The sequence below is a fragment of the Scyliorhinus torazame genome, chromosome 14 (genome assembly GCF_047496885.1).
Source record: "Scyliorhinus torazame isolate Kashiwa2021f chromosome 14, sScyTor2.1, whole genome shotgun sequence".
NCBI classification, from domain to species: Eukaryota; Metazoa; Chordata; class Chondrichthyes; order Carcharhiniformes; family Scyliorhinidae; genus Scyliorhinus; species Scyliorhinus torazame.
In genome coordinates, this window is record NC_092720.1 from 59,902,067 (window position 1) to 59,974,155 (window position 72,089).

At 48.1% G+C, this 72,089-nt stretch overlaps 1 protein-coding gene across 1 annotated transcript; it reads left to right on the forward strand.

Annotated features, from left to right (window-relative positions):
* Positions 1-10,471: 10,471 nt before the first annotated feature.
* LOC140389763 (erythropoietin-like) lies at positions 10,472-44,094 on the forward strand. The gene is made up of 5 exons (XM_072474263.1): positions 10,472-11,628; positions 11,921-12,048; positions 19,805-19,885; positions 24,155-24,319; positions 40,532-44,094. The coding sequence occupies exons 1-5, from the start codon at positions 11,616-11,618 to the stop codon at positions 40,682-40,684; spliced, it is 540 nt and encodes a 179-aa protein (XP_072330364.1). The 5' UTR covers positions 10,472-11,615; the 3' UTR covers positions 40,685-44,094.
* Positions 44,095-72,089: the final 27,995 nt, after the last annotated feature.

A 72,089-nucleotide genomic window follows, 5' to 3' on the forward strand; every position in this document is an offset into this window, starting at 1 on the left:
TGTTTAAGAAGGGTAGCAAGGATAATCCCGGGAACTACAGGCCGGTGAGCCTTACTTCAGTGGTAGGGAAATTACTGGAGAGAATTCTTCGAGACAGGATCTACTCCCATTTGGAAGCAAATGGACGTATTAGTGAGAGGCAGCACGGTTTTGTGAAGGGGAGGTCGTGTCTCACTAACTTGATAGAGTTTTTCGAGGAGGTCACTAAGATGATTGATACAGGTAGGGCAGTAGATGTTGTCTATATGGACTTCAGTAAGGCCTTTGACAAGGTCCCTCATGGTAGACTAGTACAAAAGGTGAAGTCACAAGGGATCAGGGGTGAACTGGCAAGTTGGATACAGAACTGGCTAGGCCATAGAAGGCAGAGGGTAGCAATGGAGGGATGCTTTTCTAATTGGAGGGCTGTGACCAGTGGTGTTCCACAGGGATCAGTGCTGGGACCTTTGCTCTTTGTAGTATATATAAATGATTTGGAGGAAAATGTAACTGGTCTGATTAGTAAGTTTGCAGACGACACAAAGGTTGGTGGAATTGCGGATAGCGATGAGGACTGTCTGAGGATACAGCAGGATTTAGATTGTCTGGAGACTTGGGCGGAGAGATGGCAGATGGAGTTTAATCCGGACAAATGTGAGGTTTGCACTGAGTGCTGAATTTGGTGCTTTTTGAGTGCGATAGTGAGAGTTTGGTGACCGAGGGAGTTAGGTGAGGAGGGAGTAAGGTGCTCCTTTCATTTTGTTTCCGACATTTCCGCAAAGAGTGCGAAGAGAGCCAGGAGTTTACAGGAAGTGTAGCTGACTGGGAGCAGAGTCGGAGGGCGGAGATCTAGTTAGTCCACACAGCAGCTATATTCTGTAAGGTAAGAGGGGATGGAGGCTAGGCCAGTTACATGCTCCTCCTGTAGGATGTGGGTGGTGAGGGATACCACCGGTGTCCCCACTGACTATACCTGCGGGAAGTGCACCCAACTTCAGCTCCTCAAAGACCGTGTTAGGGAACTGGAGCTGAAGCTGGATGAACTTCGGATCATCCGGGAGGCAGAGGGAGTGATTGAGAAGAGTTACAGGGAGGTAACCACACCCAAGGTACTGGACAAGAATAGCTGGGTTACAGTCAGGGGGAAAAAAACAAACAGGCAGACAGTGCAGGGATCCCTCGTGGCCGTTCCCCTTCAAAACAAGTATACCGTTTTGGATGCTGTTGGGGGGGATGACCTACCGGGGGAAGGCCCTAGCGGTCAGGTCTCTGGCACGGAGTCTGGCTCTGGGGCTCAGAAGGGAAGGGGGGAGAATAGAAAAGCAATAGTTGTAGGAGATTCAATGGTTAGGGGAATAGATAGGAGATTCTGTGGTCGCGAGCGAGACTCCCGGAAGGTATGTTGCCTCCCGGGTGCCAGGGCCAGGGATGCCTCGGATCGTGTCTTCAGGATCCTTAAGGGGGAGGGGGAGCAGCCAGAAGTCGTGGTGCACATTGGTACCAACGACATAGGTAGGAAAAGTGGTGTGGAGGTAATAAACAAGTTTAGGGAGTTAGGCTGGAAGTTGAAAGCCAGGACAGACAGAGTTGTCATCTCTGGTTTGTTGCCGGTGCCACGTGATAGCGAGGCTAGGAATAGGGAGAGAGTGCAGTTGAACACGTGGCTGCAGGAATGGTGTAGGAGGGAGGGCTTCAGGTATTTGGATAATTGGAGCGCATTCTGGGGAAGGTGGGACCTGTACAAGCAGGACGGGTTGCATCTGAACCAGAGGGGCACCAATATCCTGGGAGGGAGGTTTGCTAGTACTCTTCGGGAGGGTTTAAACTAATTTGGCAGGGGAATGGGAACCGGATTTGTAGTCCAGCAACTAAGGTAGCCGATATTCAGGACGCCAAAGCGTGTAATGAGGCAGTGGGGAAGGGAACACTGACAAAGGAGAGTATTTGCAGGCACGGAGATGGGTTGAAGTGTGTATACTTCAACGCAAGAAGCATCAGGAATAAGGTGGGTGAACTTAAGGCATGGATCGGTACTTGGGACTACGATGTGGTGGCCATCACGGAAACTTGGATAGAAGAGGGGCAGAAATGGTTGTTGGAGGTCCCTGGTTACAGATGTTTCAATAAGATTAGGGAGGGTGGTAAAAGAGGTGGGGGGGGTGGCATTATTAATTAGAGATAGTATAACAGCTGCAGAAAGGAAGTTCGAGGAGTATCACCCTATTGAGGTAGTATGGGTTGAAGTCAGAAATAGGAAAGGCGCAGTCACCTTGTTAGGAGTTTTCTATAGGCCCCCCAATAGTAGCAGAGATGTGGAGGAACAGATTGGGAAACAGATTTTGGAAAGGTGCAGAAGTCACAGGGTAGTAGTCATGGGTGACTTTAACTTCCCAAATATTGAGTGGAAACTCTTTAGATCAAATAGTTTGGATGGGGTGGTGTTTGTGCAGTGTGTCCAGGAAGCTTTTCTAACACAGTATGTAGATTGTCCAACCAGAGGAGGGGCAATATTGGATTTAGTACTTGGTAATGAACCAGGGCAAGTGATAGATTTGTTAGTGGGGGAGCATTTTGGAGATAGTGACCACAATTCTGTGACTTTCACTTTAGTAATGGAGAGGGATAGGTACGTGCAACAGGGCAAGGTTTACAATTGGGGGAAGGGTAAATACGATGTTGTCAGACAAGAATTGAAGTGCATAAGTTGGGAACATAGGCTGGCAGGGAAGGACACAAGTGAAATGTGGAACTTGTTCAAGGAACAGGTGCTACGTGTCCTTGATATGTATGTCCCTGTCAGGCAGGGAAGAGATGGTCGAGTGAGGGAACCATGGTTGACAAGAGAGGTTGAATGTCTTGTTAAGAGGAAAAAGGTGACTTATGTAAGGCTGAGGAAACAAGGTTCAGACAGGGCATTGGAGGGATACAAGATAGCCAGGAGGGAACTGAAGAAAGGGATTAGGAGAGCTAAGAGAGGGCATGAACAATCTTTGGCGGGTAGGATCAAGGAAAACCCCAAGGCCTTTTACACATATGTGAGAAATATGAGAATGACTAGAGCGAGGGTAGGTCCAATCAAGGACAGTAGCGGGAGATTGTGTATTGAGTCTGAAGAGATAGGAGAGGTCTTGAATGAGTACTTTTCTTCTGTATTTACAAATGAGAGGGGCGATATTGTTGGAGAGGACAGTGTGAAACAGATTGGTAAGCTCGAGGAAATACTTGTTAGGAAGGAAGATGTGTTGGGCATTTTGAAAAACTTGAGGATAGACAAGTCCCCCGGGCCTGACGGGATATATCCAAGGATTCTATGGGAAGCAAGAGATGAAATTGCAGAGCCGTTGGCAATTATCTTTTCATCCTCACTGTCAACAGGGGTGGTACCAGGGGATTGGAGAGTGGCGAATGTCGTGCCCCTGTTCAAAAAAGGAACTAGGGATAACCCTGGGAATTACAGGCCAGTTAGTCTTACTTCGGTGGTAGGCAAAGTAATGGAAAGGGTACTGAAGGATAGGATTTCTGAGCATCTGGAAAGACACTGCTTGATTAGGGATAGTCAGCACGGATTTGTGAGGGGTAGGTCTTGCCTAACAAATCTTATTGAATTCTTTGAGGAGGTGACCAAGCATGTGGATGAAGGTAAAGCAGTGGATGTAGTGTACATGGATTTTAGTAAGGCATTTGATAAAGTTCCCCATGGTAGGCTTATGCAGAAAGTAAGGAGGCATGGGATAGTGGGAAATTTGGCCAGTTGGATAACAAACTGGCTAACCGATAGAAGTCAGAGAGTGGTGGTGGATGGCAAATATTCAGCCTGGATCCCAGTTACCAGTGGCGTACCGCAGGGATCAGTTCTGGGTCCTCTGCTGTTTGTGATTTTCATTAATGACTTGGATGAGGGAGTTGAAGGGTGGGTCAGTAAATTTGCAGACGATACAAAGATTGGTGGAGTTGTGGATAGTAAGGAGGGCTGTTGTCGGCTGCAAAGAGACATAGATAGGATGCAGAGCTGGGCTGAGAAGTGGCAGATGGAGTTTAACCCTGAAAAGTGTGAGGTTGTCCATTTTGGAAGGACAAATATGAATGCGGAATACAGGGTTAACGGTAGAGTTCTTGGCAATGTGGAGGAGCAGAGAGATCTTGGGGTCTATGTTCATACATCTTTGAAAGTTGCCACTCAAGTGGATAGAGCTGTGAAGAAGGCCTATGGTGTGCTCGCGTTCATTAACAGAGGGATTGAATTTAAGAGCCGTGAGGTGATGATGCAGCTGTACAAAACTTTGGTAAGGCCACATTTGGAGTACTGTGTACAGTTCTGGTCGCCTCATTTTAGGAAGGATGTGGAAGCTCTGGAAAAGGTGCAAAGAAGATTTACCAGGATGTTGCCTGGAATGGAGAGTAGGTCTTACGAGGAAAGGTTGAGGGTGCTAGGCCTTTTCTCATTAGAGCGGAGAAGGATGAGGGGCGACTTGATAGAGGTTTATAAGATGATCAGGGGAATAGATAGAGTAGACAGTCAGAGACTTTTTCCCCGGGTGGAACACACCATTACAAGGGGACATAAATTTAAGGTGAAAGGTGGAAGATATAGGAGGGATATCAGAGGTAGGTTCTTTACCCAGAGAGTAGTGGGGGCATGGAATGCACTGCCTGTGGAAGTAGTTGAGTCGGAAACATTAGGGACCTTCAAGCAGCTATTGGATAGGTACATGGATTACGGTAAAATGATATAGTGTAGATTTATTTGTTCTTAAGGGCAGCACGGTAGCATTGTGCATAGCACAATTGCTTCACAGCTCCATGGTCCCAGGTTCGATTCCGGATTGGGTCATTGTCTGTGCGGAGTCTGCACGTCCTCCCCGTGTCTGCGTGGGTTTCCTCCGGGTGCTCCGGTTTCCTCCCACAGTCCAAAGATGTGCGGGTTAGGTGAATTGGCCAATGATAAATTGCCCTTAATGTCCAAATTGCCCTTGGTGTTGGGTGGAGGTGTTGAGTTTGGGTAGGGTGCTCTTTCCAAGAGTCGGTGCAGACTCAAAGGGCCGAATGGCCTCCTTCTGCACTGTAAATTCAATGATAATCTATGATTAATCTAGGACAAAGGTTCGGCACAACATCGTGGGCCGAAGGGCCTGTTCTGTGCTGTATTTTCTATGTTCTATGTTCTATGTTCTATGTAATGCATTTTGGAAGGGCTAATGCAGGTAGGGAATATACAGTGAATGGTAGAACCCTCAAGAGTATTGAAAGTCAAAGAGATCTAGGAGTACAGGTCCACAGGTCATTGAAAGGGGCAACACAGGTGGAGAAGGTAGTCAAGAAGGCATACGGCATGCTTGCCTTCATTGGCCGGGGCATTGAGTATAAGAATTGGCAAGTCATGTTGCAGCTGTATAGAACCTTAGTTAGGCCACACTTGGAGTATAGTGTTCAATTCTGGTCGCCACACTACCAGAAGGATGTGGAGGCTTTAGAGAGGGTGCAGAAGAGATTTACCAGAATGTTGCCTGGTATGGAGGGCATAAGCTATGAGGAGCGATTGAATAAACTCGGTTTGTTCTCACTGGAACGAAGGAGGTTGAGGGGCGACCTGATAGAGGTCTACAAAATTATGAGGGGCATAGACAGAGTGGATAGTCAGAGGCTTTTCCCCAGGGTAGAGGGGTCAATTACTAGGGGGCATAGGTTTAAGGTGAGAGGGGCAAGGTTTAGAGTAGATGTACGAGGCAAGTTTTTTACGCAGAGGGTAATGGGTGCCTGGAACTCGCTACCGGAGGAGGTAGTGGAAGCAGGGACGATAGGGACATTTAAGGGGCATCTTGACAAATATATGAATAGGATGGGAATAGAAGGATACGGACCCAGGAAGTGTAGAAGATTGTAGTTTAGTCGGGCAGTATGGTCGGCACGGGCTTGGAGGGCCGAAGGGCCTGTTCCTGTGCTGTACATTTCTTTGTTCTTTGTTAGTACAGTAATTTAAATGCCAATAAGCATTCTGGAATTTCAAGTGCAAATATCCGCAGTCTCTTGAAAGATTTATCAAAATCCATGATATATTCTTCCATGGGCTGATCGTACAATTTCCTAAACCTATCCAAATCACCCAGGCTTCATATGCTTCCAATAACTTGTCCTTTTCATAAAACTCATCCCAAAATTGTAATAGAAGTTCCAATCCCTCATCTTGATCCAGATCGTCCACTTTCCACTCTGAGAACACCTTATTCCTTATCTTACTTTTGGGTGTGTTGTAACCTGCCCGGATCCTATTGCCTGGGGACAATTGGTTATCCCATCATTTATTTTGGGGTCCAATGAACTAAATAGAATTACAGAAATTAACTGATGGACAAATTAAAAGGGGCCTCTCCAGATAGGGGCACTGCCCAAAAGTAACAAAGAGCAACAGAAACTTATCAACATCAAATCATAATGTGAAAATAGGAGTCGATAAAGTAATCCAACCCCTGCAGTGCCCACCAGGCATGGAAGGCCTCGAGAATGCCCATGGACATCACATGTTCACTCCCCCGGGACACCTGGCCATGAAGAAAGCAGTAGAAGAGGGGCACACTGTCCGGTTGGACAACCTCTTCGGTCGCCCGCTGCCTGGACCTGTTTATGGCGAGTTCCGCCACGTCTTGGGGAGTATGAGCGCCCCCAATGAAGGGGGCGGAGCAATCACTAGTACTTGCAGCTGTATAAATAGAGCTGGCCAGTGTGGTACCAGCTAGAGAAGGAAGCAGTGGTGAATTACTGCTGCTGTGTACATATTGTTGAAAATAAAGTTACTTTCTGTTTGACCCTACAAACATGTGCTGGATTCTTCGTGGCCCTCACAAAAGGGTGGTAACCACAATGTGAATGCCACATCTTGCTATTTTCGGGCAATGGAAGTAATCCAGATGCATATTTCAATTTCAGATTTCCATTGCTGACATGGCTCACAGTCAGAAAAAAATGGTCAAAACTTGCAATTTTACACCCTCCTCCGGCCATTCTGTGACTTAAATTGTCAGCAGAGGACACTTGTTTTCATCAGAGGACTGAGACAGAAGGCTTCATGTACAACAGTCACTCACCAAGCTTAAAAGTTCATCCTCTGTTACCATTGTTACTGACAATCGGGGGCTGCGGTGGAAGAATCAATCTAGTCTGGTCGTTTAGTTTTAAGCAGGTTTATTGTAAGACGCTTTCTGATAGTAACTAACCCACAAGAAGCTCTCAACCCAGAGTGTTCCAGCTGCCTGTATTTTTAGGATAATCAATGTCATATGTTTAACTAGCAATTCACTTAACACTTAATTGCCATACACAGTGATTAATAGTACATTGGCAACGAACACATCTTTCGTGACTATCAAGACCTCAGGTGGAACCTAGAAACTTTGGTTTAGAGGTAGGAACACTACCCACGGTGCCACAAGACCTCACCTCCATGTTAGCTAAAGTGCACTCTCATTTTGACTGTGTTGCTTTACATCATTGAATATTTTCCTTTCCTCCTGCTACATTCTACAGATGATGGAATCAAATCCTGTTTGGATCCGAGGACCCGAGTTCGATTCCAGCCCCGAGTCACTGTCCGTGTGGAGTTTGCACATTCTCCCCGTGCCTGCGTGGGTCTCACCCCCACAACCCAAAGATGTGCAGGGTGGGTAGGTGGATTGACCACGCTAAGTTGCCCCTTAATTGGAAACAAAATCAATTGGGTCTTTAAATTTAAAGAAACCTGATTGGATGGTAAACCACCACAAAACTATTTTCTTTCATGTGAATTTGGTGAGTGTGTGACCTTCAGCCACTTATTACTATCCTCCTTTACCTCTTCAACAATAATGGGCACTTCTTTTCATTAACCATTCTTTTCACTATGACTCAAACACAGTTTTGAATTTTCAGATCAACTCAGCCAACCTGGCTACTGGAAACAGGAGCATAGTGGTTATGTTCCTAAACTAGTACTCCAGACACCCAATGATCTGGGGGCATAGGTGCACTTTAAATTCAGTGAATTAAATCAATCTGAAATTAAAATGCTATTATAAATAAAGCTGTCTAACTACTGAGTTTCCATACAATCATATCTTGTTCACTAATGTCCTTTAGTGAACACAACCTGATCTCCTCACTCAGCATGGTATCTATTTGACTCCAGACAATGTGATTGCTTCCTGACTGACCTAGCTTGCCCAGCAAGCTACTCACTAATCAAGCAGGAAACTCATCATCACTTTCTTAAGGTCAGTTTTTTTAAAATTTAGAGTGCCCAATTCAATTTTTCCAATTAAGGGGCAATTTAGCGTGGTCAATCCACCTACCCTGCATATCTTTGGGTTGTGGGGGCGAAATTCAGTAAACACGAGGAGAATGTGCAAACTCCACACGGACAGTGACCCAGAGCTGGGATCGAACCGGGGACCTCGGCGCCATTGGGCAGCAGTGCTAACTACTGTGCCACCATGCTGCCTCTTCTTAAGGTCGGTTAATGTAAATAAATGCTGGCCTGACCAGAAATGCCTACTTTCTGTGAATGAATATAAAATAATTCTCAATAATGTAACTTGTTTCCAATAATTAACTGTGGTTCTACTGTTGGTTCATTAAGCATCACCAAGCACTGTATTTGTGACAAAACAATTCCTCCCCTAAAGGTAGAAATCATCTGGAAAATTGAGCAGCACAGTAGCACAGTGGTTAGCACGGTTGCTTCGCAGCTCCAGGGTCCCGGGTTCGATTCCTGGCTTGAGTCACTGTCTGTGCAGAGTCTGCACTTTCTCCCCATGTCTGCGTGGTTTCCTCCGGGTGCTCCGGTTTCCTCCCACAGTCCAAAGATGTGCAGGTTAGGTGGATTGGCTACGCGAAATTGCCTTTAGTGTCCAAAAAGGTTGTGTTAGGTGAGGTTAGGGGGATAGGATGGAGGTGTGGGCTTAGGTAGGGTGCTCATTCCGAGGGCCGGTGCAGACTCGATGGGCCGAATGGCCACTTTCTGCACTGTAAATTCTATGATCCTTTGGTTAGTCATCCAAGGCTCGGGTGTCGTTTGACTGTTGAACAAGGCTGCTTTATTCATACAAATCTTCGTCAGTAGTATTCTCTAAAAATTTGAGGATCATCTTTCACATACAAGCATGGATGTGATTGTCATAAAGACATGTATGTTTGTAGTAGCAAGCTAATTTAGAAGAAAATCTGAGTGCCCTATTTGAATAATCTGTATTACAACAATGCACACGTTGCAATCTACTTATCAATATTAATCTAATACCTGGATGGGAAGAGGAAGTGGGGAGGTTTGATTCATGCAAGATCGATGGGCCCATTTTAATGTGCACCATGATACAGCATGGGTATTGTATTAAATACTGTTACTGCCTCCAGCTGTCAGATTGGAACTGCAGCATTCCATGGAACACAAATCAGCAGGTACCAAGATTTTCATTCACTTGATGCAACAATAAAACCACAAATTGGCAAGGATATCTATTTCCAAGGCTTTGTTGAATATTCCCCAGCCAAAAATACTGGTGAACTTACAATTGTGCTGAGTAATACATCTGCAATTGCCACTGCTTCAACATACACACAATTCCTGGTGGGGTATGGCACACATTTTTTAAAAAAGTTTTGACATTTTGTGCAAGTTGTCAAACTCGCTCAATGGGGCCACAATAATGGCCAATCTGGAAAATAGGGAAGATTAAAAATACAACTTAAACCCAAAACACTGGCACAATAAAGGTGGTCTCAGAGATTTGGAGTCAAATGACATTGCTGGGATTTTTTTGCACCCGTTCTGAAAGTGTTTGTCCTTGCCATTAGGTGCCTAACTAGGCCCAGCATTACCATTCTTGCACAATCACCAAATCTTTTTTAAAAAACACAAAAGCAAAATTCAAAGTAATTAGATTATTTTCAAAAATGTTATGTTCAATCATGCACTGGAGTCATTTACGGCTTGGTTTTTCTACAGCTGTGTGAAGTAGGTTAGAATGTGTTAGATCCTTCCATCTAGCCTTTAAAGGAAAATCAGATTCATTAATAGAAATGTAATTTAATCCATGAAATATGAAAATGCCATCAATACATGCAGTCTAGAAATTGGAAAGTTATGTATATTGTAGGAAGAGGAAATTACTTCCAACCTGTAAATAATATACATTCTGAGTGATCTGGCATTTCACAACTTTTCACAACACATCCCATGAATTTATATACTAACCACGTGTAGGGTGATTTGCAGTTCAACGACTAATTTTATAGAGACGTTCTGGAGACAAATAAAATAATGGGTTGTTTCCAAGTCTCGGGGGGGGGGGGGGGGAAGAGGAGGAGGAGGAGGAGGAGCGGGACACAATAAATCATTTGCCCTACTTTTTACACTTTGAGTGTACTTATACACCGAATATTTAGAATTGCTGTGAAGCGGTTTTTTTTGTTTCAATGCAAAGATCAAGTGTAAGCGAGATGCCAGATCGCGAAAGAGGATCTCCCAATTGCTGAGGGTCCAAACACAAGCTGCTGAGCCCTGACCTTTGCGTTCAGGTAGGTGGTCATTCGCAGTACACGTTCCAACGTCCTCTTCCCTAACCCCAGTAGACAGAGCATCGCATGGCCTGAGGAGGAGAGTTGGATAGAAATTACAGCCAGTCCATATTGACGTTTGAATTCCACGTGAACAGTGTTCCTAATCTCGTGTGCCCACTTTAGTGGTGATTTCCCCCAGCAAGAACCTTGTTCACCGGAGGATGTTTGCAGGATTCCGACTGTCACCTCGGGAAGAGTGTTGACTGTTTCACTAACTAGCAGCAACTGAAGGGATAACATTTTAATGAATTGGCAGTGAACAAGATGTAAACGCAACATTTGGAGCCACGGGTTGGGATATTGAGTTCCTACCACCCAACGAGCTAACAGTGAAATCGTTTCATTCGTTCTTAGACCGCAAGTGTCAACTTGCAGATGGAAATGACAAGCACTTGTCCTAATGGCCTGCAGCGAACTGAACTCCTCTTGGCTACGACACCAAGTGGCTTCCTTGGGAAAGAATTGATTTGCACGAGGACTCGGTGAGGCAGTGACTACACATGTATTGTGGGGGAGGTTACAATTCGCACGCGATCTCATCGCCCAGTCCAAGATTCCCCAGTATATCCAATCTATGTGTTATTGTGTGGAACGAATGTTGACATGACTTTCCAGCTATTAAATCCTTAAGAGGCTGGCGTGGAGGGCTGAAATCAGTTACACTGTTCTTCAGCGAATTGCTGCAGCCTGCGGAATATTAAACTTGGTCCCTATAACTTTTTGCCGGGATGTACTTGCATCACACAAGCGGGAACGTCTTTCATCTCTGCTCGTCTCCTGACGTTGGCGGAAAGTTAGTGAGATCACGGAATCTGCTGAGGTGTCACTCGCTGTCAGATAGGCAGAATTAATAGAACAACCGGAAGCCTAACAAACCTACTGTAAGTGATAAGATTTGAGACAAATCGCCTTTCTAATTTGCAGAAAGTAAAACAAAATACTGCGAAATTTGGGACTCTTCCTTATATCTCTCCCACTATATAAATGGAAAACAGATTCAGACATGTGGGATCAAGGCATATAACAGAAGAGGAGTGTAGAAGCCGCTGGTTATGGATTTAAGTAGTAAGTACCCTACCTGCAGAATGTTTTAACCATTAATAATGAAGCATTTCATTGTTTGCTCTCGTTAACAGGTTAAAGTTGCATCCAGAAAATTACGTTTTGCTCGTTAGCAATTTGATTTCTCAGCACTCAGTAAGAGGAGGCACTTCGGTTTCATTTAGACCGTTAATGTTGGCTCCTGGAGAAAGATTGTAAAGTATGAATGTATTGTGAGCAGCAACAAAAACTGATCTGAAAGTATACATTGCCGTGGCATCAAGGGCTACTTGTAACTTCCTATACTGATTTTCAGGTCATTTGCTCCTCTTAATGTGCCTTGTACAGACCAGACTCGCCAAGATGATCCCGTTACGCCCTCTGTGTGACAGTCGCGTAATGGACAGATACATCAGAGAAGCGAAGGAGCTGCTCAATGCACCGGTAAGAGCTCTCGCAATTCTGTTACTGAGCTGGCTGGTGTGCATTTCCAATCATTTAATCGCACCTTTCAAGTTTCCCATTCGTACCCTGCAGCAAAGTGAGCCAAACCCTCCTCAGTGACACCGGGGTGAGAGAAGGGAAGGGTGCAAAGTGCAGCACGTGTTGGTCAGAAAGTGCTCGTTAACCTGTGTGTCCGTGGCCAGGGTTCACCATCAGAGTCCGGCAACAACCCCGGCTCAAACCGCGCGGCTAGGGGGCGGCAAAGGGACTTCTTGTTAAAAGCACCAAGCTCTCTAGGATGTGTTAACTAAAGCCCGGATAAATAAACCGGAGCGGTGGGATTGTTGGAAGCCCTACATTCCTTTGCTCAAACGCAATTGCCAAAATAAATAGGGTTTTTAGTGTCTGTGAAATATATGAAATGTTAGGAGCGGCCAGCTGTTAAAATGCAAACCAGGTGAGGGAAGCAGCGTGGAATCCGCGGTCGGATCGGACACGTCTTCACATTTCAGTGAATTCAAGATGTGCTTCGGGGGGAAACAAAAGGGGGTGCGAGTGAGTGGCACATGCAGCCGGCCCTTTCAATGACCCCTCCGCCCCTCCCAGTTGTGGTGTCCCTGCACCGCCCACTTTGCACATGTCCATGTAGAAATATATCAGCTGAGGCTGACACATCTGCTGCTTCAGCAATATTGGTTCAATTAACTCCATCATTCCCGGTTCCAGCGGATTTCCTATTCCCACTTCAAATGTGCCCTGCGTCACACCGTTTTACTATTTTGATCGACAGAAATATTTCCAGATTTGGGCATTATTTTCAAGTATTCCTTCTCTGGATGCTGATTCTCGCTGGGGTGAGAGAGAGAGACACTGACCAAAGTGAACGCGGCGTTGCTCCAGATTCAACTCTCCTGTCATCATTTCCATTTACCCTTCAAACAACATCAATCTGGGTTCATTTCACTGCTGTTACTGGGGGCTTGCTGTGCTGTGTTTTCTCAGCGGGTGCCATTCTGGCCGCCCAGACACAAGATTACGTGTTGGAGGTTGAAATGAAAATCGCTTATTGTCACAAGTAGGCTTCAAATGAAGTTACTGTGAAAAGCCCCTAGTCGCCATATTCCGGCGTCTCTGGAGTCCAATTTCGGAGAGATCAACACGGAAATCTCTGAAGTTCCAGTGCAGCACAGAGGGAGGAGGTGTTACACTGCCAGAGCTGCTTTCCTTAGGATGGAACATTATAGCTGAGGCCGTCTGTGCATTTGAGTGAGTGTAAAAGATCTTATGGGAGAAGAGCCAGGGAGTTATTTTCCCCTCAATAATCAATATTACGAACAGAACGTAGTTCAGTATTACCACTGCTGTTTGTAGGAGGTTGCTGGCTGCCACCTTTCCAACAGTGGTTAGCACCTGCTACTTCATAGTGCCAGGGACCCAGGTTTGATTCCAGCCTGGGGTGACTGTGGAGTTTGCACATTCTCCCTGTGTCGGCATGGGTGCACCAGTTTCCTCCCACAATTCGGTTAGGATACGGGGTAGGGAAGTGGACTTGGGTGGGGGGGTCTCTTTCAGAGGGCCGGTGCAGATTCAATGGGCTGAATGGCCTTCTTCCCCACTGTAACAGTGACCACAATTCAGACCACTGTAACAGTGACCAACTTTTACAGATGTGCCATAGAAAGCATCCTATCAGGCTGCATCACAGCCTGGTATGGCAACTGCTCGGCCCAGGACCGCAAGAAACTTCAGGGAGTCGTGAAACCGCCCAGTCTATCTCACAAACCTGCCTCCCGTCCATTGACTCCATCTACACCTCCCGCTGCCTGGGGAAAGCGGGCTGTATAATCAAAGATCCCTCCCACCCGGCTTATTCACTCTTCCAACTTCTTCCATCGGGCAGGAGATACAGAAGTCTGAGAACACGCACGAACATACTCAAAAACAGCTTCTTCCACACTGTTACCAGACTCCTAAATGACCCTCTTATGGACTGACTTCATTAACACTACACCATGTATGCTTCATCCGATGCCAGTGCTTATGCATTGTATATGTTGTGTTGCCCTATTATGTATTTTCTTTTATTCCCTTTTCTTCTCATGTACTTAATGATCTGTTGAGCCGCTCGCATAAAAATACTTTTCACTGTACCTCGGTACACGTGACAATAAACACATCCAAATCCAAGCACTTAATTTGTCCTGAAGCACTTTGGGACACACTGAGACTCCAGGCAGCATCTTTCGAGGGAGAAGCGGAGTTAAGGCTTCAGATAAGAGCCCTGAATGATGTATCCCAGCCTGAAATGAGAATGGTTTCTCTAACTGCCAGACCAGTTACAGTTTTTTCAGTTCAGAATTCCAGCAGATCCAGTAATGTGTGCTTGTACATAAATACACAAATCTTCTTTTCACAACAGTGGCAACACTTAAAAAATACTTCAGTAAGATAAACTGCCGTAAAAACGGAAAGTACTGTTTAAGTGGAGAGAGAAACAGTTAAAGTTTAAGGTTGATGACCCTTCATCAGAACTGGAAAATGTCATAGCTTAACATTTTATTAAGCAAGTATATTTGTATGTAAATGAGAAGAGAAAAAGGAGACAAAGGAATAAATGTCTGATGGGTTGGGGGGCAGGAATGATTAAATAAAACACATGGATGATAGTGCAAGGTTCAATGGAGGTGATAATGGGATAATTACAAAAACAAAACATAGGGCCAGAGTGGGTGTAAATGTTTACTGCAAAACTATTGGCAGCACTTGCTGTCTGAGAGTAGTGATGGTCTAATATGAGGCTCTGATCCTTATGTTTGCTCAGTCCCAGCTGGGGCAGAGGTTCAGCCACTATAGTATACGTCAGGAGAAAATCACCTTGGCGTCGCACTCCAGGTTGCCATCCGGTCAAGTCTGTTGCAAATTGTATATGTGCCAGCATTAGGTGAAAATACATTTAAATTGGATATGGATTCCACCCCCAACTACCGCCACCAGCAGGCCCTCTTCATTTCTTTGGGTAGTTTAGCACTACCCACTACCTGGGTTTATATCTGAAAAGTAATGATGAGCCAATTAGTAAATGGACATAGCAGAGCCGTAACCCAGGTCTTCAGGCGAGGAGGAAACTGAAGGGGAATAATCCACATTACTGACTCAACTCCAGAAAGTACAGGTTAAATTTAGGTGGTGTTGACATTATTGCATGCTAATATTGGCATGTCTGGGTACTCCGATGTCAGGGAAGATACTGTGCAAATACAGCTTATTTATTTTATTCCCTCCCCCGCCAACCCGCTTCTGATCGACTCACAATATGCAGCCAAGAGGCAAACAAGTGACCTGCTCACTCTCTCACTCTCTCACTCTCTCACTCTCTCACTCTCTCACTCTCTCACTCTCTCACACTCTCACACTCTCACACTCTCACACTCTCACACTCTCACACTCTCACACTCTCACACTCTCACACTCACACACTCACACACACTCACTCACTCACTCACTCACTCACTCAATTCCTTCAGTAAGAATGCGAGTGGTTGAGCTCAGGTTATGTATAGTTTTCCTCTTTTGCTCACTGTGTGAAATTGTCTCTGTTCCGATTCCTGCTTCGGAATGATGGTACATCTGCAATTAATTACTCAGCACACTAGGAATCATGGACACAAGCTGAAACTCAATTATTCTATAACACAGCTCCAACTAACTACCTCACCACTTCTTAACCATTATTTTAATAGCCTATAGATGCATTCATGCTGCAGCGTCAGGGAGGCAATTTCACACTGCATCAATTACACTGCAATTTAAGTGTAAATATGACCAGAATTCAAAGTTGGCTCCTGACCTAATGCTGGAGCAAAGTGTACGGAGTCTTCCTGCAAGAGGGAGTCTTGCGCCACTTCACTTCGGAGTCAGTGAATATAATTACAACTTTAATGTGGTTCTGAAGGGTTAGCAGAATGAGCACCATTCCTCCTCACTGTTTGAAAATTTAATGATGTGGAGATGCCGGCGTTGGACTGGGGCGAGCACAGTACGAAGTCTTACAACACCAGGTTAAAGTCCAACAGGTTTGTTTCGATGTCACTAGCTTTCGGAGCGCTGTTCCTTCGAAGGAGCAGCGCTCCGAAAGCTAGTGACATTGAAACAAACCTGTTGGACTTTAACCTGGTGTTGTAAGACTTCGTACTGAAAATCTAATGTTTGAATAGAGAACAGATGTTTATCAGCTGATTTTCATCCAGTGTTGCCAGTAGAATGAATCATATGAAGTATTTAAATAACAGTACTTTGCCAAATACTTCTATATGTTGACTGGAAATTCAACAAACTTAATTAAAGTCAGTTCCTGCAGGATCAAAATCCTCAACTTTCAAAAACGTAATTAAAGTCCGTTTTATGTAGGATCGATATCCTCAACATTCAAAAACCATCAGTACGTTTATTTTTCTTTTAAAAAAATTTCCAATTTGAGGCAATTTAGAATGGCCACTTAACCTACCCTGAATATTTTTGGGTTGTGGGGTGCGACCCACGCAGACACAGGGAGAATGTGCGAACTCCACATGGACAGTGACCCGGGAGAATGTGCGAACTCCACATGGACAGTGATCTGGGAGAATGTGCAAACTCCACATGCACGGTGACCCGGGGCTGGGATCAAACCCGGGTCCTTGATGCCGTGAGGCGCAGTGCTAACCACTGTGCCACCATGCCGCCCATCAGTATATTTCTGATCAGGGTACTGGTATATGGATACATATGCTGAAGTATTTTGTTCAAAAATTCCATCAAGTACATCTGTAAGAGCATATAAGTAACAATATATGCTTATCATTAGTCATGTCATGTGTGCTTTGCCCAAAGGCAGGTCCTTGGGTCATTGTCTGTTGATGCTTCCTCCTGAGCCATTTTCTTGAAATATTTTGTCAATGGTGATTTGTCATTGCCTTCCACACTCTCTGGGCAGGGCGAGGATGCAGGCCCCATCGCCATCTCAGCCGGAAAGGAAATCAAACACATGTCATTGACATTATTCCAATCCACACCTAGCCGTCTAGTCAACTGAGCTAACCAGCTCCTGCTTAAAACGTATACGTCACAAGTTTATGAAAACAGCAATAGAGACCTTTAACATAATTACTACCAATTTTGCTTACTTGCTTTATAGCCTAGCTATAATTTTGTTGCAGACTTCTCGCAAATTTGTGAGATTGTAAAATGTTAGCTGACCAGGCAATGTGGGAATTACTTACTCCAACCAGATCTCACAAGTAAAGTACCCATATGTTCCCCTCGAAGCAATCTGAAACAGGAATTCAAGAAATTCACACCAAGCTGGTGGAACCTTTGAAAATAAATTACATTCAGATATTAGCTGGCAATCTAAACTCAGGCGATCATATGTTAGGCAGCTGAATTAATACCTTCTGCATAATTGGGTTGGGATTGTCTCTGAGTGGAAACCAGAGAGATTGCATATGCTGTCTGCAGAATTGAAAGTATAATTGGAGCTTTGAATTAGCTATTTAGTAAACTGTAGACAGGCCTGGTATTTATCCCAGGGATAAACATTTGACTGAGATCAGTCGAGCAATAAGAAAAGAAGTTCTGTCACTCTATGTTGAAAGAGAACTATTAAAAAGCAGCAGTCACTGTGGAATTTCTTTTGGTGGAATCAGGAGGAGTGTGATTCCTTTCAATGCCAGCCCACTAGTGGCTCATCCTAGATGCATTTTCATGCCCCCAGATCCAGAATCGCCTGCCCCCTTCCCTCTCCCAGGCGCAGACTGTCGACTGACCCAGGACATCTGAGATGTTTAATTAGCCTGTAAGACTATTGAGTACCTAATGCGGTTGAATAGGAATCAGTCTGTGTTGAAATGTATGGCTGGTATACTGCAGATGCCATTCTGAGATTGGTTTCTGTATCACATGATGCACAGCAATCTAGCTGTGCAGGTACTACAACTGGCTGTAGTACCCTAATGTTAGGAAAGGGAAACTATGTTATAGACCTGCAGCTGGATTCTACATCGGCGCGATCTTCCGCTTCACCGGCAGCGCGCACACCCGCGGATTTCCCAATGGTGTAGGGGTGCCCATAATGGAAAATCCCATTGGCCGGCTCTGGGATGGAGGATCCCGCTGCTGACAGGGGGGGGGGGGGTGCCACACCAGAAACCAGGTGAGGTGGGACGGAGAATCCCCAGTCCTGATTGCTTGCTGGAAATGTAAATGTTAGATGAGGATAGGGTTTTGCATTGGCTGTGTTATACTCCATGAATAAACAGCTTGGTGATCATCACTATCAAGACACATACATGAATAACTGCCCCGCGAGTGAAATGCCTAAAAGTATCCAACACCATTAAAACTGTGATGCCGGTAACAAATAAATCCCCTTTTTAAAGAGGATGGAAACACTGATATGGCTCTGGGCTGGGGTGGCAAAAGCTGCCAAGATTAATCTTCAGAGTTTGGGGGCAACAGATTATGAAAATATTTCACATCATAAAAGTTCCATTTAGAATATCTGAAAACTTAATAGTCCAATAAAAGATTACAATTATTATAATTTAATTGAACTGGTGATCGTGTCTTCATGTCATGAAATGAATGAAAATGAAAATCGCTTATTGTCACAAGTAGGCTTCAATGAAGTTACTGTGAAAAGCCTCTAGTTGCCACATTCCGGCGCCTGTTCGGGGAGGCTGGTACGGGAATTGAACCGTGCTGCTGGCCTGCTTGGTCTGCTTTAAAAGCCAGCTGTTTAGCCCAGTGTGCTAAACCAGTTCAAAGAAAATGTCTTCCGCAATTGGCTGTTTTATAATGTTTGATCATTACACTGCATGGGAAATTAGTACTGTTGATGATATTAGTGAATTAATCCAGGTTATTAGAAGAATGTTTCACTCACTGCTCTTTTATTGGTGATGTACAGCTATTTGTTGTGAGTGGACTAAGTGATTAATGCCTCTGTAAAGTAGTTCACTTAACCTGACTTGAATTAGCCTATTTTCCCAATGTTGAACCATTTTAATCAGCCCATCACGCTCTATGTGCAGTCCAATCCTGTGACAGAGACTGGCAGCTGGAAACAGGGCATAAATTCAACTATTGCTGCACGCCTAATAGGCCTATATCAGCAATAATAGCTCATAGTTGCTGTGCACAAAACACATCCAGAAAGCCGACAGCTTTGAAACCTCCCTGTTGAAGTAAAAGATGACACTTCTTTTTTGAAGCCTCCTTGTCACCGCTGCCTACAGCAGCAACTCTAATCTGAGGGTGTTTGAGTTCAGGTATTAAGATCCTCTGATTGAAGCCAGGACTCTGACAAGTGAAGATCCATGGGAAAATGATTGAGGTGCCATGGATATGCCATGCCTGTCTTATGTTCTTGGCCCTGAAATTCTTGAATCAACACAATTTGGCCGGCCCTTGGATCAACCCTGAAAGTATGAGGGCAACACTAAAAAGAGGGGGGGAGTGGCTATTTTCAAGGTTTAGAAATGAATTAAAGTCATTTGAGTAGAATACCAAAGGGGACTCTATTTGAACCATACTCCAGTAAGGAAGAATATGTTCTTGGGGAAGAAGAGAACATTTAAGAGGAAACATTTTCACAACAAAAGGCCACTTTTACAAATTTGCACTCAGATTATATAAAATTCCTTGCTGAGTACATACTATACTATCAGTGCCATCAAAATGATTCCAATAGCGTTTTCTGTTTTGTCTTTTCATGCAGTGTAACCGGATATTTCAATTTCCAAATGCAATTCCTCTTCCAAATACCGGCCTTAACCTGAGAATATGGAGGTCCAAAAGTGTAAGTACCCAAATTATTCAAATATTTCTTTTTACATTTGTTCATGGGACCTGAGTATCGCTGGGTAGGCCAGCACATTGACCATCCCTAATTGATCTAGAGAAGTGGTGGTGGTGAGCTGCCTTCTTGAACCGTGACAGTCCATGTGGTATAGATACATCCCCAATCCAGAAATTGCCGCACCCCTATCCAAGCTGTTCCAGTACAGCTACATCTCTGGCATCTACCCGGCAATGTGAAAAATTACCAATGTGCATCCAGTACATAAGAAACAGGACAAATGCAACCCAGCCAATTATCGCCCTATCAGTCTACTCTCCATCTCAGCAAAGTGATGGAAGGAGTCATCAACAGTGCTATCAAGCAGCACTTGCTCAGCAATAACCTGGTCACAGACGCTTAGTTTAGGTTCTGCCAGGGTCACTCAGCTCCTGACCTCATTACAGTCTTGGTTCAAATATGGACAAAAGAGTTGAATGTCAGAGGTGAGTGACTGCCCTTGACATCAAGGCAGCATTTGACCAAATATGACATAAAGGAGCCCGAGCTAAACTGCAGCCAATGGGAATCAGGCAAAAAACTCTCCACTACTTGGAATCATACCTGGCACAATGGAAGATGGTTGTGGTGGTTGGAGGTCAATCATCTCAGCTCCAGGACATCACCGCAGGGTAGTTCCTCAGGGTAGTTTCCTAGGCCCAACCATCTTCAGCTACGTCATTAATGACCTCCCTTCCATCATAAGGTTGGAAGTGGGGATGATTGCATATCATTGCACAATGCAGCACCATTCACGACTCCTCAGATAATGAAGCAGTCCATGTCCAAATGCAGCAAGACCTGGACAATATTCAGGCTTGGGCTGACAAGTGGCAAGTTTCATTCGTGCCACACAATGACCTTCTCCTACAAGAGAGGATCTAACCATTGCCCCTTGACATTCGATGGCATTACCATCACTAAATCCCCTACAATCAACATCCTGGAGGTTACCATTGATCAGAAACTGAACTGGCTGTTGTCAGGGCCTAAAGCCTTTGCTGTATCTGGTGCCTTTAGCCATTTCTTGATACCAAATGGCGTGAAACAAATTGTCTGAAGACTGGCTAAGATAGTGAGGACCTCAGGAGGAGGTCAAGATGGATTATTCCTCAGCATATCCGGTTGAAGATGGTCTTGTCTTTTGCACTGACATGTTGGACGGACTCCCCCATCATTGAAGATGGGGATGTTTTTGAAAGCTGCCTCCTCCCGTTAGTTGTTAAATTGTCCACTACTGGGTGTGGCAGGACTGCAGAGTTTTGATCTGATCTATTGGATTGTTTCGCTCTGTTTTATTACATACTACATCTACTCTTCAGCTTTACCAGGTTAGCATCTAATTTTTAAGTATGTCTGCTGCTGCCCCCAGCATGCTTTCCTATTCTTTAAACCAGGGCTGGTCTCCCACTTGAGGGTAATGGTAAATTGAGGGATTTGCTGGGCCATGAGGTTACAAATTGCGTTTCAGTACAATTCTGCTGCAGCTGATGGCCACAATGCCTTATGGGTTCCTAGCTTTGAGCTGCTAGATCTTCTCTGAGTCTATCCCATTTAGTACAATGGTCGTGCTACACAATATAATGGACAGCGTCCTTGATGTTAAGGTGGGGCCATCTTCACTAGGCATGTGGTAGGAATTGGTAATCCTATCAATACGGTCATAGACAGATTCATCAGTGACAGGTAGATTTATGAGGGCGAGGTCAAGTAAGCATTTTTCCCTTTTGTTGGCTCTCTCACTACCTGCTACAGGTCCTGTGTGACAGGTTTGTCCTTTAGGACTCAACCAGCTCGGTTAGTAGTGGTGCTACCAAATCACTCTTGGTTCTAGGGTGTCAGTTAGCTCAGTTGGCTGGATGGCTGGTTCATGATGCGGAGCAACGTCAACAGCGGGGGTTCAATTCCCCTACCGGCTGAGGTTATTCATAAAGGCCCCGCCTTCTCAACCTCCCCCCTCACCTGAAGTGCGGTAACCTTAAGGTTAAACCGCCACCAGTCAGCTCTCAAAGGGAAGAGCAGCCTATGATCCTCTAGGACTGTGGCGACATTTACATTTACAGGTGATGAGCATTGAAGTCCCCTACCCAGAGTACATTCTGTATACTTCCCAAGTGATGTTTGACATGGAGCAGCACTGATTCATCAGATGAGGTGAGGGCAGGGGGTGGTAATCACCGATGGGTACCTTGCTTGTAGGCTTACATTAACCTGATGACATGAGACATCATGGGGTCCAGAGAACTCCGACGGCCACTTCCACCTCTGGTGGATCTGTCCTGCTGGTGGGACAGAACATACCCAAGGTAGTGATGGTGGAGTCTGGGACATTGCCTGCAAGGTTTGGTTTATTGAGTACAACTATGTCAGGCAGTTGCTTGACTAGTCTATGGGCAGCTCTTCCAAATTTAGCACATATCCCCAGATGCCGATGCAATGGGAAAAGTATGCTTTGGTTGTTTCTGGTGATAAGGTCAATACTCGGGTCTAGACCAGTTTTATTTTTATTTTCATTTGCCTTTCTGTAATGGTTTGATAAGCTTAATGGACCATTTCAGAGAGCAATTAAGACTCAACCACGTAGCTGTGAGTGGAGTCGCAAGTAGCCTTGGGTAACCGTAGAATCCCTACAGTGCAGGAGGAGGCCATTCGGCTGATCGAGTCTGAGCCCCCGCCCAATTCCACAACCTCGTAACCCTACCTAACTTGCACACCTTGACACTAAAGGGCAATTTTTAAATGGCCAATCCACCTAACCCGCATGTCTTTGGGCTGTGGGAAGAATCCGGAGCATCGGGTGGAAACCCACTCCGACAAGGCCGGAATTGAACCTGGGTCCCTGGTGCTGTGAGGCAGCAGTGCTAACCACTGTGCAGATTTTCTCCCCTGAAGGGCAATAGTGAACCAAATGGGTTTTCTACTATAATCCAGTGGTTTCATGATTATTATCAATGAGGGTAGCATTTTATTCCAGCTTTATTAATTGATTGAATTTAAATTCCCCATTGGTGGGATTTGAACACATTCTCTTGAGCATTAGTTTGGGCCTCTAGATTACTGGTCCAATAACATTACCATGTTCCCGTTCCCCAGAATTGAAAGATTTGTTCAGTAATAAATTGTGTAATTAGTACAGGGCTTTAAAATAATTAAATTTGTCACTAGCGCTCGTGGCGGGATAAGATTTAACATGGTAGATGTTTATAGATTCTAAGAATGGGGCATAAACAATTTCTCTCACCATTTAAAAAATGCAATTTCTTAAAACACAAAAACAGGTTTGACTGAATTTTTATCCAGTTTCCCTAAAAACAGTATACATTGTCAGTTCTCCAATAACTTTGACTACATCAACAGATACACTTCACAAGTAGAATGTTACACCATTAACTGCTATGGGAAGAAAAGTAACAAATTACTTCATAACATTGTGCTGCATCCAAGCAGCTCACTTGGCCCATGTCTAGGTAATAATAGTATCCTGACTGTCCTACTGTCAAACAAGAGGGAATTTATTGCAGGTGAATTTAATTCCCTCACCAAGGGGAAGTAACTGGATGCAGTATTGTGGAGTTCACAAAAATGTGAAGTTTAAGTTTTATGATATCATTGTATAATTTTATATCATGACACATATTCTTTTATAGGAACACCAATCTGGAATCAACAATGCAATGAGCCCATAATTATACACTTCCAGGGCCATTAGTGGCAGTCTGATCGCTGCCAAACCAGCTCACAAGCATCTCACAAATGGAACAGCATGTATTTATGGGCAAAACTAATTACACTGTGTACCTATAAACTGTAAGGTGAACCTGAGACCTGAATTTCCTGTTTGGGGTTGGGACCAAATGAAGATCAGTTTCTGGAGAGAGATTAAAGATGGTCTGTGAAGACCAGATAATAAAATGTAAATTCAAGAAAATGTACAGGACCCCTCCCCCCACGCTGGCCTCATTTAACTGGTCGGGCTTTTGATACAGTATGGAGCCTACCTGCCGACTGGAAAATTCCAGCCAGCACAAGAAAGGGGACTTCGTAGGCCCCTTAACTGGGCTAATTGTCACCTTGTCCCATCTTGCCTTTTTTTCAAATTGTCTCTGGGTCAGATTGAGAATTTCCCAGCCCACTCACTTCCGGTCCTGCCCCCATTTGGTCTCAACATTCTAACCCAAAAGTCTAGTCACTTAAAGACTGATTTCTTTGTAATGTTATTTTGTTTTGTAGAAACGTATGAAAAATGAAGAAATTAAGGCAGGCCTTATTATGCTTTCTAAAGCAACGCAAGCAGCAAAACAGTTTATCACTAATAATTCCACAGTGCCGCTCTTAGATAAGATTTACAGGAATACTAGGACCTTTATTCACATCCTACAACTGATGAATGTGCCGGTAAGTATTCAAGTAAGAAATCATCCAAATCCTATGTAATGTGGAACATATTGGCAACTTATAAACGATTGTCTTTGGTCTTTCATAATTTACTTTATTAAAATTGAATCGGACGAAGGAAACTTCCTTAATAGCTCTGTTGGATAAAGACAATCAGTAGCCTAGGCATACAGACCTGATCAGAAAATTCCTTGCACTTAATTAGCTGACCTTAGTTAGGATGGCAATAGAGGCTCTATAACTTTGGTTAGATAGAAGAAAAATACACCAGCATTCCTATTATTGATCACTATGGATCTTGCCAGAAAGTGCACATAAGGACATTCTGTAAGCATCAAATCATTTTCAGCTGCATGAGAACTTTGCATGAGGGCAGGGTCAAATATTGTTTCAGTATTCACAGCGGTATGGTGGTTCAGTGGCTAGCACTGCTGTCTCAGCACCAGGGACTCGGGTTCGATTCTGACCTTGGAGTTTGCACATTCTCCCCATGGCTGCAGGGGCTTCCTGTGGTCGACTGCATGCCAAAGAAAGCAGTACGTACGTTCCCCAACCGGAAACCATGGTTCAATCGTGAGATTGACTCCCTACTGAAGGACATATCTGAGGTGTTCAAGACAGACGATCCTGACCTATACAAGAAATCCAGGTACGACCTCCGCAAAGCCATCCGAGATGCCAAGAGAGAATATCAAACCAAGCTAGAGTCACAGACAGACTCTCGGCGGTTGTGGCAAGGACTAAATAACATAACAGGCTACAAAGCGAAGTCGAACAGTATCTCTGGCAGCAGCGCACCCCTCCCCGATGAACTCAATGCATTCTATGCTCGGTTCGAGCAGGTAACCAACAATCCGCTGGCGAGTGCCCCAGCAGCCCATAATTCACCCATACCCACCATCACAGCTTCCAAAGTCAGATTGGCCTTCCTGAAAGTGAACCCTTGGAAGGCGACGGGCCCAGACGGGATCCCTGGTCGTGCACTCAGAGCCTGCGCGGACCAGCTGGCAGAGGTATTCACGGACATCTTTAACCTGTCCCTACTCCACTCCGAGGTCCCCACCTGCTCCAAGAAGACCACCATCATACCGGTACCAAAGAAGAACCAGGCAACGTGCCTCAATGACTACCGACCAGTGGCCCTGACTTCAGTCGTAATGAAGTGCTTCGAGAGGTTGATCATGAAGCGCATCACCTCCATACTCCCAGAACGCCTTGATCCACTGCAATTCGCATACCGCTGCAACCGGTCCACATCAGACGCCATTTCCCTGGCTCTACACTCATCCCTAGAGCATCTCGAAAACAAGTACTCCTACATCAGACTCCTATTTATTGACTACAGCTCCGCTTTCAACACCATAATCCCAGCCAAGCTCCTATCAAAGCTCCAAAACCTAGGACTTGGCTCCCCACTCTGCAACTGGATCCTCGATTTTCTGACCAACAGACCACAATCAATAAGAATGAACAACACCTCCTCCACAATAGTCCTCAACATCGGGGCCCCGCAAGGCTGCGTACTTAGCCCCCTACTCTACTCCCTGTACACACACGACTGCATGGCAAAACTTGGTCCCAACTCCACCTACAAGTTTGCTGACGATACGACCATAATGGTCCGGATCTCGAATAACGATGAGTCCGAATACAGGCGGGAGATAGAGAACCTAGTGGAGTGGTGTAGCGACAACAATCCCTCCCTCAATGCCAGCAAAACTAAAGAGCTGGTCATTGGCTTCAGGAAGCAAAGTACTGTACACACCCCTGTCAGCATCAACGGGGCCGAGGTGGAGATGGTTAGCAGTTTCAAATTCCTAGGGGTGCACATCTCCAAAAATCTGTCCAGGTCCACCTACGTCAACGCTACCACCAAGAAAGCACAACAGCGCCTATACTTCCTCAGAAAACTAAGGAAATTCGGCATGTCCACATTAACCCTTACCAACTTTTACAGATGCACCACAGAAAGCATCCTATCGGGCTGCATCACAGCCTGGTATGGCAACTGCTCGGCCCAGGACCGCAAGAAACTTCAGGGGGTCGTGAACACTACCCAGTCCATCACACAAACCTGCCTCCCATCCATTGACTCCATCTACACCTGCTGCCTGGGGAAAGCAGGCAGTATAATCAAAGATCCCTCCCACCCGGCTTACTCACTCCTCCAACTTCTTCCATCGGGCAGGAGATACAGAAGTCTGAGAACATGCACGAACAGACTCAAAAACCACTTCTTCCCCACTGTCTCCAGACTCCTAAATGACCCTCTTATGGACTGACCTCATTAACACTACACCCTGTATGCTTCATCCGATGCCAGTGCTTATGTAGTTACGTTGTATATGTTGTGTTGCCCTATTATGTATTTTCTTTTATTCACTTTTCTTCCCATGTATTTGATCTGTTGAGCTGCTCGCAGAAAAATACTTTTCACTGTACCTTGGTAAACAAATCCAATCCAATCCTCCCACAGTCCAAAGATGTGCAGGTTAGGTGGATTGGCCATGTTAAATTGCCCCTTAATGTCCGAAGGTTAGGTTGAGTGACGGGGAAGGGTCGGGGGCCGGGGCCTGGGGCCTAGGTAGGGTGCACTTTCGGAGGATTGATGCAGGCTCAATGGAGGGAATGGTCTCCTTCTGCACTGTAGGGATTCTATGTTCAACAGACACATAAAGAACAGCTATTTAAGCAAGGTATTGTTCATAATTCTGCTCCCATATCTTAAGCCATTTGGCCCATTGAGTCTACTCCACCATTTGATCATGGCTGATCTCATTCTGACCTTAACTCCATTGTCCTGCCTGCTCTCCATAACCCTTCAACCCATTACAAATCAAAGTATGTAATTAGTGAGCAATTAGCCTCATAGAAACGTACCCTGGTATGATTCCGTGAAATGTTACAAAAAAGTCAGATTTTTCCCTGCAATATATATTTGCATCAATAATGATGGGAAAATGAATATATAATAGTTTTTGTCCTGCATTTTACGTATTTATTAGGTGTAATTTGATGAAGTGTTTCAAACTCTGAAGTTGGAATGGCTTTCTGTAGAACCGCAGGGAGCTCAAACTTAAGTCGACGTGGGTCAAAATGAGTGTTAGCAAAGTGGTAGCCTGTTGGACATCCAACACATTTTCCTTCACATTGACTTCCACTGAAGTTCAGTTTTTCTCCCATCATATGATCAAGTTTTACTTTATCTTCTTTAAAATGTCATAACTATGTTCTTATTTTCTTATTCAAAAGCCAAGTCCCCAGGGTATTACCCTTGGGACTCTGGATAACTAGTCCAGGGTGTGGTGAATGGAACCACTGTTAATTCACCAGTGCACTGTGATATCATGTTACTGCTGTATCGTGTTACGTTATGTGTTTAACCCTGTGGGCTCCACCTATGGGCCATTGTACGGCTTCACCCACAGGGGGATATGCCGGGGCATGTACGGGCTCGCCCGTGGCTCCACCCCTTACAGGAAGTATAAAGACAGCTGACCTGCAGGGCCGCATTCATTGTTGTACCGGTCACAGACCGGCTCAGTTCTAAGCTGATTAAAACCACGGTTTACTTCTCAACGTGTCTCTCAGTGAATTGATGGTCGCATCAATTTAATCAGCTTAAAATACTACTATGGAATCAGCCCTCAAACCTGATAGACTGGAACTCGATCCACAGACCGCGGAGGCGAGAGAAATGTTTTCACACTGGCTCCGATGCTTCAAGGCCTATCTCGCCGCGTCGTCTACGCCATCCGTCACGGACGAACAGCAATTGAGTCTTCTCCACGCACGGGTGAGCCATCGTATTTCTGTCCAGCTCGACGGCGCCACGTCCTATACAGAGGCCGTCGCACTACTCTAACGCATATATGTACGGCCCGTGAACGAGGTCTACGTGCGACACATCTTCACCACTCGCCGCCAGAGCCCCGGGGAGTCGCCAGATGACTACCTACGCGACCTCAAAGCCCTCGCGCGCAACTGTAACTACCAGGCCGTTACAGCCCCTCAGCATATGGAGCTCGCTATCCGAGACATTTACGTGGCGGGGTTCCGATCGAACTATGTAAGACAGCGCCTGCTCGAAAAAGGGGCCCAGGACCATCGAGGAGGTCAAAGCTGTAACTAGGGACTGCCAAATCTGTGCGGAGTGTAAACCACACTTCTATCGACCAGATAAGGCCCACCTGGTAAAGGCGTCCCGGCCCTTTGAACGCCTTAGTATCGATTTCAAAGGGCCCCTCCCCTCCAATAATCGCAACACGTACTTCCTGAACATCATAGACGAGTTCTCCCGTTTTCCGTTCGCCATTCCCTGCCCCGATATGACCACTCCCACAGTCATCAAAGCCCTGCATAGTGTCTTCACCCTGTTCGGTTTCCCCAGCTATGTCCACAGCGACAGGGGCTCGTCGTTCATGAGAAACTAACTGCGTCAGTACCTGCTCAGTATGGGCGTCGCCTCGAGCAGGACTACCAGTTATAACCCAAGGGGAAACGGGCAGGTGGAGAGGGGGAACGCGACGATCTGGAAGACTGTCCTACTGACCCTACGGTCCAGGAATCTCCCGGTTTCTCACTGGCAGGATGTCCTCCCCGATGTGCTCCACTCTATTAGGTCCCTCCTTTGCACGGCCACAAACCAGACCCCTCATGACCGCTTGTTTGTTTTCCCTAGGGAAGCTACCTCAGGGGCCTCGCTTCCGCCCTGGCTGATGACACTGGGTCCAGTCCTCCTCCTCCGAAAACATGTTCGGAGCCATAAGACCTACCCCCTGGTAGAGAGGGTCCAGCTCCTGCACTCCAACCCACACTATGCGTATATCCGATGGCCAGCAGGCTACCGTCTCCCTCCGGGACCTGGCGCCCGCAGGCTCCGACACCACGACCACTACTGCATCCCCCACACTAGGTCCCGTCCAACCTCCCATGTTCAGCGCCCCTATCCCGATATGGTTCTCGCGCTCCCTCCCACCCGCCGTACCGGTCCACAGGGATGAAGCTCCGGAAGAGCCGCTCCAGGAGTCCACGCCTGTGCCTGCTCCGGGCCCAGCTCCACAGCCACCCGAAACTGCTGCAACACCAGTGCTTCCGCGGTCGCAACGTATGATCCGGGCACCGGACCGACTGAATCTGTAAACCCATCACCCCCGCCGGACCTCAATTTTTAAACGGGGTGAATGTTGTGAATGGAACTACTGTTAATTCACCAATGCACTGTGATATCATGTTACTGCTGTATCGTGTTACGTTATGTGTTTAACCCTGTGGGCTCCACCTATGGGTCATTGTACGGCTTCACCCACGGGGATATTTTGGGGCATGTACGGGCTCGCCCATGGCTCCACCCCTTACAGGAAGTATAAAGACAGCTGACCTGCAGGGCCGCATTCATTGTTGTACCGGTCACAGACCGGCTCAATTCTAAGCTGATTAAAACCACGGTTTACTTCTCAACGTGTCTCTCAGTAAATTGATGGTCGCATCACAGGGATAATACCACGATACCACCGCCTCATTGGACTCTTATTCAACTAGACTACTATGTAATTTCAGGATCAAAATATTTGTCATAGGGATTGGATTAATGCATAAACATGTTAATGACGGGGGTATTTGTACTTCATTCATTCTGTCTCCCACTTTTTCCAACCCAGTCAAATGAAAATAATTGCTTCATTGATCTGAGGGATAGCACTGATTTCAAATTTACATTTCAAATTTCGATTTATTTTTGGTTATGATTGGAGATTCAACAACAAATTACATTTTTATAGTGCCTTAACGTAGTAAAAAGTCCCAAGATGCAGCAGAGCTGTGTTAGCAGATACAATTTGACATTGAGACACTTAAGGAGATATTATAGTATGGAATGGTTACAGCAACGGATGAGGCCTTTTGGCCATCTAGTCAGTGCCAGCATGCTGCAAGAGCTGTCCCACTGCCCTACTCTCTCCCCATAGCCCTGCAATTGTTTTTTCCCTTCAGATACTTATCCAATTCTCTTTTTTTTTTTTTGAAAGCTATAATTGAATCCTTCTCGATCACCATTCTGGCAGTGCGTCCCAGATCCTAAACACTTGCTCTGTAAAATATTATTCCCCCTGTTGCCTTTAAGCTGTTTCGTGCAGGATTTGTTACTTTTCTACCTGGTCCAACCAAATTTGACCGAGTGGCTAAACTAGTCGTTCACCATATTAAAATGTGCAACATTATTGCCACGTTTGTAGAACCTCACAAGAAACAGAACCGGAGTCGAATTTCAAACTTGAAAATACCCTTTCTTTGTCTTTAAAGCTTCCTGAGGGAATTTTTAGACTGAAAAATTGTTTAAGTGTTGCCATGAATCTTTTTAAATGTTACTATTTACAATGCTAACAGTAACTTTGCAACCAAAAGCCTGTATCTAATTTAGAGATTAAGAGAAGTTGAACAATCTCCCTGTCTCATTTAATATACCAAAGTTTCTGTGATCCACCACAAAATGAAAAAGAGTTTTCAAAATATTTATGGAAAGTATTTCTTAACTCATGAGCTCTAATACATTGTCCAATGATAAATATGTTGATGTTCAAAGTTGATGAAAGAATCATCACCTCCTGCCTTAGTGGGATGGGTGGCAGGTGAGGACAGAAGATATGGCGGCATATGGAAGGGGGGAGCGGTTGGTGGAAAACATAAAAGGGTTGGCTGCAGAGAGGGGAGAAGGAAGGCATGAGGCTCTGGGGAGGAAGGAAAGCATGCTGGGAAATGAGCAGCAGCTCATGCCTTCATGTCTTCCACCCGCATCTCCTACAGACCCCCCACTTTGTCTGTTACGTCCGCCACCTCCTTTGTCTCCTTCAGATCCCCAACCCCCTGCTTCATGTCTTCCATGCGCACCATTCCTTCAGTCATCTCCAGTGATGCAGGCAGCATTGACTGTACTGTAAGTGCTCTAAGATCCTCCCTTACCAAGTGCACACCACATTTGTGAAGTTGGGAAACTGAATGGCATAATTTCTTGCTGGTGGGATGGAAGATTTGATAGAGGGGTGGTGGGGGGTGGTACACCAATCTGGTCTGTTTGGATTTTAATGAACATTTGCATGAAATGCAAAATGTATCCGCATTGAGCTTCAGCAGGAAAATCAATCGGCTATGAAAGTCAGGAGAGGAAGATACTGATCTCGTTTCCCAACGTTGGGATACCAATTCCACCATATCTACTGCCCCCGTCATTAACATGTTTATGCATTAATCCAATCCCTAAAAATATAAAAATGACAAATATTTTGATCCTGAAATGACACAGTAGTCTAGTCGAATAAGAGTCCAATGAGGCGGTGGCATAATGGTATTATCACTGGATTAGTTATCCAGCGTCCCAAGCGTAATACCCTGGGGACTTGGCTTTGAATCCCTGAGTGTGCCATGGGCACAGAATGTACTCTGGGTGGAGGACTTCTATGTCCGTCACCAAGAGTGGCTCAGTAGCACCACCACACACGTGGCTGTCTGTGTCCTCACCTAAAGACATACCTGATTGACTGGGTCTGCGACAGTTGTTATGGGAACCAACAAGAGGGGAAAACATACTTTACCTCATACTCACCTGCCTGCTGCAGATATATCTGTCCATAACAGTACCGGTGTGAGTGAGCACCGCACTATCTATGTATAGACACCCTGCTGCAGATATCTGTCCATAACAGTATCGGTATGAGTGAGCACCGCACTGTAGACAAAGTTCCATCTTCATTTTGAGGATACATTCCATCGTATTGTGTGGCCGTACCACCGTGCTAAATGGAATAGACTTCGAACAGATCTGGCAACTCAAGACTGGGCATCTATGAGTTACTGTGTGCCATCAGCGGCAGCAGAATTGTACTCAGCCACAATCTGTAACCTTATGGTCCAGCATAACTCCCTGCTCTACCATCACTATCAAGTAAAGAGATCAATCCTGGTTGAATGAATATCTCAAGAGGGCATGCCAGGAGCAACAGCAGGCATACCTAAAAATGAGGCGTCAACCTGGTGAAACCATGACCCACGACTACTTGCGTGCCAAGCAGCAGGTAGACCGAGCTAAACAATTTCGCAACCAACGGATCAAATCGAAGTTCTGCAGTCATGCCACATCTAGTTGTGAATGGGGCGGACAATTAAACAATTCACTGGAGGAGGAGGTGGCTCCACAAATATCCCCATTTGCGATGATGCAGGAGTCCCACACAACAGTGCAAAAGATAAGGTTGAAACATTTGCAACAATCGACTGGTTGGAGTCATACCTGGCACAAAGGAAGATGGTTGCGTTGGTTGGATGTCAGTCATCTCAGCTCCACGATATCAGTGCAGGAGTTCTTCAGGATAGAGTCCTAGTCACAACCATATTCAGTTGCTTCATTGATAACCTTCCTTCCATCATAAGGTCAGAAGTCGGATATTTGCTGATGACTGCATAATGTTCCGCACCATTCATGATTCCTCAGATAATGAAGTACTCCTTGTCTAAATGCAACAACACCTGGACAATATCCCAACTTTGGCTGACAAGTAGCAAGTAACATTTGTGTCATACAAGTGCCAGTAAATAACCATCTCTAACAAATGGGAATCTAACTATCAGCCCTTACCATCACTGAATCCCCCACTATCAACATCCTGGTGACCATTGATGAGAAACTGAACTGGACTAGACAGTATAAATACTGTGGCTACAAGAGCAGGTTAGAGGCTAGGGCTACTTCAGTGAGTAACTCACCTTCTGACTCTCAAGTCCAAAGCCGATCCACCATCAACAAGGCACAATTCAGGAATTTAATGGAATACTCCCCGCTTGCTTGAATGAGTGCAGCTCCAACAACATTCAAGAAGCTCAACACCACCCAGGACAAAGCTGTCCTCTTGATTGGCACCCCATCCACAGACGTTCACTCCTCCACCACTGATGAACAGTGGAGCAATGCGCACCATCTACAACGTGCACTGCAGGAACTGACAAAGGTTCCCAAACATCATCTTCCAAACCTACCGCCACCATCTAGAAGGACATGGTCTGCAGACACATGGCTGCACCATGTCCTGGAAGTTCTCCTCCAAGTCACTCACTATCTCAACTTGGAAATATGTAGTCATTCCTTCACTGTCACTGGGTCAGAATCCTGGAACTCCCTCTCTAACAGCACTGTTGGTGTGCCTACACCACAGGGATTTCAGTGGTTCAAGAAGGCAGCTGACTGTCACCTTGAGAGCAATTATGAATGGGCAATAAAAGTTAGCCTAGCCCACAACTCTTCTGAAATTCCCATTTAAAAAGAAAAAAAATTTAGTGTACCCAACTCATTTTATCCAATTAAGGGGCAATTTACCTTGGCCAATCCACCTACCCTGCACATCTTTTGGGTTGTGGGGGCGAAACCCACGCAAACACGGGGAGAATGTGCAAACTGCGCACGGGCAGTGACCCAGAGCTGGGACCGAACCCGGGACCTCGGCGCCGTGAGGCAGCAGTGATAACCACTACGCCACCGTGCTGCCCTGAAATTCCCATTTATGATGTCAGATGTTTTTTTGTCCTGTGTAACTTTAAAGAAAGGCTCTAAAATTATGCTTCAGGATACCAAAGAACAAAGTCTTGGGGCAATATCGTCCTGCTGTTCTCGCCAAAGGGATCTTCCGGTTCCACCGCCGTTCCCTGCCACCCTAGGTTTCCCGGTGGCATGGGATATATTCAATGGGGAAATCCCAATTCAGCGGGACCAGAAGATCCCACCGCCGCCCAATGGTGGGCCTCTCCCACTGCTGAGAAATACACCTGGGGAGGCCAGAGACTCTCACTGTAATATCCCGCACAGAACCTAAGGAGGGAATTCTTGTCCTCCTTGCTTGGGCCCCTTGCGGAGTACGAGTAGCTTCACTTGGGAACAAGGTATCTCAATTAACCAATGTATAAAAGGTCAGCCAGTAAGGCACCGACCAGAATAGGAACCCGGTACGGATCTACCAGGTTGTGTACATATTGTTTGTGTAAATAAAACTTTGTTTCCTATTTTACTCAGTGTGGACACCCAGTGTCCTTATTAAACTGGCGACGAAGGTGGGAGTTGAAGATGGTATCCTCCTGTAGGACACAAGGGTTGTTGTCCCGGCGAAGGGACAGGCTAGTCTCTTGAAGGACCTTCACAAACTGGGGTGTCCAAAATGAAGATGCTGGTGAGACACTACGTCTGGTGGCTGGGTTTGGACATAGATATCGAAGCGTTGGCTCGCAGTGCTCCTTCGATAAAGAGCACCAGAAGCTTCCCGCGGCGGCACCCCTACACCCTTGGGAGTAGCTGGGGTGGCGTTGGGCTTATGTACACACCAACGTCATCAGCCCCTTCTTGAGTTCGGTGTTTCTCATCCTGGTGGGCACCCACTCAAAGTGGCTGGATGTCCACAAAATGGCCTTGGCCATGTCCCAGGTGAACATCGAGCGATTGCGCATCTTTTTACACCCATGAAATCCCTGAGGTACCTGTGATCGATAATGGGTCCCTTTCACGGGTGAAGAGTTTGCCGTTTTTGTGAAAAGGAAACGGGATTTGCCATGTCCGCAAGCCCACCCTCCCCACCACCACCATACCATCCGGCATCAAATGGTTTGGCATAGAGGGCCATGCAGATGGTTAAATGGGGGCTCGAAACAGATGTCTGGCTCAATAGACACAAGAAAGTAAGACTTTTATTCTCATACAGGACCATGCCGCACACAGTAACTGGGGTAGTTCCTGCTGAGATGTTAATGGGTCGTAGGTTTCTTCCACAACTGAGTTTGATTCTACTGAATATTGGCGCAACTGTGCACGGTAACCAGGATTTGCAGGCATTGTCCAGTTCGATGTCGACCATTTGGCACTCGACGACACGGTGCTCGTTCACAACTTCACTGATGGTGCTCGCTGGCTCTCTAGGATTGTTGTCCGTCAAACAGGACCAGTTTCTTACCAAGCTCGAGTCCCTGGGCAACTAATAAGATGGCACCTGGATCATATTCGCTCACGGAGGTTGCTCCTTTGTGAAGTGACTTGAAGGAAACCTGTCCACGATCCTTCAGCTCCTGTGACACTGCCAGTCTCTCTTGACGCCAGCATACCCGACCGTTGTGTCCTCTGATTCCGAAATGGAGACACATTCCTCTAAGGTCTCGGACGCCAACCCCATCGATCAGGTGCCAACCGACAATCATCCGCCACAACGTTCCTGATGCAGACGACATTCACCAGCGAGGTATACACTGACTGATCCGGCACATCAGCTGCATGACGACTTGCCGGAGCCAAAGAGACTCCAACGTCCTCCACCTGCTCCTCCTCCGCCTCATCGCTTGTCGAGGGGGTGTTCGGACTTGGGGGAGGATGTATGTAACACCCCACACGAACCTACGGCATGGGAATGCTTGTCTCCCGGGTGGTCCTTACAGAATACCAGCTCCCCTGCTTAATTAACCAATGTATAAACGGTTGACTAGTAAGGCACCAACCAGAATAGGAACTCAGTAGGGATCTTCCGGGTAGCGGACATATCGTTTGTGTAAATAAAACTTTGTTTCTTATTTTGCTCTGTGTGGACTTTCCATGTTCATATTAAACTCACCCTTTGTGTATTTGTCTGAATCTCTGCCATTTTCATGGTGGCACCAATCCTTTTGAAAGCAATGGGTTAACATGTTGGCTTATAACAGCAAGGACGAATTGCAGGTGTGGTGATACACCACTGTACTTCCCTACCATTGTACATAGTATATAATAGTTGTGTGTAATGTGGCCCTGTAATACTGTGTATCGTACTGCAGCTCTGCAAAGGTTCGGTCACTGGTGGGTAACCCGACCTGGCCACGGAGAGCTCCGCCTTAGCCACTCCCCCGGGAGTTACGTATAAGAACCCTCTTCTGGGACCGGCCCCATTCTGTCTGGGGTCGTCTGTGTCGGGTAAGCCTCCCATGTAGTATATTAAAGCCTTAGTTAAAGTCTCACATGTCTTTGTGGTTCTTGACGCTTAGTGCATCAGCAGGCAAATCCGTTAAGCATTTGAATCCGAGTGTTTAACCGAGTGATTTCAGGGCCAAAGTATTTCATAGTCATTTTGAAGTGTGCTGGAGTGAACAACACTATATGGAGACCATTTACTGTCAAAACTATCAACTATGAATTATTTTCTTCTTTTAAAGTTGTAACTATCAGGACAGGCATTGTTTTCTGTTCAAATGTTAAACCTTACTAAAACGTATATAATGCAAAAGTCCGAAAACTAGCTTGTAGGGTTTAACATTCTGCTGATATTTGTAATACTGCCAATATTGACAGCACACAATGTAATGAAGATCATTTTTAGTTGAATGCACCAGCAAGTTAGGGGGACGATAATCACCCAACACTTTTGGCTGGAATGTGTAATTTGATGCAGTCAACACTCCCAAGTGGGACTTGTCAAGAGGCCCAACTCTGGGGCTCTTCCACTACAATACTGTGGGATGTTAACCACAGCCCTGACATTCGGGTGAGATGGCGCGAAAGCCTCTGAAAGCAAATGACTGTTTCATTACACTACCCTTGCAATTTATTTTTAAAATAAAAGTACCCAATTCATTTTTTCCTATTAAGGGGCAATTTAGCATGGCCAATCCACCTACCCTGCACATCTTTGGGTTGTTAGGGGCGAAACCCACGCAGACACAGGGCGAATGTGCAAACTCCACACGGATAGTGACCCAGAGCCGGGATCGAACCTGGGACCTCAGTGCAGTGAGGCAGCAGTGATAACCACTGCGCCACCGTGCTGCCCTACACTACCCTTACACACCGATGCCCATGCTACAGATTGACAATACTACATTGAATTTTGTTGCTGAAGTTCTCAACATGGTTAAGTGTATGTTCAACATACACAACACTAATCCTCAGGCCAGGTTTGAGCAAATGATCAATGTAATTGGCCTGGAGACGGTGTCAATTTTCACTCCTGTACTTTTTAAAAAATATATAAATTTAGAGTTCCCAATTTAGCTCTGCCAATTCACCTACCCTGCATATCACTTTGGGTTGTGGGGGTGAGACCCACAAAGACATGGGGAGAATGTGCAAACTCCACACGGACAGTGACCCAGGGCTGGGATTGAACCTGGATCCTTGGCGTCGTGAGGCAGCAGTGCTAACCACTGTGCCACCGTGCTGCCCTCCACGCCATGCTTTTAATTATACTTGGAATTAGAAGTTATTATTGGAAAATATGAACAAGCTTTGCAGTGTCGCAGTGATTAAGTAAAACCATAAATGGATGGAAATACTCAGCAGGCCTGGCAGCATCTGATGCGAGAGAAGCAAAGTGAATTGCACTGAATCTATCCTCTGGTGTGAAGTCACGGTTGAGCCTGATGCTCCAAAAGCTAGTGATTCTAAACCTGTTGGACTTTAACCTGCTGTTGTAAGACTTCTTACTGTGCCCACCCCAGTCCAACGCTGACATCTCCACATCTTGAATCTAGAAGGCAATCAGTCGAAAGATGAGGTGCTGTTCCTCGAGTTTGTTTCGAGCTTCATTGTAGCAGTATGCAAGGACAAGGACCGGTGGGAGCTAGGTGAAGAATTGAAATACAGGCAGCTGAAAGCTCAGGAACATGCTTGCTAACTGAACAGGGGTGTTCTGCATAGTTGTCACCTTGTCTCTGTTTAGTCTCCCCAAAGTAGAAGAGACCACATTGTGAGTAGCAAATCCAGCATATGAAATGGAAAGAAGAACGAGTGCTCTTTACCTGAAAGGTGTTTGGGGCCTTGGCCAATGGGAAGAGTGGAGACAAAAGGACAGGTGCTGCATATCCTGTGCTTCCATGGAAAGATGCCTAGGTCAGGGAGGCATGCTGGGAGTGACTAAGGAGTGGGCCAGTGTGTCATTGTTCATCCACTTTCAGTGATTCCCGCTGGTTTTTAATTTGTGTGAACATTGAGTGAAGAAATGATTAGATACTTGGCTCAGGGTGTTCCTGTTTAAGCTCACATAGAATGTTTACTGGGTTGAGGAAAGATAAGGCTGCTGACATTCAAAGAATTGTGCTTCACTGTGAGCCATTGCTCTGGAAAGGAAGAAGGGTGAAAAAGGAAGAAACATTTTCACTCAAAGAATACAATTTGTTTATTCCCAAAATTTAATAAGGTCTTTCAGTGATCAAAGGCCTCTTATATTGGGAAATATGTTCTTGGTTTTTAGCATATGATAATAATCTTTTGGTGTCACAAGTTGGCTTACATTAACGCTGCAATGAAGTTACTGTGAAAATCCCCTACTCGCCTCACTCCGGCGCCTGTTTGGGTACACTGAGGGAGAATTCAGAATGTCCAATTTGCCTAACAAGCATGTCTTTCATGACTAATGGGAGGAAACCGGAGCACCCGGAGGAAACCCACACAGACACGGGGAGAACATGCAGACTCGCACAGACACTGACCCAAGCCGGGAATCAAACCCGGGTCACTGGTGCTGTGAAGCAACAGTGCTAACTACTGTGCTACCCTTGGACGTGCTGAACTCTTGGACTAGTAAAAAGAAATGCAATTGTAGCATTAACACAATAACAAGTACTCTTTATTCAATTCACTATGACTGTCATGACATCCTGGGCTCATCCGTGGTCAATTCCAGCCCCATTCGACCTGAAGTCGCAACACAGGAGAAATTAGATTTTATTTAAAATACCCGAGTTCTTTGGTTGAGCCCAATAAACTACAGTCACCAGGTTTGTAACTTTAAAACACAAAGACCTTTTATTATGTACAGTATTCTAATTAAATGGACAGAAAATGTAACTATCTACTATCCCTTTTCCAATCCCCTCTTTCTAACTCGCCCCACTCTCTACACACAAACACAGACAAAAAACACAGAGGGGAAAGAATGCTGTAAAGGGAAAGAAAATATTCATAAAAATAAAAGGATAAGAATCTTTGATGTACAGGAATGACTTCCAGTCAATGTCTTTCTGAAGTTCAGGCTTTTGTTTTGGTACTTCTTCCTTTTAGGCTTGAGATGGTTTTCTCTGACAAGGTTGTCTACTTTCTCTCCAGACTCAGCATCATTTCAGGTTCACAGCAAAGGTTGTGCCAGGCACTCACTGATTTCAGAATATTAGAGGAGTTCTTTCACTTCAGCCAGCAGGAGAAAGAGAGTTCCTTTCACTCCCAAGGTCTAAACACTTCTGCTAAATTCTCATAGGAAGCATCACACGGGAACCAATCGCTGACCGTTGTCAAACAGAAAACCACCGGTTGCCAGTTAACCTATCGAACCAAGCCCCTCCAAAGCTGGTTTCTAAGGTCCATTCAGTGCCAAAGAGCCTTCTCCCTTCCATAAACAAAACCTGGGAACACAGTGTCCTGGAAAGCAGACTGCTTCAGACGGCGTATTCTGCTAAAAGGGACATCCCAATTCTGGGTCCACAGACCAAGAATAATAAAAGAAAATGATTGCTTTACTATTAATGTAATTCAATACAGCTTGATGATGTTATGTTTACTCTGTTCGAGCTCTAATATAACAAAATAAAGCATCTTTGGCTATCCAACATCAACTATGCTTTATGGGACTGCTTCATGAAATGAGGTCAAAATATTTCCAATTTTAGATATAGGGAGGAAAATGAATAGGAACAGATGTTACACGTTAAAATCATAGTAAGCTGTGAGTGGTTTTCTCCTGACTGACGTATCCTAGAAAAGTGGCTCAAATGTTGGTATTTTTATTGTTTTAGTTGCAATTGTTCTCTTCTCTTTTAAATGGATACACTTCAGCACGGCGGCGCAGTAGTAGCACAGCGGCCTCACGGTGCCGAGGACTCGGGTTCAACCCGGATCACTGTCCATGTGGAGTTTGCACATTCTCTCCGTCTGCGCGAGTTTCACCCCCTCAGCCCAAAAAAGATCTGCAGGGTAGGTGAACTGGCCAGGTTAAATTGCCCCCAACTTGGAAAAAAAAACTGGGTACTCTAAATTTGAATAAATAAATGAATAGCTACAGTTCAACTTCAGTCCCGAGATTTAATACTGCAAAGGCAGAACAGCATTCAGCACATTCCACACGGACCAATGTCAGTTCTGTATCATGTTGCTGAGTTCCAACAGGCCTGATGGGGAATGCTGGTGAAATTTTGTCAAAGCAGCTCCATGTCTTTAACTTCTGTGGTACCTTACAGGACACATCAACCCAGCTATACGGACGTAGGAAGCCATTTATGGGAAGAACTGTCCAGAACGTACTATACACATACACTCGCTTGATGCATGGAAAAATTAATATCTTTTATCGAGAAATGGCAGAGGAATATTGTAAACCAAGGAAAAGGTGACAATGACCAGATTAATGCATGTGAGTGCACTTTGTGGAGTTCAGCACTGAAATTTCGAACTATCGTGTGCAATGCAGGAAAAGGAAAATGCAAGTTCTAGGTTCAGGACAAGTTACCAAACCCAGTTCCTGTTTGTCACAGTGCCAACAAATTCCAAGATATCATTCGGATGCAAGAGGATATGGCAACAGTTCACGTTAAGGAGAATATGTTACCCATAACTGGCTACAAATCAATTTACATTGGCAGCTTTCCATTCATTTTGACAGCTTTTAGCCCCAGTGACTTTGTTATGGTTTAATGCTTTGTATAACCTGAACAACATAAGCAAACTCTCATCAACCTCGACCAAAATGAGACTATTGCAGTTTATCATTCAGGATAATGTTTTTTTGTGTTGAGTCAGCTCTATATTATATGTAACATGTTATTAATGATTGGTAGGAAGAACTATTGGGTTATTAATAATGAGCATACAATTTATTTGCATTATGGCGTTTGCCAAGTATTTCAGTAAAATCACATGTGCATCCTACAAACTGAAAAGGCAAATAGACTTTCGAATTGGTTATCCTCACTTAATAGGCATAAAGTGGCAGAACTGATTAAGAAATGGACGGAAATCAATCACATCTGATTTCTGTATATTTAGCCCCTATCCAATTTTTCAGTCATCTTTTGTACTGACACCAGATATGCCTGCCAGTTTACAGTTAATTATTTTAAATTGAGTCCCTGTAATGTCATTTAGTTGTCCGCACAATTGTAGTGTTCAATCATTAACCGCCTCATAAAATAGTTGACCGTGACTTCCAGGGTGTGCTGCTTACAGAAGTGCATTTAAAGGGTCCTGGCATATTCTAACAATATTTTGAGGATATTTTCCATTTTTTTTTCATTTGTTTCTTTTTCTACCAAGGTTGGTAAAAAGGTTTTGTGCCGTCTGTTCTGGCATTGGGATTGTTCTGGTACATCCACAACAAAGTGGGTTTGGCTTGGCTTGTATTTTTAAAGAAAGAAACAGAGCAGTGGAGGGATCGAGGTACGTCAGGCACTTGAGAGGCCTGAACTCATCACTGGCTTTCATCTAAACTACCTCTAGGGGTAGAGGCTCACCTATCTGACCATTTAAAACTATGGCTATGGAAATTTCAGACCAGGAGATACCAGATGCAGAGGTGTACAATCTGTTACAAGCACAGACTGACATGCACCTTAGAGTTGGCAATGCCTGCCAGCTGCAAGGTCTATTTCACTGCCTTTCAATCCCATCCGAAGGGAAGGGCACCCTAGAGTGGCAGGTAAGAGCCCCTTTCTTGCTGCCAACTCACTCTGCGCCACTTACCCAGTCACTAAATAGAGGGTTGGAGTGTTGAACCGATCCACCAGTTTACAGATTTTGTTTTAAGCCTCTACATTTATTGTCTGCCATTACATTTACCAGGCATATTTGTTACCTAAACCAGTCTGCACAAAGGCCCAAACCTTTCTCTTGAAGACTGCCAATATTCTGTAAGCAGCCACATCCCTTAAAATTCATCCACCATTATTAATGTGACCCTGTCATCCCACAGTATTCTTCCAATCCCAGAACCAAGATGCGCTGTGAGATCAACCGCACCGCATGAATAAAGCAGATGGCACAGAATTAGATATGCTACCAATTAATGACAAAACAGAAGCTAGATCAAAATCCTGGTGGGTGGGCAGATTGCGATACTCACCCAGGAGATTTACCAGCAGGCTTCCACTTCTTTCCTGCAGTATTCAATTTTAACCTGTTCTTCCGAGCAGGTAGAAAAACATACTGGAAACCAACTAGTTTTGCTTTAAATATGCGAATCAGGTTTTGATGATGGCTTGTTTGGGTGTCAACTGCTATTATAACCCATGGCTTGAGCAAGGAAGGAATATAAGGCTTTCCCACGAGGTAAAATCAGCAGGAAGAAGAAGCTCAAAACAGGGGCGGGATTCTACGACCCCCCCCGCCGGGTCGGAGAATCGCCGGGGGCTGGCGTGAATCCCGCCCCCGCAGTGTCCCGAAGTCTCTGCCACCAGAGATTCGGGGGGGGCGGGAATCGCGCCTCGCCGGTTGGCGGGCCCACCCCCGCCGATTCTCCGGCCCGCCAGCGTGGATTAAACCACCTTTTGAACGGCAGGACAAGACGGCGCGGGCGGGCTCCAGGGTCCTGGGGGGGGGCGCGAGGCGATCTGGCTCCGGGGGGGTGCCCCCACGGTGGCCTGGCCCGTGATCAGGGCCCAACGATCCGTGGGCGGGCCTGTGCCGTGGGGGCACTCGGTTTCTTCCGCCTTCGCCATGGTCTTCACTATGGCAGAGGCGGACGAGAACCCCTCCCCTGCGCATACGCGGAGATGACGTCAGCAGCCGCTGATGCTCCCGCGCATGCGCGGACCCGCGTCGCCCGGCGAAGACCTTTCGGCTCTGGCTGGCGTGGCGCCAAGTCCTTTCCCGCCAGCCGGTGGAGCGGAAACCGCTCCGGCGCGGGCCTAGCCCCTAACGGTGAGGGTTTGGCTCCTAAAGGTGCGGAGACGTCCGCACCTTTGGGCCGGCTCGACGCCGGAGTGGTTCCCGCCACTCCATCACGCCGGGACCCCCGCCCCGCCGGGTAGGGGAGAATCCCGCCCCAGGTCTTTTATTAGAACCTTTTGTTTACTGAAGGGGTTCGGAAGCAGCAGCAGTGTTACTCCAAGCCCCACTAGAAAATGTTAGTCCACTCCTGCTGGTGGCTTTCCCCAATCCTTGTCTTGTCCGAGTGCCAGGGAGTGTTCCTTAAGCCTTAGTCGTAGACTTCTGCCACTTGGCATTACACTGCCACCCACTGGACAACTGAGGCCAGTTTTGGGACAAATTAGTCCCAAAAGTTAAGATCATCTAAAATTGCCACGGCTCAGGGTGATTCTCTGCTTCCTTTGGTTTGGTTACTTTGGTTACCCCCCCCCCACCCTAAGTTAAAATCGAGACTGATGTGTTGGGTGTTCTGGATCACATACAGGTCACCAACACTTGAAATTGTGCAACACTTTTATTAAAAGGTTAACTATTTAAACATACTTGAACTGTGGGTAAATACGATACCAGCTTTAACTAAAGACCTTGTCCTTGTCCTAACCAGGTGATGCACTCAGCACATGGTGAATGTCTGTGTTGCAGGTTGCGAGCTCTGTGCTCCTAGCTAGCTGCTACTCGAATGAGCGGGAACTCTGATGTCCCCTGTCTTTATTGTGCGTGTGCTCTCACTGGTGATTGGCTGCGGTGTTGTATATGTTGATTGGTCCCACTGTGTGTCCATCAGTGTGTGGCTGCACCATGATATACTGGTGTATATTATGACATCCCCCCTTTTATATAAAAAAATGTGCCTGTGTGACAATAAATAGTGTGTGGTGAATGTTCCTGACTACGTGTGTGCGAAATATTTACAGGACTATGTACATAAAACTAAGCTATTTACATGGGAAGGTGCCTGGTGCAGAAAAAAAGTGTGTCACACAAATAACGAGATGAACACTATATACAAACCACTTGAACGATGAAACGGAAGAACAGAACAGACCAGAGAGTCCATTAGTGCAAAGTTCGCAAATCAAGTCTCTGAGGTGGGCGACGAATTCTGGTTGACCGCCTCAAGGGTGGGTCAGGAGCCACCAGCTGAGAAGCGTGCTGGACTGCGTCAGAGTGAGGAGGATACAGAGTAACCGGAATCTCTGCATAGTCCAGGTCAGGGACAACAGGAGGGCGAGGCACTGGCGGAGGATCACGTAGCGAGCCCCGAACGAGACGAAGGGCATGCCGATTACGGCGCAGAATGGAACCATCCTGTAGACGAACCAGGAACGAGCGGGGGGCCACTTGCCGAAGAACCACAGCAGTTACAGACCAACCACCCTCCGGAAGATGGATGTGGACGTTGTCATCTGGAGCCAGAGCAGGGAGATCAGCTGCACGGGCGTCATGAGCCGCCTTGTTCTGTGCATGAGACAGTTGCATTCATTGAAGGACCGGACGTAGTCGAGGTCTGGGACGTGAATGGACGGCACCGTCGACCTCCGGGTGTGACCCATGAGCAGCTGGGCTGGCGACAGGCCAGTGCACAGTGGGGCCGAGCGATAGGCCAGCAGGGGCGAGGTAGAAGTCGGATCCCACATCGGCAGCCTTGCAGAGACGCCGTTTGACTATGTGGACGCCCTTCTCCGCATTGCCATTGGATTGGGGGTGCAGGGGACTGGATGTCACATGCACAAAGTTGTACGTCCTAGCAAAGTTGGATCATTCCTGGCTTGCGAAGCAGGGGCCATTGTCCGACATCACAGTGAGTGGGATGCCGTGTCAAGCAAAGGTCTCCCTACAGGCACGGGTGACTGCAGACGATATGATGTCGTGCAAACGTACCTCCTCCGGGTAGTTTGAAAAATAGTCTACAATCAGAACATATTCCCTGCCCAGCGCGTGGAACAGGTCGATGCCAACCTTGGACCAAGGGGACGTGACAAACCCATGGGGCTGTAGGGTCTCACGTGGTTGGGCCGGCTGGAACCGCTGACAGGTGGGGAAGTTGAGCACTGTGTTGGCGATGTTGTCATTGATGCCGGGCCAGTAAACTGCCTCTCGGGCCCGTCGGCGGCACTTCTCCACGCCAAGATTGCCCTCGTGTAGCTGTTCCAAGATGAGCTGTCGCATGCTGTGCGGGATAACAATGAGGTCCAGCTTCAGGAGGACACCATCGACTACCGCCAGATCGTCTCTGATGTTGTAGAACTGCGGGCATTGGCCCTTGAGCCACCCGTCTGTTAGGTGGCGCATGACACGCTGTAGCAGGGGGTCAGCCGCAGTCTCGCGTCGAATTTGGATGAGGCGTTCATCCGTGGCCGGTAGATTGGAGGCCACGAAGGCCACATGGGCGTCAACCTGGCAGACGAATCCCACTGGGTCACACGGGGTGTTGACTGCCCTGGTCAGAGCGTCGGCTATGATCAGGTCTTTGCCCGGGGTGTATACGAGCTGAAAGTCGTATCGCCGCAGTTTGAGCAGAATGCGCTGGAGGCGCGGCGTCATGTCGTTCAAGTCTTTTTGTATTATATTGACCAGCGGCCGATGGTCGGTCTCGACGGTGAATTGGGGAAGGCCGTACACATAATCATGAAATTTGACGATGACCGCTCAACAGGCCCAGGCACTCCTTTTCTATCTGCACGTAGCGCTGTTCCGTGGGGGTCACAGCGCGTGATGCATATGCAATGGGGGCCCATGATGAGGCCTCATCGCGTTGCAGGAGCACTGCCCCAATGCCAGATTGGCTGGCATTGGTCGAAATCTTTGTCTCTTTCGCTGGACCAAAAAAGACCAATACCGGGGCCGTGGTAAGTTTGGTTTTAAGTTCTCTCCATTCGTGCTCGTGGGCAGGAAGCCATTGGAAGTCTGTCGTCTTCCTGACCCGGTTCTTGAGAGCTGTGGTATGAGAGGCGAGGTTGGGGATGAACTTCCCTAGGAAGTTGACCATGCCCAGAAATCGGAGGACTGCCTTCTTGTCCTCTGGCTTTTTCATGGCTGTGATGGCAGCCACCTTGTCCGCACCCAGCCGCACACCCAACTGGGAGATGTGGTCCCCTAGGAACTTGAGTTCCATCTGGCCAAAGGAGCATTTGGCTCTGTTGAGGCGTAGGCCCTGCTCCCCTTTGCGTTTGAACAAGCGCTGGAGGCGACTGATATGCTCCTGCGGGGTGGTGGACCAAATGATTATGTCGTCAACATAGACGCAAACACCTTCAATGCCTTCCATCATTTGTTCCATGATCCTGTGGAATACTTCTGACGCCGCTATGATCCCACACGGCATCCTGTTGTAACAATATCTGCCAAAAGGGGTGTTAAAGGTACACAGTTTCCTGCTGGATCTGTCTAGTTGAATTTACCAGAATCCTTTTGAGGCGTCAAGTTTGGTGAAGAGCTGCCCGGCACTGGAAGGGTATTGGAAGGGAGTGACGGGAGTGATTTCGCGGGTGGTGAAGGCCCGGGTCAAACCAGGCTGGGGGTTAGCTTTATTTGGAGTTGCGGAAGAGCCGGGAGTGCAGGAGGCGAAAGAGGCCGACGTTGTGGCCTTTGCGTCCCTAGTAGCCCGGCGCAGGATCCTACTCATGTGGAAGGAGGCGAAACCCCCCGGACTGGAGGCCTGGGTAAATGATATGGCGGGGTTCATTAAACTGGAGCAGATAAAGTTTGCCCCGAGAGGATCGGCTCAAGGGTTCACCAGGCGGTGGCAGCCATTTCTCGACTACCTAGGGGAACGTTAGAGGGAAGACAGATGACCAGCAGCAGCAACCCAGGGGGAAAGGGGGGGGGGGGGGGTTTAGTTTAGTTTAGGTCAAAGATAAAGGGGTTTTGTTACTTGTGTATTGTTAAAAATTTCTGTATTATTGTTGCGTTTGCTTTGTAAGAGGGGAAAAATTGTTGTTTGGGAAAATAATTTCAATAAAACATATTTTTAAAAAATTTTTAAAAAAGCTTGGTGAAGAGCTTGGCCCGAGCCATCTCACATGTGATCTCTTCGCTTTTGGGGATTGGGTAATGGTCCCTCATTATGTTGCGATTCACATCCTTTGGATCAATGCAGACTCTGAGCTCGCCGAAAGGCTTCTTTATGCACACCATGGAACTGACCCAGTCGGTTGGTTCCGTCGCTCTGGAGATCACTCCTTGGTCTTGGAGGTCCTGCAGCTGCTGCTTGAGGCGGTCCTTGAGGGGTGCTGGGACTCTGCGAGGTGCATGCACCACAGGCGTGGCGTTCTGTTTGAGTATGATCTTGTACGCATATGGGAGCGTGCCCATGCCTTCGAAGACGTTGCGGTGCTGGTCGATGATGGCGTTGAGTTGCGCCCTGAAGTCAACATCCTGGAAGGCAGACGTGTCATCAGGAGAGAGATAATGAACTCTTTGAACTCTTTAGCAATTTGCACGCCTGTGCGCCAAGCAGAGAGTCCTTCGAGGCTTTTCGTGACTTGTGCGTCACTTCGAGTTGGCATGAGCCGGTAGCAGGAATGATGTTGCCATTGTAGTCCAATAGCTGGCAGGCCGATGGGAGAATGGTTGGTTTGACACAAAGGCTTTGGAAAGCAGACCACGCCATGAGATTGGCGGAGGCACCAGTGTCCAGGCGGAATCGTATTTGGGACCGGTTGACCGTCAGGGTGGCACACCACTCATCGTCTGGATCGATGTTGTATACCGACAGCGGCTGGTGTCTTTGCTTCGGGGACAGCCTGTTTTTCGTTACGACACCGACTCGAAAAGGCGCCTTCGGGTCCCCGGTATCACTGCTGTGTGGGAGGTCGGAATCGGACTCGGTGACCGTGGGTTGAATTGCCCGAACATTCCTGCGAGGCTGGCTGAAGCGATATGAATTGGCAGGCTGAGCTGCTCAACAGCAGGCAGCATAGTGACCAAGTCTTCCACATTGTAGGCATTGTCGAGATTTTGCGGGGCATTGCCGCTTTAAATGGGCGGAGCCACAGTTGCCGCACGTCGTGACGTCAGCACGTTTGCTGCGCCACCGCGCATGTGCTGTGCGGTCCTGCGTCGTGCATGCCTGCACATTACATTCCTCCATGTCGCCGTCGCCTCGTTTGGTGCGTACAAGCGCGGAAATCCGCGTAAAGCGCGCAAAATGGCAGCCCTCATGCAGGCTGAGGCCCTGGAGGTGTTCAATCACTTGGACCCGTTCCACCTCATGGGGACCTTGCCGCGCCGTTTCAGCCGCTTGTATATGGGAGTACCGACTGGTGGCATTTTCATGTAGGACACAGGTCTCGATGACAGTCGCTAGGGTGAGTTGCTTTACTTTGAGGAGCTGCTGACGTAGGGGGTCCGACTGAACACCAAAAACGATCTGTTCACGTATCATGGAGTCGGAGGTGGGCCCGTAGCTGCAAGATTGCGCAAGGATGCGGAGGTGCATTAAAAAGGATTGGAAAGGTTCGTCCTTACCCTGCAAACGCTGCTGGAACACGTAGCGTTCGAAACTTTCATTCACCTCTACGCTGCAGTGAGTGTCAAATTTGAGGAGAACTGTCTTGAACTTTGTCTTGTCTTCGTCATCTGCAAAGGTGAGAGAGTTGAAAATATGGATGGGATGGTCCCCGGCCGTGGAGAGGAGAAGGGCAATCTTTCTGATGTCCGAGGCGCCCTCCATGTCCGTGGCTTTGAGGTAGAGCTGGAAGCGCTGTTTGAAAATCTTCCAGTTGGCCCCGAGGTTGCCGGCGATGCGGAGCGGCGGCGGCGGGCTGATGTTGTCCATGTTGCAGAATGACGGAATGCTGGCGGAAGGCAGATCACTTGCAGGTAGGTCTAAGAAGTGCTAGTATGCAACCACTCCTGGTATCATGATGTGTTGGGTGTTCTGGGTCACATACAGGTCACCAACATTTGAAGTAGTGCAACACTATTTTATTAGAAGGTTAACTATTTAAACATACTTGAACTGTGGGTAAATACGATACCAGCTTTAACTAAAGACCTTGGCCTTGTCCTAACCAGTTGATGCACTCAGCACATGGTGAATGTCTGTGTTGCAGGTTGTGAGCTCTGTGCTCCTAGCTAGCTGCTACTCGAATGAGCGTGAACTCTGATGTCCCCTGTCTTTATAGTGCGTGTGCTCTCACTGGTGATTGGCTGCGCTGTTGTGTATGTTAATTGGCCCCACTGTGTGTCCATCAGTGTGTGTCTGCACCATGATATACTGGTGTATATTATGACAGAGACTAGTGATTATCTCAGTCTCCTGGTGAGAAGAGATAAAGTGACCCCAGGCAGAAAGGATAGTCTCTGAAAGCAAATAATGTTCAAATCTTTAATATTTCTTTTCATTATTTTTTCCTTAAAGGTTCAGTTGAAGGAATGAGACTATGGTTTTAAATATGGGACCCAGTGCCTGTGAACGAACTAATTTGTTCTAGAATAGGAACTATTGCTTTGGAAGAAACAATAAGCTGAGCCCAACTGTTCACCCAGAATGTTGGTATTAATAATACTGATTTGAGTGTTGATAGTACTTGCCTCATTCAGGTATGCTTATCCTTATAGGATCAAAATAGTGAGGCAGTGGTGTAGTGGTATTGTCACTGGACTAGTAATCCAGAAACTTAGGGTAATGCTTTGGGGATCCGGGTTCGAATCCCACCATGGCAAATGATGAAGTTTGAATTCAATAAAATTCTGAGATTAAAATTAATGACGACCATGAAACGATTGTCGTAAAAACACATCTGGTTTACTAATGTCTGTTCGGGAAGGAAATCTGCAGTCCTTACCTGGTCTGGCCTACATGTGACTCCAGATCCACAGCAATGTGGTTGACTCTGAAATACCCTCAGGCAGGAAGGATGGTCTCTCTATTATAATGCTGGCCCAGCCAGCAACGCTCACGTCCCGTGAAGGAATAAAAAAAATCTAACATTTCTGCAAACATACAGTTCACTTGCAGTGCTCTGATCAGAAAATTATCTTCCAATGAAGCGTTTTGTCGAGTAACATCTCCAAAGAAAGGAGAATTACTGTTGCAACTCATTTTCTGCCTGTCCTTATGGAAAGTGCAATTAACGCACAGCAAAATATATTTTCGTAAAACCTTTTGGGAATTTTAGTTCGATTTTCATGCCTTTGAGCTACAAATGTTCCTATTGCACTATAAGAAATTTAAGGATGAAAACTGAGTCATAAACGATAAAAATTACTCCAAGCTCACAGCAGTAAAAAGTAAGCTGTTAATTAAACAAAGTGATTTTTCTTGTGATATAGAGTCCTTTGTTAAAGATCATTAAATAAAATGATCAGGAAATGTGCCTGTAATAAGGTTGACATTGCGTGTGGGAAACTAAGTTTGAGGAAGGCATTGCTGAGCATTTTCAACATTCCCTGTTTTTATCTGAACTTCCCCCATTGGTTCCAGCCACCACAGCAATGTCACACATTGTAACGCTGCAGAAAGAAATCTCTCTCTGTCTGCATGAAATTCCAGTCATGCTGTGCTTTCCAGTGCAATAAATTTAAAACTCTTTCGCCTCCTTTCTCCTGTACCTTACCTGAACAATCTGCAAACTGAATCTGCTGCTGCTTCTGTGCAGCTTGAGAATGGAAATGCAATAATTATTTTTCACTTGCCCGAATAATGAAACAAAATATTGTTCAGCAAACTTATTTTTATATCTAAGTTCCCACTCTACAATGCTCCAATTAATCTCAAAACAAACTCTAGGAATAGCAACAGGGTTGTCCATAATATTTTTGTTCATATTTATTTAACCCAACAGCGCTTTGGTACATTTTGTCATGCTTTGCATTCTTAATACAGACAGTATTTACAATATAGCAATATATATATTTTTTAATTTATTCAAAATTTGTTATCATTTTCACCATACAAAAGAAAAACAAGAGCAACCCTAACAATATATAAAAGGAAACAAACCCACCGAACCCCCCCCCCCCACCACCACCTCAATTCCCCCCCCCGTCAACAGTCAATGGTAACCAACTCCCGAAAGTGCATAATGAACCAACCCCATGAATTGTAGAACCCCTCCTATGCCCACTCTCAGCTCGAACCTCAGCTTCTCCAGGGGAAAAAACTCCAGCAGGTCACCCCCACCACGCCGAGGCACAGGGTGGAGTAGCTGACCTCCACCCCAACAAGATCCGCCTGCGAGCAGTCAGCGACGCAAAGGCTAAAATATCCGCGTCTGTTCCCGGATGGCCCAACACCCCAAATATGGCTTCTAGGGGATCAAGCTCCGAATCCACATGTAAAACCCCCGAGATTGTACTGAACACCGTCCTCCAAAATCTTTCCAGCTTCGGGCAGGACCAAAACATATTCATAGATTCATAGAATTTACAGTGCAGAAGGAGGCCATTCGGCCTATCGAGTCTGCACCGGCTCTTGGAAAGAGCACCCTTTCCAACCGCACACCTCCACCCTATCCCCATAACCCAGTAACCCCACCCAACACTAAGGGCAATTCTGGACACTAAGGGCAATTTAGCATGACCAGTCCACCTAACCTGCACATCCTTGGACTGGACATGAATTGTGGGGCCCCTCCAACATCGCTCACAGACATCCTCCACCCCCTTGATAATCTGGCCCATCCTTGACTTTGTGAGGTGAGCCCTATGTACGACTTTCAACTGTATCAGCCCCAGCCTCGCACACGAGATTGAGGCATTCACCCTCCGCAGCACCTCACACCACAATTCCTCTCCCATCGCCCCACTCTCCAGCTCCATCTCCCACTTTGCCTTAATCCACTCCATAGACACCCTGTCCTCCTCCAGGATCTTCCTATAGATAGCCGAAACAACCCCCCTCTCCAGCCCTCCAACTGACAGCACCGCCTCCAGCAAGAAAGATGCCGGTGCTATTGGGAAGGTTGGGAAAACCTTTCTTGCAGAGTCTCTAACCTACATGTACCTAAACCCTGCGCCAACCCATACTTCTCTCCCACTCCTCCAGGCTCGCGAATCGCCCCCTCAAGGAACAAATCCTTAATTTCTTTGATTCCCCCTCTCATCGCATCTCTGAAACCTCGCATCCATCCTCCCATGAACCTTGAACCCATGGTTCCCCCTAAATAGCATCCCCCCTGACTTGGCCCCCAGCTTAGAGTGCTGTCTAAACTGCCTCCAAATCTTCAATGTGTCCACCACCACAACCACCGGACTCACCGAATACTTTCCCCGAGCCAGCAGGAACGCCACCGTTGCCAATGGCCGCAACCTCCTGCATGAGCCCACCTCCACCTTTACCAACAGAGCCTCGCCCCGCCCCCCGCCCTTGCTCCAACCCTGCACCTTCTCCGCATTCGCCAACGAGTTGTCCCACCTCGCCAGATTAACCTTCACCCTCTCCACCAAACTAGTAGAATTATGTTTTCGGATCCCTCCCCAATCCCAGATCACCTGCACCCCAAGTACCTTAAGTGGCTGGCCATCAAATGGAATGTTTCTGGAACCTACCTCTTCATTCACCTGAGGAAGGAGCTGTGCTCCGAAAGCTAGTGATTCGAAACAAACCTGTTGGACTTTAACCTGGTGTTGTAAGACTTCTTACTGTGCCCACCCCAGTCCAACGCCGGCATCTCCACATCATGACCAAATGGAATGGCAGCCCCCCCACACCTTCCCCCTACTCGCTGTGGGGAGACCATAAAATACTCACTCTTGCCTAAATTCAATTTATACGCCGAGATTATCCCAAATCTGTGGAGCAGCTCCATTACACTCCCCAGTGACGTGCTCGGAACAGAGATACAATAGCAGATCATCGTCGTATAAGTACACCCTGGGCAGGATTCTCCGATCGCTGACGCCAAAATCGCGTTCAGCGATCAGTCGGAGAATCCCCGTTTGTGCCGAAATCGGGGGCGTCGCTGCTTTTGCGATGCTCCGCCACTCAAAAACGGCGTACTCAGGACGGCCTGAGTATGGCCTCAGGACTCCACCCAAGGCCCCCCCCCCCCCCCGATGCTCCGCCCCCGATGGGCCGAGTTCCCGACGGCGTGGAACACTTACTGGTTTTTTTTTCGTGAACCCGGTGTGGCGGCTGCAGACTGAGTCGGGGGGGGGGGATCCGTTCCACGGTCAGGCAGGGCTTTGATGGGGGGTGATCCGTGGGTGGCGAGGGGGGTTACTGGGGGGCAGTATGTGGAAGGCCTGGTTCGCGCGCGGCTGGCGCCATGTTGCATGGTGCGGCCGCTGCAGGCCGCCACCGTGCGCATTCGTGGCCACGGACCCGCCAATTCTCCAGCCATATCCGCAGGTAAAGCCGGGGGCTTTACGCGGCATGCCTGCCAGCCCCCCCCCATCAGATGTAGGATCGATGGAGCTTTTGCGCCATTTTTTCTGGTGTAAAACATCACTGTTCCCACGGGGGCATCAGCACTTAGTCTTCAAATTGGAGAATCCAGCCCCGATGTTCCACGCCCCCCCCTCCTCACTATTCCCTTTCACAGCCCCGAGCTCCTTAACATGATGGCCAAGGGCTCCGTAGCCAATGCAAACAACAAGGGGGGAACATAGGGCACCCCTGCCTCTTACCCCGATGCAAAGTACTCCCGAGTTCATGCTGTTAGTGCGAACACTCACCATCGGTTCCTTTTATTTTTTTTAAGGTATTTGGAAAAAATTTTCACAGTAACAAAAACAATGACATCAACATGATAAAATAAACATTCCCCCCCCAGCCCATTCTTCACACACCTCAACCATACAACAACAATCCGCACCCATCCCCCCCCCCTTGGAATACTGCTTCTGCTGTCATTTTAATTTTCCCCGAGGAAGTCGACGAACGGCTGCCACCTCTGTGTGAACCCTAACATTGACCCCCTCAAGGCAAACTTTATTTTCTCGAGACTGAGAAACCCAGCCATGTCACTAACCCAGGTCTCTACACTCGGGGGCTTCGAGTCCCTCCACATTAATAAGATTCATCCCCGGGCTACCAGGGAGGCAAAGGCCAAGGTGCTGGCCTCTTTCCCCCCTGAACTCCCGGATCTTCCGACACTCCAAAGATCGCTACCTCCGGACTCGGCACCACCCGTGTTTTTAGTACCATGGACATTGCCTCAGCAAAATCCCGCCAAAACCCTCTAAGCTTCGGGCATGCCCAAAACATGTGGACATGATTTGCTGGGTTTCCCGCGCACCTCGCACCCCTATCCTCTACCCCGAAAAACCTGCTCATCCTAGCCACTGTCATGTGTGCCCAGTGGACGACCTTAAATTGTAACAGGCTAAGCCTGGCACATGATGAGGAGGTATTAACCCTGCTTAGGGCATCCGCTCATAGCCCCGCCTCTATCTCTCCTCCTAGCTCGTCCTCCCACTTGCCCTTAAGCTCCTCCACTGGAGTTTCCTCCGCCTCCGAAAGCTCCTGGTAAATATCTGAAACCTTCCCCTCTCCCACCCAGGTACCGGAGACTACTCTATCCTGTGTCCCCCGTGGCAGCAGCGACGGAAAGGCCGGAACCTGCTTTCTCAGGAAGTCTCGCACCTGCAAATACCTAAAACCATTCCCTGCTGGCAATTTAAATTTATCCTCCAAAGCTTTCAAGCTGGGAAAGCTCCCATCTATAAATAGATCCCCCATCCTTCTAATTCCTGCCCCGTGCCAACTCCGGAACGCGCCATCCAGCCTATCCGGTACAAACCTGTGGTTATTCTAAATCGGGGTCCAAATCTATGCTCCCTCCACTCTCTTATATCTCCTCCACTGCCCCCAGATCCTCAGAGCCGCCACTACCACCGGACTTGTGGAGTATCAGGCCAGCGAGAACGGCAGAGGTGCCGTTACCAATGCTCCCAGACTGGTGTCTTTACATGACGCCGCCTCCATCCGCTCCCATGCCAACCCCTCCCCCACGACCCACTTCCTGATCATGGCTATATTAGCCACCCAGTAGTAATTGCAGAAGTTTGGCAGCGCCAACCCTCCCTCCCCTTGACTGCGCTCCAGCAACACTTTCTTCACTCGCAGGGTTTAACTCGCCCACACAAAGCCCGAAATAATCTTATTCACCCGCTTGAAAAAGGCCTTAGGGATGAAGATGGGGAGGCACTGAAAGACAAACAGAAATCTGGGGAGGACCGTCATTTTAACGGTCTGTACCCTCCCCGCCAGTGATAGCGGGAGGATGTCCCATCTCTTAAAGTCCCCTTCCATTTGTTCTACCAATCAGGATAGGTTTAACTTGTGTAGTACCTCCCATTTCCGGGCCACCTGGATTCCCAGATATCGAAAGCTCTTCCCTACCATTCTAAGCGGCAGCTCTCCCAGGCTCTTCTCCTGCCCTCTTGCCTGGATCGCAAACATCTCGCTTTTCCCCATGTTCAATTTATACCCCGAAAAATTGCCAAGATTCGCATTACTTCCCCCATCCCCTCCAACGGGTCCGAAATGTACAAGAGCACGTCATCTGCGTAGAGCGAGACCCGGTGCTCCAACCCCCCCCACCCCCCTCCGAACCAGCCCTTTCCAGTTCCTAGATGCTCTTAACGCCATGGCCAATGGCCCTATGGCCAGAGCAAACAGTAACAGGGAGAGGGGGCACCCTTGTCTCATCCCTCGGTGTAGCTCAAAATACCCCGACCTCAGCCGGTTCGTAAGCACACTCGCTACTGATGCCTGATAGAGCAGCCGCACCCAGTCAATAAAGCCCTCACCAAACCCAAACCTTCCCAGCGCCCCCCACAGGTAATTCCACTCCACCAGATCTGAAGCCTTCTCCGCATCCATTGCTACTACCACCTCCGTCTCCTCTCTTCTGAAGGCATCATAATAATATTTAGAAGCCTTTGAACATTGGCATTGAGTTGCCTGCCCTTAACAAATCCCATCTCCTCTTCCCCTATCACCCCCGGGGCACAGTCCTCTATCCTTGTGGCCAGTATCTTAGCCAGCAGTTTGGCATCCACATTCATAAGAACATAAGAACTAGGAGCAGGAGTAGGCCATCTGGCCCCTCGAGCCTGCTCCGCCATTCAATGAGATCATGGCTGATCTTTTGTGGACTCAGCTCCACTTTCCGGCTCGAACACCAGAACTCTTAATCCTTTTATTCTTCAAAAACATTTAATGAAGGAGCCTCAACTGCTTCACTGGGCAAGGAATTCCATAGATTCACAACCCTTTGGGTGAAGAAGTTTCTCCTAAACAGTAGAGAAATCCTCCTAATTCAGTAGAGAAATTGGCCAGTATGACCCGCATTGCTCCGGATCCTTCTCCCGTTTCAAGATCAATGAAATTGAGGCCTGTGACATTGTCGCGGGGAGGACTCACCATCTGTTCCTTATACAACAGCCACACCCACGCCACAGACCTCGGCCCAAATCCAAATCTCTCCAATACCGCCATCAGGTAACCCCACTCTACCCAATCAGCACGGTAGAATTGTGGATAGCACAATTGCTTCACAGCTCCAGGGTCCCAGGTTCAATTCCGGCTTGGGTCACTGTCTGTGCAGAGTCTGCACATCCTCCCCATGTCTGCGTGGGTTTCCTCCGGGTGCTCCGGTTTCCTCCCACAGTCCAAAGATGTGTAGGTTAGGTGGATTGGCCATGATATATTGCCCTTAGTGTCCAAACTTGCCCTTAGTGTTGGGTGGGGTTACTGGGTTATGGGGATAGGGTGGAGGTGTTGACCTTGGGTAGGGTGCTCTTTCCAAGAGCCGGTGCAGACTCGCCGAATGGCCTCCTTCTGCATTGTAAATTCTATGATAATCAAAAGCCTTCTCTGCGTCCAGTGCCACCACCACCTCCGTCTCCCTTCCCTCTGCCGGAGACAGGATCACATTGAACAACCTCCTCACGTTGAGAACAGCTGCCTTCCTTTCACGAACCCCGTCTGATCCTCCCCAATAACCTTCGGAAGACATCCCTCCAACCATGGCACCAGCACCTTTGCCAATATCTTGGCATCTACATTCAATAGAGATATGGGCCTGTACAACCCACACTCCACTGGATCCTTCTTCAGCAGCAATGAAATCGAAGCTTGCCCCATCGTTTGCGGCAAGACACCCCTGCCTATCGCATCTTCAAACATTCCCACCATCAATGGCACCAACTTATCCTTAAATTTCTTATAAAATTCAACTGGGAACCCATCAGGCCCCACCGCCTTCCCTGCCTGCATCCTCCCAATCGCCTCCTTCACCTCCTGCTCCCCCACAGGCCCCTCCAAGCCTGTTCCATCCTCCTCTCCCATCCTCGGATACTCCAACCCATCCAGGAACTCCCTCATCGCCCACTCCTCAATAAGTGGCTCCGACCTACATAGATCTACATAGATCTTTATAAAGCTCCTTGAATATTTACTGATCTGCTCTGGGGCCACTACCAGCTTCCCCATCTTATCCGATACTTGAACTATCTCCCTCACTGGCGCCCCCCTCTGGAGCTGGCAGGCCAGCATTCGCGCTGCCTTCTCCCTGTGCTCATAGATCATCCTCTCACCCTTCTCAACAAGTGCACTGCTTTAACTGTGGACAACTGGTCGAACCTTGCTGTAGCTCCTTCCTCTTGACCAAGGGGCCTGGGTTCGGGTCCCCCGTGTGCCTCCCATCCACCTCCAGAATCCATTCTCCACCCCGGCCTCTGGTCCCTCACCTTCACCACAGCCACATCCAACCAATGCAGAGCATCGTCCAAAATCACTATTACTGAGAAATCTGACCTCCTAACCCCAGCCAACAGTGCCTTTCCCAACACGAAAAAGTCTATCCTTAAGTACACTTTGTGTACTGGAGAGAAAAAAGAGTACTCACGTTCCTTTGGGTGTGGGAATCTTCACGGGTCTGATGCGACCATCAATTCACACGAGACGAAGAGTTGAAGTGAACAGTGGTTTTAATCAGCTAGATCTGTGCCTGCCTGCGACTGCTCTGTACCGAATGCCGCCTACAGGCTGCAGATCTATATACCTCCCCCGAGGGGGCGGAGCCATAGGCAGAGCCCACAAGGGCATCAACATAATACAATACAATGTAATGCAATACAATGGTGGATGGTAGCAATAATACATTCACCACATTCACCCCCTGTTAAAAATTGAAATCCAGCGAGGGTTAAGTGGACTCACAGATCGAGTCTGTCCAGCGCTACAATCGTCTGAGCTCTGGCTTCGCTGCGGGTACCGGTGTTGAACTCATCGCTGCGGGCACAGGTGTTGGGCTCGTTGACTACAGGGGCGTGTCGTCTGCAGCTTCATCACTGTAGGTCGGCGATGGGGGGAGGGGGGGTGTAGGCCATGTAGGAGCAGAAGCGGTGTTCGGTGTAGGAGGGGGGGGTACGTGATGGTCGCAGGGGAACCGGCAGGTGCCAGATCCCAGACGGAGACTGTATCTTGTCGGCCGTCGTGGTGTGCCACGTAGGCATACTGAGGGTTGGCGTGAAGGAGCTGGACCCTCTCAACCAGGGGGCCAGACCTATGGCTCCTCACGTCCATTTGGAGGAGGACAGGCCCCGGCGTTGTCAGCCAGGCCAGAAGCGAGACCCCGGAGGTGGATTTCCTGGGGAAGACAAAAAGATGGTCATGAGGTATCTCGTTCGTGGCTGTGCAGAGGAGCGACCTAATTGAGTGGAGCGCGTCGGGGAGGACGCCCTGCCAGCAGGAAACTGGGAGTCTTCTAGATCTGAGCCTGCCTGCGACTGCACTGTACTGAGTGCCGCCTACAGGCTGCAGATCTATATACCTCCCCGAGGGGGCGGAGCCATAGGCGGAGCCCACAAGGGCATCAACATAATACAATACAATGTAATGCAATACAATGGTGAATGGTAGCAGTAATACATTCACCACAGGGTCCACAACTCCCATCTCCCTCATAAGCTCAGCCAGTGCCTGTTCTGCAGCAAATTTCCGCAAGGACTGGATATTATGACCCCCAACAGGGCGTGTTTCCGGCAGGGGAACATAGAAAATGATAGGTGGTTAGTACTGACCAATTTCTCCATAAAAAGGGAGCCAAGAGAGTGGCTGCTATTTAAAAAATAACAATCAATGAGCAATTGAGCTTGTTAACAAACCAATTGAACCAAATATTAGGCTGCCCATGTCATACTATGGTTAGCTTAGGCAGGCAGGCCGTTTTATAACCAAACTGGTTAAAAGGCAGGAAGGAAAGGGAGGTAACATTCTTCACGGGGTGTCCTATACACCCCGTAAGGCACCACCTCTCCCAAGTTGTTACCATTCCCCTTTGTCACTTCTCACCTGACCACAAAAGCATACCCTCCACCCCTTTGCACCCCCCCCCCCGCCCCCGCCCCCAAACCCTCCCCAACCAAGAACCCCAGTCTTACTTCTATGCCTGGCACCCATGATCCTCCCTTCAGGACTGTTTGTAGACCCAGCAGTACCCTCTACTGAGTGCTGCTGCTGCGTGCAGAAGTCCCACTATTACCTACTTAAATTAACCGGAGCACGTTCTGGTTGTACAGTGGCCTTGTTTTTTTTTTAATAAACATTTTATTGAGGTATTTTTGGTTTTACAACAACAACGACAAATTAAACAATACACATAAGTCTATAAACATAGTGAAAAAAGCCTGCTTCCTCCCTTAATAAAGGTCCCACCTTTATTAACCCCCTACTCTAAACTAAACGAAACCCCCCCACCCCCCCCCCTTCTGCTGATGATTAATTTTCTGCGAAGAAGTCGACGAATGGTTGCCACCTCCGGGCGAACCCTAACAGTGACCCTCTCAAGGCGAACTTGATTTTCTCCAAACAAAGAAAACTAGCCAAGTCCGATAGCCAGATCTCCGATTTCGGGGGCTTTGAGGTCCCTCCAAGCTAATAGTATCCGTCTCCGGGCTACCAGGGAGGCAAAGGTCAGAACGACTGCCTCTTTCTCCTCCTGGATTCCCGGATCTTCCGACACCTCGAAAATCGCCGCCTCCGGACTCGGTGCCACCCTTGCTTTTAACACCGTGGACATGACGTCTGCAAACACCTGCCAGAATCCCCTGAGCTTTGGGCATGTCCAAAACATGTGGACGTGGTTCGCTGCCCCCCCCACCCCCCACCGCACACCTTGCACACCTGTATTCTACAACAAAGAATCTGCTCATCCGGGCCACTGTCACGTGAGCACGGTGAACGACCTTGAATTGTATCAGGCTGGGCCTGGCGCATGTTGTGGACGCGTTGACTCTACTCAACGCATCCGCCCAGAGATCCGCACCTGCAGGTACCTAAATTTGTTTCCCTCGCCAATCCAAATGTCTCCTCAGCTCCCTCAAGCTAGGAAAGCTCCCGTCTATGAACATCTCCCCCATCCTCTCAATTTATGCCCTCTGCCATCTCCGAAACCCCCCGTCCATCCTTCCCGGGCAATCCGGTGTATTGCAGATTGGCGACCAGACCGATGCTCCCTCCGCTCCCACATGCTTCCTCCATTGCCCACAGACTCTCAGGGCCGCCACCACCACGGGACTGGTGGAGTACCATGCTGGCGGGAACGGCAGAGGCGCCGTTATCAACGCCCCCAAGCTGGTGCCCTTACATGAAGCCGCCTCCATATGCGCCCATGCCACCCGCCCCACCCCCCCCCCCCCCCCCCCCCCCCCCCCCCCCCCCACCCCCCCGACCCACCACCACCCACTTCCTGATCATGGCTATATTCGCCACCCAATAATAGTTACTGAAATTTGGGCAGCGTCAGCCCGCCCTCCCCCGACTCTGCTCAATCATCCCCTTTTTTACTCGTGGGTCGTGCCCGCCCATACAAAGCCCGTGATAACTTTGTTAACCCGTTTAAAAAAGGCCCGCGGAATAAAGATGGGGAGACATTGGAACAAAAACAGGAATCTCGGAAGGACCGTCATCTGGACCCTCCCAGCTAGAGACAACGGGAGCGCCTCCCACCTCCGAAAATCGTCCTTCATTTGGTCCACCAGCCGGGCCAGATTAAGTTTGTGTAACCGTTCCCATTCCCGCGCCACTTGGATGCCTAGATACCTAAAACTTCCCCCTCCCACTCTAAACGGCAGTTCCCCAGTCGCCTCTCCTGTCCCTTGCCTGGATCGCGAACATCTCGCTTTTCCCATATTCAGTTTGTACCCGAGAACTGGCCAAATTCCCCCAGAATCCTCATGATTTCTACCATCCCCTCCACTGGGTCCGATACATACAGGAGCAGGTCGTCTGCATAAAGTGAGACTCTGTGTTCCACTCCCCCCCGGACCAGCCCCTTCCAGCCCCTTGAGGCTCTCAGCGCAATAGCCAGCGGTTCTATAGCTAGCGCGAACAACAGTGGGGAGAGGGGGCACCCCTGTCTCGTCCCCGATGTAGCCTAAAATAGTCTGATGTGGTCCTATTTGGTCCGTACGCTCGCCACAGGAGCCTGATACAGCAACCTGACCCAGTCAATAAAACCCCATCCAAATCCGAACCGCCCCAGTACCTCCCACAGATATTCCATTCTACTCGATCAAAAGCCTTGCCTGTGTCCATTGCGTCCACTACCTCCACCCCCTACCTTCTGGAGGCATCATGATCGTATTTAGTAACCTTCTTACATTGGACACCAACTGCCTTCCCTTAACAAACCCCGTCTGGTCCTCCCCAACCACATCCGCAACACAGTCTTCAATCTTAGAGGACAAAATTTTAGCCAGCAGTTTGGTGTCCACATTCAATAGAGATATCGGCCTGTAGGACCCACACAGCTCCGGATCCTTATCCCGCTTCAGAATCAGCGAGATCGTGGCTTGTGACATCGTCGGGGGCAGCACCCCTCTTTCCCTTGCCTCATTGAATGTCCTCATCAACAGCGGTCCCAATATCCCAGCGAACGTTTTATTGAACTCCGCTGGGTACCGGTCTGGCCCCGGGGCTTTACCCGAGTGCATGGCCTTCAGACCCTCCGCTATCTCTTCCAACCCGATCGGGTCCCTAGCCCTTCTACCAGCTCCCCGTCCACCATCGGGAAATTCAGTCCCCCCAGGAAGTGCCTCATCCCCTCCGGTCCCAGTGGGGGTTCCGACCTATACAGCCTACTATAAAAAATCCTTAAACGCCATATTCACCCTGCTGAATCTCCAACCAGGTTCCCATCTCCATCATTTACTTTCCCTATCTCCCTGGCTGCCTCGCTCTTTCTAAGCTGCTGTGCAAGCATTCTGCTGGCTTTCTCTCCATGCTCATAGATCGCCCCCCCCCGCATTTCTCAGCTGCCCACCGCCCTCCCTGTGGTTAACAAGCCGAACTCCGCCTGTAGCCTCCGCCATTCCCTTAGGAAGCCCTGCCTCTGGGGTCTCCGCATACCTCCTGTCGACCTGTAGTATCTCCTTTACCAGTCGGTCCGTCTCTGTCCTGTCTACCTTCTCCCTGTGGGCCCGTAGCGAGGTCAGCTCCCCTCTAACCACCGCCTTTAATGCCTCCCAGACCACCACTGCTGAAATTTCCCCCGTGTCATTGACCTCCAGGTAATTCTGAATACATTTCCTCAACCGCCCGCACACCTCCTCGTCCACTAAAGGCCCCACGTCTAACCTCCAGTGCGGGCGCTGATTACTGTATTTACTAATCTGTAGGTCAACCCGGTGCGGGGCATGGTCTGAGATTGTGATCACCGAGTACCCCGTGTCCACTACCCCCATCAGTAGAGCCCTGCTCAGAATAAAGAAATCAATCCGGGAGTACACTTTATGTACGTGTGAGTAGAAGAACTCCTTCACCCTCGGCTGCCCAAATCTCCATGGATCCACCTCCCCCATCTGCTCCATGAACCCTTTTAGCTCCTTTGCCATTGCTGGCACCCTGCCCATTTTTGAGCTTGACCAGTCTAAACCAGGGTCAATGACTGTATTGAAGTCCCCTCCCATGACCAGTTTATGCATATCCAGCTCCGGTATCTTCCCCAGCATCCTCTTTATAAACACCACATCGCCCCAGTTTGCCGTTTATACATTTACTAGTACCACCTGCACCCCCTCCAGTTTCCCACTGACCATAATATACCAGCCTCCCCCATCTGAAACTATTCTTCCCGCCTCAAACACCACTCGCTGGTTGATCAGGGTCGCGACCCCTCTGGTCTTTGAATCCAGTCCCGAATGAAAAACCTGTCCAACCCAACCTTTCCTTAACCTAATCTGGTCAGTTACGCTAAGGTGCATCCCTTGCAGCATTACCACGTCCACCTTTAGTCCTCTCAAATGCGCGAACACGCGCGCCCTCCTGACCGGCCCATTGAGCCCTATTACATTCCAGGTGATTAGTCTAGTTGGGGGACTCATCGCCCACCCCCAATCAGCCATCCCCTATCTTGGGCCAGTCGCCAGCCCGCGCCCCATGCCTCCACCGCCCCGCCCCCAGACAGCCTACGCCCCCGACCTCCTCTCTGTCCCTCAGCAAAAGTCCCTCCCTCGTCAGCAGAACATTTCTCCCCCCACCCCAGTAACAGCACAAAATAAGTCAACCCCTTTGATAAGCCTAACATCTGTTCACCCACCACTACGCTTCCGTAAGCTACCCGCCCAGCTTGCTTGGTGGCCCTCGCCCCTGGTGCCAGACAATCTCCCACATATTGTTCCCTCCCCACCCTCCCCTCCGCTCATACATACATATTCAAATGAAAGACAATCCCAACACAATTGTCCGACAGAGATTTTTAAAAAAACAAGTTGAACTCCAACAAAACGAAAGATCAAGCAAAAGACCCAGCATCTGTACAAACACACCTCCATCCCAAAACAATGCAAATGCAAACTTTACCTCACTCAGCTCTGCAGCTGACCCCAGGTCCATACAGCAGGCATCACAAATAACGTCCCAAAAAGCGAGAAACAAGAAACTTTTTTTTTTAAACATAAACGCTACAGCAAAATTTAAAGTTCAAAGTTCTCAGTCCGACACCAATCCTTTCCTTTTCGTGAAGTCCAGCGCTTCCTCAGGCGACTCGAAATAGAAAGGTTGTTCCTCGTATGTGACCCAGAGGCGGGCCGGATACAACAGTCCGAACTTCACCTTTTTGTTGAAAAGGGTCGACCTGACCTGGTTAAACCCTGCTCTTCTCCTGGCCACCTCCGCACTCAGGTCTTGATAGATCCGCAGGATACTGTTGTCCCATTTGCAGCTCCGTATCTGCTTGGCCCAATGTAAAACGGGCTCCTTATCCAAATATCTGTGGAATCTCACGACCATTGCCCTCGGGGGGTATCCCATTCACGGCTTCCTCGCAAGCGCTCTGTGAGCCCTGTCCACCTCCAAGGGCCGGGGGAATGCCCCATCCCCCAGCAGCTTCTCGAACATGGCCGCTATATATGCCCCAGCGTCTGCTCCTTCGGATCCCTCCGGGAGCCCAACAAGCTCGGCTGGCGGGACCTGTTCCCTAGGTCCTCCACCTTCTCCAGGAGCCTTTTCTGCTGGTCTCTTAGCATCCCCACCTCGTACTCCACCGCTGTTTGATGCTCCTCCTGGTCAGCCAGCGCCTTCTCTACTTTCTGAATCGCCCGATCTTGGGCATCCAATCTAGGTTCCAGCCACAAAATTGCCTCCTAAATCTGCTTGGCGAAGCCCTCCTGGATAACTTGCATCAACTGCTCCATTGACCTCTGGGTCGACAAGCCAGAGGTCCGGTCCTCCGCCATGCTTCCTCCTGCTGCAGCTTCAACCCAAGCCTTCTCTGTCCTTCTGTTTCTGCCTTTGCAAGCACTCCTAGTTCTCCTCTCCATGCACCGATGTGGGAATTCAGTTCACAATTGCCTCTGTCATCAATTTTTCAAATCTAGCCCGGTAAAAAATCGGGGGAAAACGTCCGACCCGACAACTTACTCCTTCATAGCCACCACCGGGAGTCGGGTATGATGTGTTGGGTGCTCCGGATCCGTGGAACACATACAGGCCACCAACACTTAAAATAGTACAACACTATTTTATTAAGTTAGAAACTGTGGGTTAGCACATTGTTAGATTAAACTACTTTCACTGTGGGTTAACACATTGTTAGATTAAACTAAAGACCTATGCCTGTCCTCACCAGTCTATGCACTCAGCACATGGTGAAGATCTGTGCTGTAAGCTGTAAGCTCTGTGCTGCTAAGAGGCTGCATCCCGAATGAGCAGGAACTCTGATGCCCCCTGTCTATGTAGTGAGTGTGCTCTAACTGGTGATTGGCTGCGGTGTTGTGTGTGTTGATTGGTCTTGCTGTGTGTCCATCAGTGTGTGTGTGTCTGCACCATGATATACTGGGGTATATTATGACAGGTTACAGTGGCCTTGTTGAGCTTCAGTTCATTCTGCACCAACCTTTCTTTACCCAGCTGCCTTGAATTCTGTGCAGGTAATTTTAGAAATAACCATAAGAACATAAGAACTAGGAGCAGGAGTAGGCCATCTGGCCCCTCGAGCCTGCTCCATCATTCAATGAGATCATGGCTGATCTTTTGTGGACTCAGCTCCACTTTCCGGCCCGAACACCATAACCCTTAATCCCTTTATTCTTCAAAAAACTATCTATCTTTATCTTAAAAACATTTAATGAAGGAGCCTCTACTGCTTCACTGGGCAAGGAATTCCATAGATTCACAACCCTTTGGGTGAAGAAGTTCCTCCTAAACTCAATCCTAAATCTACTTCCCCTTATTTTGAGGCTATGCCCCCTAGTTCTGCTTTCACCCGCCAGTGGAAACAACCTGCCCTCATCTATCCTATCTATTCCCTTCATAATCTTATATGTTTCTATAAGATCCCCTCTCATCCTTCTAAATTCCAACGAGTAGTCCCAGTTTTCTCAACCTCTCCTCGTAATCCAACCCCTTCAGCTCTGGGATTAACCTAGTGAATCTCCTCTGCACACCCTCCAGCGCCAGTACGTCCTTTCTCAAGTAAGGAGACCAAAACTGAACACAATACTCCAGATGTGGCCTCACTAACACCTTATACAATTGCAGCATAACCTCCCTAGTCTTAAACTCCATCCCTCTAGCAATGAAGGACAAAATTCCATTTGCCTTCATAAACACCTGTTGCACCTGTAAACCAACATTTTGCGACTCATGCACTAGCACACCCAGGTCTCTCTGCACATCAGCATGTTTTAATATTTTATCATTTTATCATAATGTTCTTTAATATTGTCTTGAACTTCCGGTGGCAGCTATGGAGGTGTAAGTCACACATTTGGTGGCTCCCGCTCCGGTTGGACTTTTATACCTTTCCCCCCGACTTTTTTCTGGTTTTTAAAAAAAATAATTTTTATTAAAGGTTTTCATAAAATATCAATAACAAAATGAGAAAGAAAAAAGAACCCAACAGGGTTAAGTACAAAACACAATCTAAAAAAGCAACCCCCCAAGCCCCTCCCCCCGTACCTAAATAATAAATTAACATTAACAGCCCGACTTAAGACAGCAGGTGTATACACCCCCTCAGACCCTTCCAGTGTAAATAACATAAACAAAAATAAAGTAAACCCCCCCCCCCCCACCCCCCGAGCTGCTGCTGCCATTGACCAATGTCTAGCATTCTGCCAAGAAGCCTAAGAACGGTTGCCACCGCCTAAAGAACCCTTGTACCGACCCTCTCAAGGCGAATTTCACCCACTCCAATTTAATGAACCCTGCCATATTGCTGATCCAGGATTCCACGCTTGGGGGCCTCGTATCTTTCCACTGAAGGAGACTCCTTCGCCGGGCTACCAGGGATGCAAAGGCCAGAATTCCGGCCTCTTTTGCCTCCTGCACTCCCGGCTCCTCTGCCACCCCAAATATTGCGAGCCCCCAGCCCGGTTTGACCTTGGATCCTACCACCCTCGACACCGTCCTCGCTACGTCCTTCCAAAATTCCTCCAGCGCTGGGCATGCCCAGAACATATGGGTGTGATTTGCTGGGCTCCCTGAGCACCTAACACACCTGTCCTCACCCCCAAAGAACCTGCTCATCCTTGTGCCGGTCATGTGTGCCCTGTGCAGCACCTTAAACTGTATGAGGCTGAGCCTCGCGCATGAAGGGGAAGAGTTCACCCTCCCTAGGGCATCTGCCCACGTCCCCTCTTCGATCTCCTCTCCCAACTCCTCCTCCCACTTACCTTTCAACTCCACCACCGAGGCCTCCTCCTCCTCCTGCATCACCTGGTAAGTTTCCGAGATCTTCTCCACTCCCACCCACCCCCCCGAGAGCACCCTGTCCTGTACTGTGTGTGGCAGTAGCCGTGGGAATTCCACCACCTGCCGTCTGGCAAACGCCCTTACCTGTAAGTACCTGAAGGTGTTCCCCGGGGGGAGCCCGTACTTCTCCTCCAGCTCACCCAAGCTCGCGAACTTCCCGTCCACAAACAGGTCCCCCAACTTTCGTATGCCTGCCCTGTGCCACCCCGAAAACCCTCCACCTGTTCTTGACTTTTTTCCGGTTTTAAACGGTGAATTTGAAGGCTCAGGCAATTGGGCACCGTTTCCATGTATCGGTGTAAGGAGAAAAGAACCAGAAGTGCACGAAAAGACAGAAATAAGAAGATAGGCAAGAGCTGTGCTGAAGCTGCAGCAGGAGACAACATGGCCGAGGACCGGACCCCTGGGGTGTCGGCACAGCGATCAACGGGGCAGTTGATGCAGGTCATCCAGGACGGCTTTGCCAAGCAGAGACGGGACTGTCTGCACCCGATTAAAGAGTCGATTGATCGGCTGGAGCACAGATTGGACGCCCAGGATCGGGCGATCCAGAAGTTTGAGAAGGCGCTGGCTGAGCAGGAGGAGCATCAAACTGCGGTGGAGCTGGAGGTGGGGATGCTGCGGGACCAGCAGAAAAGGCTTCTGGAGAAGGTGGAGCACCTAGAGAATAGGTTGGCAGAACTTAAGAATTGTCGGGCTCCTGGAGGGGTCTGAGGGAGCTGGGGCATACATAGCGGGTATGTTCAAAAAGCTGCTGGGGGAGGGGGCATTCCCCCGACCCTTGGAGGTGGATCGGGTGTACAGAGCGCTTGCGAGGAAGCCGCGAACAGGGGACCCTCCGAGGGCAATGGTGGTGAGATTCTACAGGTTCCTGGACAAGGAATGTATTCTTCAGTGGACCAAGCGAACGCGGAGCTGTAAATGGGACAACAGTATCCTGCGGGTGTACCAGGACCTGAGTGTGGAGGTGGCCAGGAAAAGAGCAGGTTTCAACCAAGTTAAGTCAATCTTCTTCAAGAAACAGGTGAAGTTTGGACTGCTGTATCCGGCTCGTCTCTGGGTCACATGAGGACCAACATCATTATTTTGAGTCGCACGAAGACGCGCTGGACTTCGCGAAAAGAAAAGGACTGGTAGTGGGCTGAGAACTTTTGAACTTTGATGCAACTTGTTGGCTTATATTGTTTTTTTATCTTCTGTTTTTGAGTTCTGTTGAAGAAGTGGGGGGGAAAAGTATTTCGTTTTCGGGTTTTCTTTCTGGTGAATGTTAGCAATGCCTTTTGCTTTGATGTGCACTTTTGTGGGATGGAGACGTGCTTGTTTGGGTTTTGGTGTTTTTCTTACAGTTGGGTGATTGTGTGGGGATCATTAGATGAGGGAATTTGTTTGTACGAGCAGAGGGGAGGGGAGTCAGGGAACAATAGGTGGGAGAGTATTTGGCACCGGGGGCGGGGGCCACCAAGCTAGCTGGGTGAGCTAGCTCACAGAAGCGCAGTGGGGGGGTGCATATGTTTAGTTTATTGTATGGGTTAGGTTTCAGGGTGGTGTTACTGGGGGGGGGGGGGGGGTAGTTGTTCTGCTGACGAGTTGGGACTTAGGTTGAGAGACAGAGAGGAGATCGGTGGAGGGGGCAGCCGGGGGGCGGGCTGGAGGTGGCGTGGCGCATGGGCTGGAGGCGGGCCCAACAAAGGGGATGGCTGATCGGCGGGGGGTGGGGGGGGCACATTGCCCCCCAACTAGGCTGATCACCTCGAATGTTCGAGGGTTGAATGGGCCAGTTAAGAGGGCACGTTTGGTCGCGCACCTGAGGGGACTGAAGGCGGGTGTGGTAATGTTGCAGGAGACGCATCTTAGAGTAGTGGACCAGGTTAGATTGAGGAAAGGCTGGGTCAGTCAGGTCTTCCACTCGGGGCTGGACACAAAAACTAGCGGGGTTGCGATCTTGATTAATAAGCGGGTGATATTTGAGGTGGGTAGAATAGTTTCCGATGTGGGAGGTCGATATATTATGGTTAGCGGTAAGCTGGAGGGGATGAAGGTAGTGCTGGTCAATGTGTATGCGTCAAATTGGGATGACGTGGAATTCATCAAGAGGATGCTGGGGAAGATACCGGACCTGAACTCGCACAAGCTGGTCATGGGAGGGGACTTTAATACAGTTATTGATCCCGGCCTGGATCGGTCATGCTCGAAAACAGGCAGGTTGCCAGCAATGGCAAAGGAACTGAAAGGGTTCATGGAGCAGATGGGGGGGGGGGGGTGGATCCATGGAGGTTTAGGCAGCCGAGGGTGAAGGAGTTCTCCTTCTTCTCCCACGTGCATAAGGTATACACTCGGATCGATTTCATTATTTTGGGTAGGGCCTTGCTGGCTGGGGTAGTGGACACGGGGTACTCAGCGATTACAATCTCAGACCATGCTCCACACTGGGTTGATCTGCAGGTTAGTAAAGATAACAATCAGCGCCCGCAATGGAGGTTAAATGTAGGGCTGTTGGCGGACGAAGCGGTGTGCGAGAGGCTGAGGAAATGCATACAAAATTGCCTGCAGGTAAATGATACGGGGGAAGTCACAGCAGCGGTGGTCTGGGAAGCGCTGAAGGCAGTGGTGAGAGGTGAGCTGATCTCGATCCAGGCTCACAGGGACAGGACGGGCAGGGCAGAGACAGACCGACTGGTAAAAGAGATTCTACAAGTCGACTGGAGGTACGTGGAGACTCCAGTGATAGGGCTTTTAAGGGAACAGCAGAGGCTACAGGCGGAGTTCGGCTTGTTAACCACGGGGAGGGCAGTGGAACAGCTCAGAAAGGCGAAGGGGGCGATCTACGAGCATGGGGAGAAGGCTAGCAGGATGCTTGCACAGCAGCTCAGAAAGACGGAGGCAGCTAGAGAAATAGGGAAAGTTATTGACGGGGATGGGAACTTGATTGGGGATTCGGCAGGGCGTTTAGGGATTTCTACAGCAGGCTGTACAGGTCGGAACCCCCTACGGGGCTGGAGGGGATGAGGCAATTCCTGGAGGAGCTGACTTTCCCAAAGGTGGATGGGGAGCTAGTAGAGGAACTGGGGGCCCCGATCGGGTTGGAAGAGATAATGGAGGGCTTGAAGGCCATGCAGTTGGGTAAGGCCCCGGGACCGGACGGGTACCCAACGGAGTTCTATAAAAAGTTCTCCGGAATATTGGGACCGGTGCTGTTGAAGGTGTTTTACGAGGCAAGGGAAAGAGTGGTTCTGCCCCAGACGATGTCACAGACCACGATTTCGCTTATCCTGAAACGGGACAAGAACTCGGAGGTATGTAGGTCCTACAGGCCGATATCCCTGTTGAATGTAGACTCCAAACTGTTGGCCAAAATGTTGTCCTCCAGGATTGGGGATTGTGTACCGAACGGGGTTCGTTAAGGGCAGACAGTTGGTGGCCAATGTAAGAAAGCTGTTAAGTGTGATCATGATGCCCCCAGAAAGTAGGGAGGTGGCGGTAGTGGTCGCAATGGATGCGGACAAAGCTTTTGACAGTGTTGAATGGGATTATTTATGGGCGGTTATGGGGCGGTTCAGGTGGAGCACAGGGAATTCTAGGGGAATTTGGCAGGTTCTCGAGGTATAAGCTGAATATGGGGAAGAGCGAGATGTTTGCGGTCCAGGGGAGGGGTCAGGGGAGGGGACTGGGGGAGCTGCCGTTTAGATTGGTAGGGGACAGTTTCAGGTACCTAGGTATTCAAGTAGCGCGGGATTGGGACAGGCTACATAAATTAAACTTGGCCCGGAATGGTGGATCAGATGAAAGATAATTTCCGGAGATGGGATGCACTCCCGTTGTCTCTAGCTGGAAGAGTCCAAACGGTCCTCCCGAGATTCCTGTATGTATTCCAATGTCTCCCCATCTTTATTCCATGGTCCTTTTTTAAGCGGTCCATAAAGTTATTGCGGGCTTCGTGTGGGGGGGGCAAGTCCCCGTGAGTGAGGAGGGTAATGGGGGGGGGGGGGGTCGGCATGGGTGCGTATGGAGGCGGCTTCTTGCAGGGGTACAAGTCTGGGGGCACTGGTAACTGTGCCTCTGCCGTTCCCACCGGCACGGTACTCCACCAGCCCCGTGATGGTGGCGGCCCTGAGAGTCTGGGGGCCATGGAGGAGATATGTGGGACCAATGAGAGCATCGGTCTGGTCCCCAATCTGTGATAATCACCGGTTTGCCCCGGGGAGTATGGATGGGGGGTTCCGAATATGGCGGAGAGCGGGGATTGAGAGGATGGGGGACTTGTTTATAGAGGGGAACTTTCCGAGTATGAGGGCACTGGAGGAGAAGTTTGCATTGGCGAGGGGAAATGAATTTAGATACCTGCAGGTGCAGGTCTTTCCGCGTAGACAGTTATCAACCTTCCTGCTCCTACCGCTAAGGGGGATTCAGGACAGGGTAGTTTCCAGAGGGTGGGTAGGAGAAGGGAGCGTCTCGGACATTTACAAGGAACTATTGGGATCAGAGAAGACGCAGACCGAGGAGCTGAAGCGAAAGTGGGAGGAGGAGCTGGGGGGAGAGATAGAGGAGGGCTTTTGGGCGGACGCGTTGAATAAAGTCAACGCGACCGCAACTTGTGCCAGGCTCAGCCTGATCCAATTCAAGGTCGTTCACTGGGCCCACATGACAGTGGCCCGGATGAGCAGATTCTTTGGTGTAGTAGACAGGTGCTCAAAATGTGCGGGCGGACCAGCGAACCATGTCCA

What these genes read in the sequence shown, in the direction of transcription:
- LOC140389763 (XM_072474263.1), top strand. An exon ending in AGGAGCTGCTCAATGCACCG is followed by an intron (nt 12,049 to 19,804) that starts GTAAGAGCTCTC and finishes CTTTTCATGCAG; the next exon opens with TGTAACCGGATATTTCAATT. An exon ending in TACAACTGATGAATGTGCCG is followed by an intron (nt 24,320 to 40,531) that starts GTAAGTATTCAA and finishes GGTACCTTACAG; the next exon opens with GACACATCAACCCAGCTATA.